The sequence below is a fragment of the Aspergillus costaricaensis genome (genome assembly GCF_003184835.1).
Source record: "Aspergillus costaricaensis CBS 115574 unplaced genomic scaffold BO79scaffold_70, whole genome shotgun sequence".
NCBI lineage: Eukaryota > Fungi > Ascomycota > Eurotiomycetes > Eurotiales > Aspergillaceae > Aspergillus > Aspergillus costaricensis.
In genome coordinates, this window is record NW_020291870.1 from 1 (window position 1) to 65,091 (window position 65,091).

At 49.9% G+C, this 65,091-nt stretch overlaps 19 protein-coding genes across 19 annotated transcripts in view; 10 read left to right on the top strand and 9 right to left on the bottom strand.

The window, feature by feature from the left end:
* Positions 1-412: 412 nt before the first annotated feature.
* BO79DRAFT_205723 (MARVEL domain-containing protein) lies at positions 413-1,848 on the bottom strand. Its single transcript, XM_025681869.1, has 5 exons — positions 1,543-1,848; positions 1,307-1,463; positions 1,057-1,244; positions 950-999; positions 413-892 (listed from the first exon to the last, which is right to left on the bottom strand). The coding sequence occupies exons 1-5, from the start codon at positions 1,603-1,605 to the stop codon at positions 856-858; spliced, it is 495 nt and encodes a 164-aa protein (XP_025533752.1). The 5' UTR covers positions 1,606-1,848; the 3' UTR covers positions 413-855.
* Positions 1,849-5,053: 3,205 nt separating this feature from the next.
* Positions 5,054-6,237, top strand: BO79DRAFT_212202 (uncharacterized protein). Its single transcript, XM_025683158.1, has one exon. It carries the CDS (start codon positions 5,101-5,103, stop codon positions 6,151-6,153), a length of 1,053 nt encoding a protein of 350 aa, XP_025533753.1. The 5' UTR covers positions 5,054-5,100; the 3' UTR covers positions 6,154-6,237.
* Positions 6,238-6,494: 257 nt separating this feature from the next.
* Positions 6,495-9,941, bottom strand: BO79DRAFT_241530 (non-structural maintenance of chromosomes element 4 family protein). Its single transcript, XM_025685130.1, has 5 exons — positions 9,541-9,941; positions 8,639-9,484; positions 8,477-8,580; positions 7,891-7,894; positions 6,495-7,406 (listed from the first exon to the last, which is right to left on the bottom strand). The coding sequence occupies exons 1-5, from the start codon at positions 9,845-9,847 to the stop codon at positions 6,718-6,720; spliced, it is 1,950 nt and encodes a 649-aa protein (XP_025533754.1). The 5' UTR covers positions 9,848-9,941; the 3' UTR covers positions 6,495-6,717.
* A 379-nt stretch (positions 9,942-10,320) lies between these two features.
* Positions 10,321-13,141, top strand: BO79DRAFT_291566 (phosphatidylinositol 3-kinase VPS34). The gene is made up of 2 exons (XM_025689018.1): positions 10,321-10,418; positions 10,488-13,141. Exons 1-2 carry the CDS (start codon positions 10,360-10,362, stop codon positions 13,132-13,134), a joined length of 2,706 nt encoding a protein of 901 aa, XP_025533755.1. The 5' UTR covers positions 10,321-10,359; the 3' UTR covers positions 13,135-13,141.
* A 251-nt stretch (positions 13,142-13,392) lies between these two features.
* Positions 13,393-15,627, bottom strand: BO79DRAFT_249150 (HCO3 transporter family protein; the record flags this gene model as incomplete). The annotated part of the gene is made up of 4 exons (XM_025685758.1): positions 13,393-13,981; positions 14,037-14,968; positions 15,022-15,115; positions 15,170-15,627. 4 exons carry the CDS (start codon positions 15,625-15,627, stop codon positions 13,393-13,395), a joined length of 2,073 nt encoding a protein of 690 aa, XP_025533756.1.
* A 564-nt stretch (positions 15,628-16,191) lies between these two features.
* Positions 16,192-17,377, top strand: BO79DRAFT_205739 (putative GTPase MTG1; the record flags this gene model as incomplete). The annotated part of the gene is made up of 2 exons (XM_025681870.1): positions 16,192-16,562; positions 16,634-17,377. The coding sequence occupies exons 1-2, from the start codon at positions 16,290-16,292 to the stop codon at positions 17,375-17,377; spliced, it is 1,017 nt and encodes a 338-aa protein (XP_025533757.1). The 5' UTR covers positions 16,192-16,289.
* BO79DRAFT_205744 (pre-mRNA-splicing factor ISY1) lies at positions 17,362-18,670 on the bottom strand. Its single transcript, XM_025681871.1, has 2 exons — positions 18,606-18,670; positions 17,362-18,421 (listed from the first exon to the last, which is right to left on the bottom strand). Exons 1-2 carry the CDS (start codon positions 18,606-18,608, stop codon positions 17,666-17,668), a joined length of 759 nt encoding a protein of 252 aa, XP_025533758.1. The 5' UTR covers positions 18,609-18,670; the 3' UTR covers positions 17,362-17,665.
* A 559-nt stretch (positions 18,671-19,229) lies between these two features.
* BO79DRAFT_77629 (type II myosin) lies at positions 19,230-19,786 on the bottom strand. Its single transcript, XM_025689727.1, has one exon. The coding sequence runs from the start codon at positions 19,664-19,666 to the stop codon at positions 19,337-19,339; it is 330 nt and encodes a 109-aa protein (XP_025533759.1). The 5' UTR covers positions 19,667-19,786; the 3' UTR covers positions 19,230-19,336.
* A 7,801-nt stretch (positions 19,787-27,587) lies between these two features.
* Positions 27,588-31,167, top strand: BO79DRAFT_222999 (uncharacterized protein; the record flags this gene model as incomplete). Its single annotated transcript, XM_025683582.1, has 3 exons — positions 27,588-28,377; positions 28,426-30,309; positions 30,401-31,167. The coding sequence occupies 3 exons, from the start codon at positions 27,588-27,590 to the stop codon at positions 31,165-31,167; spliced, it is 3,441 nt and encodes a 1,146-aa protein (XP_025533760.1).
* A 490-nt stretch (positions 31,168-31,657) lies between these two features.
* Positions 31,658-31,837, top strand: BO79DRAFT_162203 (uncharacterized protein; the record flags this gene model as incomplete). The annotated part of the gene is made up of 1 exon (XM_025679062.1): positions 31,658-31,837. The coding sequence occupies one exon, from the start codon at positions 31,658-31,660 to the stop codon at positions 31,835-31,837; it is 180 nt and encodes a 59-aa protein (XP_025533761.1).
* Positions 31,838-36,801: 4,964 nt separating this feature from the next.
* On the bottom strand, positions 36,802-37,722 carry BO79DRAFT_184028 (uncharacterized protein). The gene is made up of 2 exons (XM_025680297.1): positions 37,145-37,722; positions 36,802-37,083 (listed from the first exon to the last, which is right to left on the bottom strand). The coding sequence occupies exon 1, from the start codon at positions 37,611-37,613 to the stop codon at positions 37,170-37,172; it is 444 nt and encodes a 147-aa protein (XP_025533762.1). The 5' UTR covers positions 37,614-37,722; the 3' UTR covers positions 36,802-37,083; positions 37,145-37,169.
* A 2,209-nt stretch (positions 37,723-39,931) lies between these two features.
* Positions 39,932-41,619, top strand: BO79DRAFT_249155 (DHHC family palmitoyltransferase; the record flags this gene model as incomplete). Its single annotated transcript, XM_025685759.1, has 5 exons — positions 39,932-40,189; positions 40,243-40,732; positions 40,787-40,910; positions 40,967-41,007; positions 41,060-41,619. Exons 1-5 carry the CDS (start codon positions 40,081-40,083, stop codon positions 41,616-41,618), a joined length of 1,323 nt encoding a protein of 440 aa, XP_025533763.1. The 5' UTR covers positions 39,932-40,080.
* Positions 41,620-43,015: 1,396 nt separating this feature from the next.
* On the top strand, positions 43,016-43,567 carry BO79DRAFT_162182 (uncharacterized protein; the record flags this gene model as incomplete). The annotated part of the gene is made up of 2 exons (XM_025679060.1): positions 43,016-43,243; positions 43,451-43,567. The coding sequence occupies 2 exons, from the start codon at positions 43,016-43,018 to the stop codon at positions 43,565-43,567; spliced, it is 345 nt and encodes a 114-aa protein (XP_025533764.1).
* A 1,091-nt stretch (positions 43,568-44,658) lies between these two features.
* On the bottom strand, positions 44,659-45,219 carry BO79DRAFT_233784 (uncharacterized protein; the record flags this gene model as incomplete). Its single annotated transcript, XM_025684305.1, has 3 exons — positions 44,659-44,891; positions 44,979-45,081; positions 45,181-45,219. The coding sequence occupies 3 exons, from the start codon at positions 45,217-45,219 to the stop codon at positions 44,659-44,661; spliced, it is 375 nt and encodes a 124-aa protein (XP_025533765.1).
* A 1,110-nt stretch (positions 45,220-46,329) lies between these two features.
* BO79DRAFT_162193 (uncharacterized protein) lies at positions 46,330-48,387 on the top strand (the record flags this gene model as incomplete). Its single annotated transcript, XM_025679061.1, has 2 exons — positions 46,330-48,136; positions 48,188-48,387. The coding sequence occupies 2 exons, from the start codon at positions 46,330-46,332 to the stop codon at positions 48,385-48,387; spliced, it is 2,007 nt and encodes a 668-aa protein (XP_025533766.1).
* Positions 48,388-50,882: 2,495 nt separating this feature from the next.
* Positions 50,883-52,299, top strand: BO79DRAFT_233786 (uncharacterized protein; the record flags this gene model as incomplete). Its single annotated transcript, XM_025684306.1, has 6 exons — positions 50,883-50,897; positions 51,076-51,203; positions 51,432-51,506; positions 51,771-51,795; positions 51,882-51,948; positions 52,151-52,299. The coding sequence occupies 6 exons, from the start codon at positions 50,883-50,885 to the stop codon at positions 52,297-52,299; spliced, it is 459 nt and encodes a 152-aa protein (XP_025533767.1).
* A 5,530-nt stretch (positions 52,300-57,829) lies between these two features.
* Positions 57,830-59,228, bottom strand: BO79DRAFT_212213 (uncharacterized protein; the record flags this gene model as incomplete). The annotated part of the gene is made up of 1 exon (XM_025683159.1): positions 57,830-59,228. A coding segment is annotated over exon 1 (601 nt), but the record flags the coding sequence as incomplete, so codon positions are not given.
* Positions 58,896-59,230, bottom strand: BO79DRAFT_77742 (uncharacterized protein). Its single transcript, XM_025689729.1, has one exon. It carries the CDS (start codon positions 59,176-59,178, stop codon positions 59,011-59,013), a length of 168 nt encoding a protein of 55 aa, XP_025533769.1. The 5' UTR covers positions 59,179-59,230; the 3' UTR covers positions 58,896-59,010.
* A 4,478-nt stretch (positions 59,231-63,708) lies between these two features.
* Positions 63,709-65,091, top strand: part of BO79DRAFT_77803 (uncharacterized protein) — a 2,969-nt gene continuing 1,586 nt past the window's right edge. Inside the window, exons 1-2 of the mRNA XM_025689730.1 lie at positions 63,709-63,901; positions 64,027-65,088. Of these exons, the coding sequence (XP_025533770.1) occupies positions 64,038-65,088 (1,051 nt within the window). The 5' untranslated portion in view covers positions 63,709-63,901; positions 64,027-64,037. The remainder of the gene's footprint in view (positions 63,902-64,026; positions 65,089-65,091) is intronic.

The following is a 65,091-nucleotide window of genomic DNA, read 5'->3' on the forward strand; positions in this document are numbered from 1 at the left end:
TCGTCATGGCGGAGGAGACGAATTGTCGAGAGGGGGAGGGGGAGGGGGAGGGGGAGGGAGCTCAGGATGTGGTGGTAAGTTCTTCCATGTCTTTATATGAGTTGGTCTGATGTATCACACAGGCGGGGGCGGTGGATCCTGATCTCTTAAACTGCACCACAGCAGTATCTCAGGTCAATCGCCGGAGAGATCTGCAGACTTGGTCCTGCGGTAGTAACTATATTAGAGAAAGCTCGATTAGTTCATGACCCTCTTCAATCCGTGATAACGAGAAGGAAGGGGAGGAACGAGTCTGTAAGGATGTTGCCTTGATCACCTGACACATGCGTGTATCTTCACATGATCGCTGTTTCCATATGAAGATATGTAGCGCAGATATTAGATGGGACTTCAGTAAATTGGTATATAATTTGACTGTTTCAGTTCTGATATTATGATATAGTATATTGAAGTAAGTTATTCAAGTGAGCATGCTCGACATTAGATGTCTTGCTTAGCACTCAGACTCAGCTCCTGGGGTATAGTAACGAATGGACGCCTCAGTACCTCTAAAAGCAACCAGCTCAAACAGCTATAGGTGGGTATAAGCAAAGCAAAATCATGATATCATCTCATCTCATCTCCTCAAAGCCTCCACCATACATAGAAGCGGAATCTCGAGCAAAATTAGTACTAGTGTTGGCGGCAATCATGTATTAGAAGCATTAATCAACGTTTCACGTGAAAAGAGCGTTGGAGTCGAGAAATTTGCGTGGCGCAAAGCACATGCGCAGCATTTCCAAGTCTCCGTTAGATGGGGTATTCGTAGTCCATAGTGAAATGGACCAACTATTTAGCGCTGAGATTTTTCCACGTTTAGACGGCAGAACGGCCGAAGAAGCGACGGCGACCACTGATGCGACATTGTTAGTATCGAATCTCTCACAATGACGGTCATGATTTGACTTACTAGGTAGGAGCAGTGCTATCCTTCCTGACACGGAAAGTGAACCAAAGACCCTGTATCACGATCGTCAGTATGCATCAATAGCCAGCAGGGGGTGTAACAAAACATACCACAAGCGCCGAAGCAAGCCAGACAATAGCAGAGATGAAACTGAACGCTTCAGCAGCCTTCCAGCGACTGCAAGTATTGTTGCGGTAGAGACCACCCCAGTGCCAGATACTGCCGCAGCTGAACTTGTGAATGGCGTTGACAAGGATACCAAATGCGGCAAACCACGCAAGGGAGATGATGACGTCAACTGCGGGAAAGGAACGAGTCAGCAATTGCGGAGGAATAAAGAATGGACATGTGACGACGTACATGGCCAGGAAAAGAATCCAGAGGAAAATGGTATGAGCCATATCAGGCCCAGGAGGATTGATAACCCGGCGACGACTTCGGTGTAGATCCAGCGGGCCTCAGGCCATGCGTCACCGCTATATTGGGCAAGGTAGTGACCGATGATACCGGCGACGACCTATAGAAATCGATAACTTATATTAGCGTTTGAAATAGAGAGCAGAATAATTTTTTATTAATCATATTGAAATACATACCGCACCACAAACAATTTGCGCGACGCGAAAGACAATGGAGATTAGGCGGGAGATAACAGGCATGTTGGCGATTAGGTGATGTGGAGTCGATGCAAATGCAGGGTCGCCAATAGTGTGATGTAGTAGCTGTTGGAGTAAGCACGAAGTAGATAGCTAGCGTCACTGAAGTAGGAACGAGAAGTAAATCGGTAGGATAACCAGCAAGAAGCGACGAGAGAAAAGAAGATGAGGTGGAGGTGTGATTTAAATAATCGAAATGACGATCAAGCAAGCTTCTCAGAGGAGCCGATGATCCGCAACACGAATTTTGCTGGGCGAGGAAACACCAAGAAAGACGAGGGGGGAACATAAATTTCCCTTGCTCATCGACTCCTTTCTGGTAATTCTAGTCTGTTCTGATCACCGGGTCTGCCAGTGACATGACATCGCTTTTGAGACTACGATTGGCCAGCCCACAATCTTGCGTCCTGCCCAACGTTCAGTGCGCAACATTCTCCTCAACCAGGCTGGGTAACTGATCGACCCGCTGGCAAGAAGTGGATGGGGATAGGGTGGGAAGTTTCTACAAAGTATAAAGTAAATTTTTCCTTCTTTTCAATTCGGTGTGAAGAAACTAAATTAATTAGTGGTCCTTTTTGATCGGGTGAGAGCGTCACAATGCTACGATGGGCTGTGTTTGCGCCGAGTCCCCAGCTATAGGTACCAAGCTATCATCCTATGGTCCAACTTATAGGCAACCATCAAAGAAGTGCCACATATAGAATCACTCAGCCACCTTTTATACATTTCATCGTATAATCTGCAGAGCGACCTGCTTTAAGGCTGAACCACTCGCTTGAAGAAAATGCTGCTGGAGAATCGTACCTATTGCTATCCACTGGTCCCCATCACTAGGCTATTGTTCCTCTCCACCGCACATCCACCCGCTAACTTCAATAGCGCCCCGACTTTACCCCCTCCGGTTTAGGGGATCGTTGCCAGTCCCTTCTTTTCTCCTAGTGGGTGTGACTGACCCATGTTTATCCCGCCCTGTGGATGGAGTATTCGCTGGAGTCGGTCCATCCGACTGCTCATCTATCCTACCGGATGACCCAGGACTTAATAATCTGATCGGTCACCTAACTATGGAAGGGAAATGGAAAAAAAAAAAAAAAAAAGGGGGAGGGTAAAACAGCTGAAAAATCAACATGCGAAAAGAAACAACCAAAACCGTAAACAGTGGTAGTGGCTGTGACGTCAGGGGAGATGCGTGGCAGCCTAGAACACGTAGTTTTAATGTGGCGCTGCCAGTAAAGGTTGTTGTTGTTGTACAGGAACCAGTGGGCACGACGTAGTAGAAGCCATTAATTTGCAGATAGTCGGTGATATCTTGTTACTATAGTTAACTAAGCTGCCCTCGTAATTAGTAACACACCTACGTCATTTCTTCACATTCCGATCGTCTTGAGTGACAGCAGTCGGGATTCCAAAGCCTGGCCGGTAGTCGGGCCCTTCTCATTAGTGGTGGGTGTTGCCTGATCTATCTACTTGCTACTAAAGAACTCCGTAGGGTAGTCTACGAAGTACGTGTTGGCAACAAAAATCTGATGATGGAGAACTTAACACTGTTCTAGGCTTCTTTTATTGGTAATATCCTCCGAATTTCACCAACCAGGGGTGACCCTATAAATCGGACAGACCCCGAAGTTCTAGGGTTTAGCGCGTGGAAACCTTAAGTTTACGGCAACGAAAAGGGGCGCAACGCCGGAGATTCTTTCCACGGGCGTTGGCTGTGTCACATGTCACAGCACGCCCTTGGACTAACTATTTAGAAGACGACATCCCATTTCCGCTTACCCGGCTGGCACATTTCCCCGTTATGAATATATCCTAGTTAGACTCTTATTAATTTTACATTAACTTCACTATGAAAAGTACGGTTTATACACTCCCATCCTACCTGCTTAATTTACCTAAATTATGTATTATGCTCGCTCGACCTACCAAAATATGCGCCCATTATGATACACCAGTATGAGTCCGACCCATGAGCCTGGCTCTACTGGAAACTCTGGAGAACCATAATATCTAGACAGTCTTTCTGAACGTGTGTGCTACTTTTACCGACCGGGATTAGATCATGCATGCTACTACAATAAATCAGATTGATATGGACCTGCAGGCCACTACTAGTCTGGAAGATACCAAGTACTGAATAAGTACAAGTTATCCCTACATCGACCCAGTCGCGTACCTACCATCTCCTGAGGAGCCTATACGCATGGCAACGTAACCAAGGCATTCTGAAAGATCGGGCCAGAAAAAGACACCGCTGCCTCGCGGTCTCTATCGTCTTCTGCGAGCGAATGGAAAGCCTACTCCTCTATGAGAACTGCATTTAGACTCCTGACTATGATGGACCGAAGGCTGAACTTACCTACCTGGCCCATACTTGAGGTTACTACTAGCCAGATTTCTACGGCCCCCTGCAGAATTATACTATAGGCAGTGTGGCCTGAACTTGAGGCTCCTCGACCCGCTTTTGGTGACAACGGTCACCAGCAATGTCCATGTTGATCATATCAGCAGAATGCTCCGACTTTGTCAGTTCTGCTCCTCCTCAGTTCCCCACAGACTCACTTTGAATGTGCATGACCAAGGCTCATGGGTGATGTCGCGTGTTAGACGGATGCCATCCTGCAGTAGATCTTTCGAGACGGTGTATGAATTAAGGTGTTATTTGCAGGTGTTCGATCCTATATATCATACGGCTGGTCCGCAAAGATCTGGCTTTCAAAGAGTGACCCTAACGTTAGCAAACATCACATCCGAATAGAACCCGCAAGTAATATCAGGACAACACTCGGACTGAGACCGCAGCTAACGCGAAGAGCAGACCGATATCGGCAGCTATTTCATTCGGGCTCAAGTCATCACTCGCATGCGCCTCATAACTGGCTATTTGCTGAGACGTCAGACTTCCAAACATAGCAACGAAGAATGGATAGAGGGGATGTATACATGGAGGAAAGTCGGTCGCGGGCTTCTGACCGGCAGCCTTAGATCGAGCACATACTGCCATTGACGGAAAGCATAGCCGCAAGAGGGGAGAGACAAAAACCGCCACAATCCTGGAATCAGTATCCAATCGCCTCACAGCAAGCACAACCTCCAGACTGAAAGATTGTACGGCTGAGCTGCTAGACCGGGATCGTTCAAAATCAGCCAATACTGTCCATCCAATGGCCATAATGATCGTCGACGTGCACCTGTCGGTGCCTGCCAGCGCCGCATGGATCATGGTTCGGGCCTTGTCTAATCCCCACTACAAGTGGATACTTGCGGGCAATTCCCCCTCATCACATCAAAGAATCGCCTACACTAACAACCATCCCAGCATGTTAGTGAGAGACAAATGTCACACGAACGCGTAGTTGGCACAATCACAGAAACAGGGGATGCCTGTCACTTTGTCTACTTATTTCCACCGTCACCCCGCGCTGCTCCCCGTCCCTCCAAACCCCCATCTATGTTTCTGGCATATCCTAACAATCCCATTCCAACCCAACCCCCATGAACATGTCCACTGAAAACCATGAAAGCACCTCACCATCCGGTATCCTCCTACTAGGCAGCATCCCCCTCTCCTCAACCGAAGAAGTCTTCCACAAGATCCCCGCCGCACTACCAGACCGACTCTTCTCCATCCCCGACGGCGAAACCGGCATCCGCGACAACTACATCCGGTGGCAAGTCGACAGCTTCCCCAAGGAAGCCATCCACCACTTCCTCGGAGGAACCGATCTACCCGCCGACCATCCCGGCTTCACCCTGAACGACATCAAGCCAACCCGATACGACACAGTCGCACTCGAATCCTACCAAACCTTCCTCAAGCTCCGAGACCAAAAGATCATCCCCTCGGGAGTCCGCTTCCAAGTCTCCCTCCCCCTACCCCTGAACTGCGTGCAGGGCCACACACGCGCAGAATTCCACGCCCAGCTGGACCCCCTGTACGAGCAGCGCATGATCGAATCAGTCCAATCCATCATCCAGAACATCCCTGCCCACGACCTCGCCCTGCAATGGGATGTCTGCTTCGAGGTCACAGCGCTTGAGAACGAGCGCGGCCGGCTCCCAGACCCCTTCTTCAAGCCTCATTTCTCGCCAGTGATGGAGGGCGTGCTAGAGCGTATTCAACGCGTCAGCGACATCGCTCTCATCCCCGCTGGAGTCCCGCTTGGATTCCACCTGTGCTACGGGGACCTGGGGCACAAGCATTTCGTCGAGCCGGAGGATCTCGGTCTTCTGGTTGAGCTGGCGAATAATATCTTCGAGCGTATTCAGCCTCGTCCGGTTGATTGGGTGCATATGCCTGTGTCTAAGGATCGGGATGATGTTGCTTACTTTGAGCCCCTGAGGGGGCTGAAGATGGGCAAAGATACCAAGTTGTATTTGGGGGTCGTGCATGCCTATGATGAGGAGGGCACTCGCCGGAGAATCCAGACGGCTAAGTCAGTCGTGTCGGACTTTGGGGTCGCGACTGAGTGTGGGATGGGACGGACTCCAGCTGAGGAGCTAAACAGCATTCTGGAAATATCTAGAAATGTGTCTTCGCCGGTGTGGTTATAGATTTGTGCCGTGTGGTGAGGGGCTTTTGTTTGCACTTTGGAGTACGTAGTGTGTATAGAGTAATGAGCAGTGAAAAATATCGTCTATTTCTGTTTAGTATGCGGTGAACTATGCGATGAGCATGCTTGAACATTAGGAATCTTTCGTGCTGAAACATCTGTGGCACCCGTTTGCTGAGTGGCCAGCGATATAGCGTTTTGATCTACTACTTGGCAACATGCTGTGTTAACAATTTTGCCGGATGGCCGCTAATCATTGCCGTAGCTGACTTTCATCCGATGTAAGGGAGTGCACAAGATCTACATAAATACAGGGAGTGTCCACCAAGGAGCGCACAATGTCCGCTTTTATTCAGAGTCACAGCGCAGCTGTTCTCATGGCTATTTTCATATTAGGCTATTGGTACATTGAAAGCATGGCGTTAAACACCACGAAACAGCAAGCTGTCGTTTGCAGGATATCTCAATTCGCGTCCCTCGAAAGAAAACGAGACGAAAGATTAACGAGTAAGGGAATCCAGGAGGTAAGACATTAACGAATTAGACCGGCCATTCATCTGTCGTACTACACGTGCTTCCGATCAGCAAGAAACCATTCCATGACGGTGCGGAAAACCCCCTTCGCGCCGCTCTCAACCACGTCTCCATGGCAAGGAATCAGGCGATTGAAGTCCCACTTGTCGATTCTGCGGATGGACTCGGTGAAAGCCTGCCGATCTCCACTGGACAGGATATACCAGACGAATCTCTTCTGCCAAGTCGCAGGTGAAGAAGCGGACATCAATGGAGAGACCATCTTGGTGAAAACACCTGATGTGGCGCTCTCCTGAGTCCTGGAGTACTGCTCCCTCGCAGGCAGGTTGAACAAAAGATCCGCCTCAATGAGCGAGCGGGACGGGCGATGGTAGAAGACAAGTTCGCGCGAAGGGTGGCCATGCACATATTCCGTCTCGAATTCCGCGTCAAACTCTTCCGAGATCTTCTGTTTTCCATTGGCGTCCTTGCGGAAAACATGTTCGAAAGGTGCGGAATCCTTGGTTTTGGGGTTGGACTGGCGCTTTTCCCAGAGCCCTTCGGGAGCGATAATGGCAGCATCAGGGAATGCCTCCTTCCAGGCGGTCAAGTGAATATGATGTTCCATATCCAGAGCTGCGATGTATTTGACGTTGCCTCCGAGACCGGTAATGGTTTCACGCACTTCTTGAGTCAAATTAACAGGAGAGAAGACGGCGACGGAACCGGTTTCCATTTTGACTATTTTCACCGACGTTGTAAGATACCATTAGCAAGACATGCGCACATTAAATTTGAATCACAATGACACCGGGAAAGTGTGAGCCTGAGTAAGAAAAAAGGAAATGAAGTGCGAACCAAGTGTACCACGTCCACCAAACTTGAGCCGACCGAAACGCGCAAATGGCAAGCTTAAGGTAATGACGTTGGAAGTCACATTGCGGATCACCATGACCTCTGAAGGATTGGCGGGGAAGAGCTGGGGCGCCATGATGAATATTGTGCGGCGGAGCAGCGTGTTGGTGAAACCAGGCTGCGGACAGGTGAAAGACCACGAGAGTCTAGTGATGTGAGAGTGTGTACAAAAGAAGATAAGGTCGCGATCGATCGGGGACGAGCAGTAGCTCTGCCTGGGGAATTCACTCGGGCGTAAAGCCTATGACGTAAGGCACCCAGGGCCCGTCCTCTTGTGTTCCCGCAACCAGCAGGAACAATTTGGTGTTACGTGCCTGGTGAATATTTCCGGAAGGTGCTAGCTATTAGCATTTACTATGTATTTAGCTAACTCCAACTTGCCAGTCCTCGAGGAAAGTCGGACCAACCATTAACTCTTTTTGCATCTCCACATAAGCTGTCAACCACATGCCAATTGTAAGGTACTCAGCTTGGGTGGGGTTTGAATTGGAGATAGAGTTGGGAGCTTGGCTGTCTTTGAACCAATGACGATTTGGCCAGCAGCACTAGTTACCCTCCAGGGACCAGTGTTTATCCCTCTGCTGGATGCAAAACCTTGGGGACAAGCTCTGCGATACTATACTAGTTGTGGACCACACTCTGTATCTAGTTCATTCAGGACACCCATACGCCGTGACAAAATTCATGCTCAAAATTCATACCAACACCGTTCACACCAAATGGGTATCACGTTATCCACAGACACATAATCAAAGCACTCCCACAGAATATAAACAATACACAACGCACTTCTCCAAACCCATTCTAGTCATCTGAAATTAGCCTTGCCAGGATTGTGCTGTATTTTGCGTCTCTTCCTCCCGATGAGGAATGATGGAGTCTTTGATGTCATAGACTTGGATCAACTCTTGCCAGGTCTCAAAGTCGAGTGTGAAAATGGCCTGACGCTTCTTAATGCCCTTTCTCTGGGCCTCACTAGGCGCATGAGGCTTTGCCGAATCTGTTTGAGAATGGTCAATTAAATGCTCATATCATGTAGGGTACTGAGCAGGACTCACGCAAAGTGGGCATGCCCCGGCTATCCACCGCGATTCCAACCAAGCCGTCCCGGACCAAAAAGCTAACGTAGAATAGATTTTCCACACTTTGTCCGAAAGAGTGCGGGTTAATGCAGAATTGGAACAGAGGAACACCTCCATCATCGGCCACATTGTTCCTCGCCATCACCTCTTGCACCGTATCTTCGTCGGGGTCATCCGGCAACTGCGACAATTCTGCCTCTACCACATCTTGTCCGTTGTTTTGGGTTCTAGCCAGAAGTCGATTGATGCTGGCACACATAGTCGTCAAATTCGATGTTTCTTGCCTGTCCAGATCTTTTTCTTGCAGTTCTTGCGGTGCAACGGCCCGTGCTGGGTCGATTCGTTCGCGGGCTCTTCGTACTGGTTGCTGCCGGACGCGCTTCTGTACTGAAAGCGGTCCCAGCAGGAAGCCAGGAACTGACGGTCGGGCATTACTGCAGAAACAAGCAGCGCGCCCGAGCCAGTCCCAGTTCATCGCATCCCCTTGATCCTCGTCGCTGTCGTTGGGGTCCATCTGACTCCTTCCGATACCCGTGCGCCGCCGTTGGGTGCTGGAAGGCATCGAAACTTGGGAATCCGCAGGCGCCCGGCGCATGAAAGAGATACACTTAGAGACAAACTCATCCACATCTATCCCTGCACTAGCATCCCCCAGCACCAACTGTGCCGTCTTTTTGTATGACAGATCAGCCGCTTGAACAAGCAGGCGAGAATCGATGGTTGCGTCAGAAGTCTGCTTGACATTCTCAAAGATGTCGTTCGCTTTCTTGATGGTGTCACGCAGGCCATGGTTGCCAGCCTGTAAATATTCATTCCTAGAGTCTACCATAAACCATGTCAGACTCGGCGGTAAGATACAGAGCCACAGCCAGCCTTACCGTTGAGGTCCCGCGTCAAATCTCTGAGGCCCTTACGAACTTGTCGCCTTTCTCGGTGGTCTTGATCCGGATCGTAAAACTGATTGGCACTATTCCGTGTCGCCTGCGACGCTACTTGAGACTGGGTGGCTTGCACATTCGAGTCTCTTGCTGATAGTCGAGCTCGCTTAGCTCTACGGGCGTGTGCCATCGTTTGCGGCTGGTTTCTTTTGGTGTTCCCTGTTGCACTTGAACTATTCTCCTTATCGGATGGCGATCCTTGCGACACAGGGTGGTTCGGATATGTAGAGGAAAGAGGAGGTGCCATCTCTAGCCGCCGGGCAGATATTCTGCGACAACACACCGTTGGGGAGGAGGGGTTGACAAAGAACACGATTGGGGCCGCCTCAGGTCGAGTGGCTAAAGGGTAGTAAGACAAAGGACAGGTACAAAGAAGGTCTTGAATTAAAAAGAGGCATAAGCAGATGCGTTGCAAATCAGCATTAGCTACGGGCTCATCGAGTCCCCGATAGCAACCTGTGATATCTTTCTCTCCGGGATATTTCTTTCTTGGTCGCCAAATACAGGCAAACCGACCGAAGCGCGCGTTGAACGCGTGCTGCACGTGATACCGGAAGACCCCGCGTCATTGCTGGCTGTTGCCCCAGGCCTCCCGCCAATCAGCCGCTGCGGCTCCATTGGGTCTCCGGCCGGAGCTCCCCATCCAATGTCACCCGCCGCTCACTTCCCCGGCAACCCAGTCCCGAGTCCTCATTTCATACTTGCAATGAAGGGCGTGTGGTTACATATACGGTGGACACAAATGGCCCTGAGCTAACGATGGAGGCCTTTACCTTTACTGTGTCCACTCAGGTGGATTTTCCAATTCATGTGAAGATGTATGTGTGCCTTGGTTTCCCTTGATCCAACAACAATCGAGCAAGTTGGCTAACTTTGGATGGATGTAGTGGCTCATTGGAAGGGAAGCAGAAGCAAGCGCCTTTCTCCCTCCTTTTGAAACATCCAGAATTGCGTCACATCGGTTCCGCGCAGAATCCCGTCTCCGACCTCTTCGTGACCATCCAACTATGGTCAGATTCCAAAGCCTTGGGCGTGCCTTTGCAGACCTCATATAAGGCCTTCAAGTCCGCTCGAGCCTGGAATGAATGGCTGCAGCTGCCGATATCAATAAAGGATGCTCCCCTCAAAAGTCAACTGGCGATTACCGTTTGGGATCTCTCCCCGTTTGGCGGCGAAGGAGCGCTCGGACACTATGTGCCTTTTGGCGGAACGACTATACCGTTATTTGACGGAGAAGGCAAATTGAAGATGGGCAGGCAGAAATGCAAGATATATCGTCACCGAGCCGCGGATGGTTTCTCCACAACGACAACGCCGTCAACACCGCCTCCGAAACGTCGGAAGAACAACGTCCCAGATCCGCTAGGCCCATCGGAAGAGGAGATGGAGCTAGAACGCATCGAAGTTTTGATCAAGAAGCATGAGATGGGGGAAATACCACGCATTGACTGGATGGACCAACTAGTCTTTCGCCAGCTGGAAAGGCTCAAACTCAATGCCGAGGAGGCTGCAAGGAAACGAGCCTTACGCCTGAAAGCTACGAAACAGAAGCGCTCGGAGCATGGCGGGGATGAGGACGACTCAGATGATGACGATGTGGACGATGAAAACTTCATCCTCTACGTTGAGTTTCCGCGCTTTGATCACCCCATCGTCTGGTCCGATCATGAGTATCCAGCCCCTCCAATGTCGTCCTACTCCCAAGGTGCGCCTGCAACTGCAAATCCCGCCTTAAAACCCGTACCGGAAGTTCGCTTTGGTCCGGGAATAGAGGGCGCGGATGGTGGCGGAGTCATCAGAATATACGACCCTGAAGTTGGTCAAACCGGTAATCCATGTGAAGACAAGCATCGGAGACTGATCCGTAGCCATCGGACGGGCATCATGGATCGTGATTTGAAACCAAACCCCAAAATTCGCGATGAACTCAACGTAATTCTGTCATACGAGCCCACGCAGGATCTCACCGCTGAGGAGAAAGACCTTGTTTGGCGATTCCGATACTACCTAACCCGTGAGAAGAGAGCGCTGACTAAGTTTGTCAAGTCGGTCAACTGGAGGGATGTTGGTGAAGCGCATCAAGCCGTCGAGATACTACCCAAATGGACCGAAATTGATGTAGACGATGCTCTTGAGTTGCTTGGACCGACTTTCGATAATCCTGCAGTTCGTTCATATGCAGTTGAAAGACTGCGCAAGGCGGACGATGAAGAGCTACTTCTTTACCTGCTACAACTTGTACAGGCTCTGAAATATGAAGAACACTCTCACGGTGATGTTGATGACGCCGCCCACGATTCGTCTTTGGCCAACTTCCTTATAGCCCGCGCTGCGAACAATTTCAAATTAGGCAACTACCTACATTGGTACCTTATGGTTGAATGCGACGATGCAGGGCCAGGAACATTGTCAGCACAGCGTAGACTCTTCGCACGCGTGGAATACTACTTCATGGCAGAGCTCGAGAAAGTCCACCCGGAGCATCGCAAGACCCTCCTGCGCCAAGGCGAACTGGTCACTATACTCACAAAGATCGCCAAAGACGTCCGGTTCTCGCGCGAGAACCGGGTCCTCAAGATCGAACGACTGAAGCAGTGCCTCAAGGATCCGAAGAACGACATGCTACACATCGACCCTCCACTGCCACTGCCCCTGGACCCGGAAATCCAGGTCACCGGGTGCTATCCGGACGAAGCAAATGTCTTCAAATCCTCCCTCTCCCCTCTCCAAGTCATGTTCAAGACCTCCGACGGACGGAAATTCCCCATCCTGTTCAAAATTGGCGACGACCTCCGCCAAGACCAACTTGTCATCCAAATCATCATCCTAATGGATCGACTCCTCCAAAAGGAGAACCTCGACCTCAAACTCACCCCCTACCGCATCCTAGCCACCAACTCCACCGCCGGCGCCGTCCAATTCATCCCCTCGGCCTCCCTTTCCGCCATCTCCGCCAAATACAAATCCGTCCTCGCCTATCTCAAAGCAAACAACCCAGACGACAGCGAACCCCTCGGCGTCCGCAAAGAAACAATGGACACCTACATCAAATCCTGCGCCGGCTACTGCGTAATTACCTACCTCCTCGGCGTCGGCGACCGCCACCTCGAGAACCTCCTCCTCGCCCCCGATGGCCACTTCTTCCACGCCGACTTCGGCTTTATCCTCGGCCGAGACCCCAAGCCGTTCGCACCCATGATGAAACTCTGCAAGGAGATGGTCGAGGGCATGGGCGGGACTACCTCCCCCTTGTATCTCCAGTTCAAGCAGTATTGCTTCACAGCGTATACCACGCTGCGCAAATCGGCGAATCTCATCCTTAACCTGTTCAGTCTGATGGTCGATGCGAATATTCCTGATATTCGGGTCGAGCCCGATAAGGCTGTTTTGAAGGTGAAGGAGAGGTTCCATCTGGAGATGTCAGAAGAAGAGGCCATTCGGCATTTCGAACAGCTTATTAGTGATAGTGTTAATGCCATCTTTGGGGTTGTGATTGATCGGTTGCATGAGTTTGTGCAGGGGTGGAGGGCTTAGGTGGCTGGCATTTTTAGTGGATTCCTAGCTCATTCTGCTGTTTCGTTGAAGGGGGGGGGGGGGAGTTTATGGCGCATACCACCGATTAAATGGTTCACTGATGTATTGATTGATACCCTGCCTTTGAAGCGGTGGCCTTGTCTATAATAATGATAATATATTGACAGATCTATAGACATTTTCCAACCCTCATTGTATCTGTACTTTTATGACCAGCTATCCATCTCATCGCAACCCCTCTCTAAACGAGTGCAAAGATCACTTCTCCCCATGATGTCGTGCCGGACCTCCAGCCTCCTCATCATTACGACCCCAAACGCCCAACTCAACCCACTCATTCCCAGTTCCACAATCCCCACGTCTATCTCCAAGATCACCTCCCCCCAAGTCAACTCCCTGGCTTATCCGCATATCCTCAGTCACGGCAGTATCAGAACCAGACTGATCATGGGAAACAAAAACCCCTCCCGTCTGTCCATGTTCACTGCACAATTTCGCCTCAGCGTCTTCGTCATCCTCTGGTGTCCCCTCTCTACATGCCCATGCGTCTACGAACCGCAGGACCTCGCGGGGCCACCAGCGCTTCATGACGAGAAGACGGAAGGGGACTAGTAGGACGATGAGCACGGGGAATGCGGGTGCGCCACGGGTGAGGGTGAGGATGAAGATGGCTACGGTTATGACGATTTGGAGGATGGTGTAGAGGTGGATGGGGATGTATGATGGTGTTGGGGGCTCTTCTTCGGAGGTGGTTGGCTGTTGTTCTTGTTGTGGGGCAAGAGATGGTGGGAGGGGAGGGAGCTCGGAGGGAGGTGTGAGGAGGTAGAAGGTTCGGTAGAGGATTGGGCTGGTGTTGTTAGTGGGGTTGACTCTCCATTGTGGTATGATGGTGGACGGCTTACTTGACTGATAGGCTTTGTTCGCCCATGAACATAAATAGCCCTGCTAGGACGCTTGTTGGGGTCAAGCCGAGCACTTTCATGAAGGGCGGGCTGACGAAGAGGAGGATGACGGCTGAGTGGAGGAAGGCTGACCAGCGCTGTTCGTAGACGCGCTTTACTTCGTATGTTTCGGTTTTTTCTTCTCCGTCGACTGTGATCGTGCGCTGTTCCTTCTCTGTATGCATCAGGGATTCAGAGTGGAGAGGGGCTTGGGGGAGAAGGCCGTTGGCAGGGGGAATTCCTAGAATGCCGCATAGTGCTGTTGTAGTGCCGAGGAGGACGATGTCCCAAGCAAAGCCTCCTGGTTTCCTGGTGCCGTAGCGATCGATGGTGCAGATGATTGAGCTAACTTCGTGATCGAAGAAAAAGAGCACGGTGATGATGATTCCGGGAAGGATAGCGGCGAACACCCAAGATACAGGGAGATGCCAGAACTCGACGAGGAATCTATCCCGACTGGGAGATGTAGGTTTGAATGAGGTGCTGACTGGAAGTGTCATTTTGTCCAGATGGGCTAGTTCTCCAACGTGGGGAAGCCCGATGAAGATGATGATGGAGATCGCAGCAGCATACTCGGTTAAACCCATTCGGATGTATCGATGGAACAGGGGGCGCCAGCTCTCGGCCGTGGATAGAAATATTGCGAGCAGCATCGTTCCCACTGCTCCTATGATAGCGTAGAGAAATGCTGCAAAGGATAGGCTATCGTGTGCTCTTTCAAGCTCTTGTATAGCTTTATGGAAGTAGATAATGCTGTTGAGAAGCGAGAATATCTCGGTTGCAAAAGTGGTAACGTAGCGCATCGTCCAATCGTGAGCGTTAACTATAGCCAGGACGTAGTGGAGCCAAGCAGAATGGATCAGAGACCAGGCCATGAATGGCAAGAAGGGTATCTATGGATAATCATCAGCCACTGCTGGAACATGCTTCTTGCTCGAGATCTAACCTTGAAGACATCCTCGCACAGTGAGTAGATATTCTCAGCAAGGACTGAGAAAGGACCAGTAACACCAAGGATGGTTAGCGGTTGGATTGAGAATCTGTGTGGTGTTATCAGTCTATATTGCTTAGTTCCCAATGCGAACAAGTCCTACAGTGAAAAGATGATGCCGCATAGGCCTGTACTAAACACAACCTCAATAGTTCCCCAATTCTGCCCAGTCAGAACATAGAGGTCACTGGCAAAGGTGATACCTGGCAGCAGGTTCGTAAAGAAGACATAGACCGCACTGGCAAAGATCAATTGATTGAAGACAGTCCAGTCTGATACGTATCTGCGGCGCAAGTTCAGAATGTCCTGCTTTATCAAACGAAAAGGCCGTAACGGGCCCCCTGACGACACAGAACCCCGTAGTACCCGGATGGCCCTGGGCGTATGCTTGGATGGCGTTATGATGGAATGTGCATCTTCATCTTCTTCGTCATCGTCCCGATCAACTTCCTGATTGTGTTGGACATCGCCACGTCGCGGAGACCTCCTTTGCCTACGGGGTCTACGCCGGAGAGAGGAGCTCCGCGTGGAGGGTGGTCGGAAGGCAGATATCAAGGGCATTGTTCAGTCATGGTAAAGAATAGCCTGGCAATGGTGATCTGGAGGGGTTGAAAGTTGGTCTGGCGGGGAACCAGCGATGCCCGCCTTGGCCCTCATGACGTATCATATCCCGATAAGAGGCTCACGGCATACTCTCCGAACCGCACGGGTGAAGCCGCCCAAGAGCAGGCTAATTGATCAATTCAACTGGAATATTCAGTGTACCGCGATTATCGGAAGTGAATATCGAAGCATGGTAAGTGATAAATATGAATTCACCACTTGGACTAGGAGCCACTGTAAAGTAAGTGGATTCCAATCTTGTGGTGCTGTGATATGGCCAAGGCCTCCTGGCTCAACAGCCCATTCGAAAGTCATTAGCAAATTGATATGTTCTCACATCATAAAGCAATGTCTACAGGGGTTCCTTTCGGCATTCTGGTACTTGTCGTGTGGGAGTATGTAGATAGACAAGAGACCGCAGTCTATCGTTACATAACAACGATCCGCCTTCTTCACCGCCTTTAATCAGCCGACAGAATCTCTCCCGCGGAGGAATTTCCTCGCCTCCAATTCCAAGGCCATGCCCTCCATACGGCAACAACTTCGCTCAGCTCCTTGATGATGCCAGCTGGATAGGAAATCAAGTCGCTAAAGACACCTAAAACACACTCTATGGACCGATGACAATGGCAGCCAAGTTCATTCCACGTCAGGTTTTCCCCAACTATGGGTCTATCCCGAGGTCCTATTTCCTGGGTCACCACAGGGCCGGGTTGAAGAAGATGCAGAACATGCTTTCTTCTATCGATTATGTAGTCGAGTGTCGCGATTACAGGGTCCCCGTCACCTCTATCAACCCTATGTTCGAAGAAGCACTGGGAAAGACACGACGGTTGACCGTCTATACAAAGAGAGATCTGGGCGCAGCATCAGGATCGAATGCGCAGAAATTGGTGGGTGGAATGCCCCAAGTCGAAGGAAATGCTATAAACCAAGAGCACTAATGTATTTGTTGCACTTTTAGGCGGAGAAAACCATTCGAACCTTCAATAAGAACGGCGCTACATTCTTCGTGAGTTCGTCTTCTAGGGCAGATGTGGGCACAATCTTAAAACACTTGCGGGACGATGCAGAAGGACCGGACAAGCTTGTTGGATGCCGGGTGATGATTGTTGGCATGCCTAATGTGGGCAAGTCGACTCTCATCAATCACCTGCGTAATCAGGGTGTGGGCAAGGCCAAGGCGGTGCGGACCGGTGGCCAGCCAGGTATCACAAGGAAGATCGGGACACCCGTGAAGATCATCGAAAGAGAAGGTGGCTCCCATGTCTACGTATTGGACACCCCAGGTGTATTCATGCCATATGTGCCGGATGCAGAGAACATGCTTAAACTAGCTCTGTGTGGCTGTGTGAAGGATTCGGTTATCTCCCCGGTCACGCTAGCCGACTACCTATTATATCACATCAACCTGAATGACGCCGAGGTATATAAGCGATGGTCTGAGCCAACAAACGAGATCGTACCTCTATTGAACAACTTTGCCCGACATGCTGGTCTCCTGGCCAAGGGTGGTATTCCAAACACCGACCTGGCAGCACTGCACTTCATCCAAAAGTGGCGCGCCGGCGACCTGGGCAGATTTATGCTTGATGACCTGAAGGAGGAAGAACGCCGTCTGCAAGAAGGCGGAGAGCGAGAGATACCCACCAGCTATACCCAGGCCTTGAAGGCTGAGAAGCTGGGCAGAAAGCAACCCAAGCTGTAAATAGATAAAGAATCATGTAACATAGATATTTCTCCCATCCATTGTACAAAAGAACGAATCATGTTGGTATCATCAATGAGCTTTTGCCTCCCCTCAGATGCATAGTAGACTTGTTAGAACCGCAGAACGACGTAGGAGAGAGACAAGAATGAGACGAGAAATCATCGTAAACCCTAAACGCCCATGATAGAGACGAAAAAAGAAAAACAAGAAAAAAATTGAGAAGAAACCCCGAGTCAGCGCATAGCGCAACAACACGAGGACAAACGCCCCAACAACCGCACAACCTCATGAGATCTTATCCAACAACCTCCTCCTCCGTCGATCAACCAACTCCTCCTGAACCTCATCAAGTGTAGGCAACCTCCACTCAACCCCATCGCCAGCATCACCAGGCAGCGGTTCCCACCCATCCTCAACATCCTCATCCTTTCTGCGCAATCTCTCAACAGCCTCCTTCTCCTTCTGCCTCTCATACGCCAAAAGCGTTCCATCCTCCTCATCCAACCCATACCCAAAGTAATTAGCATCGACCTTCTTCGTCGCAATCTCACCACCTCTCCCCTTACCACCTTCTTCATCCTCCTCTTCAGCCGGCCTCCTCCCGCGTCTCGCCGCCGCCTCAAACATCTCCTTCACACCGGGCAACTCTCTCGCTCGTCCAAAATACCGATACCCCTTCCCACCACCCGGTATCTCCCTCCCATCATCATCAAACACCCGTCCGGAGCCTCGCATATAGTTCGGTCCGCCCAGGTTCCGGATCTGCATCTCCCACGTCCACTTCTCCTTCATAAGCTTGTTGATCTCATCGTTCAGATCGCGGATCTGGTAATCGCTTAGACTGAGCTCCTGGATCCGCGAAACTTTGCGTGAGATTTCCTTCAGCACTTGGCCGCGCCATTTCTCGCACATCGGGATCGAGTCAACGGTCGTGATGGCTTTCGGGCGGCGCGTGCGCCCGATGTCGATGATTCCGAGGTCCGCGGCTTGCTGGGCCCGGAAACGGAAGAGCATCGATTGGGCTTTTTCGCTGTTACGCGCCTGGTCATTTTGTTAGTTTTGGGGGGTTCTGGTTGAGCTTGACGTTTGGGTGTGGTTGGAGGCGAAGGGAGAAGGCGAGGAGGAGGATTTTTGGGTATCGAGTTGAACAAGGTTCGAGGAGACGGATTGTTGTTGTATTTGAAGGGGCTATCTGAAGGGGGTTGAGTTGGTGATGAGGGCTTACCATTGTGAAGAGCGGCGCGGGGGATCCCCGTGGCTGATGGAGCTTGGTGGTTGAGAGGATTGAAGTGAAGAATGAGAGACTGGATCGCTGGCTCTCGCGCTCCTCTCTTGATCCAAGCTCGGGTGGGTTCGTCCGCCCGTTGACAAGCGAGCGCTAACAGATGCAACCGCGCGGCTACGGCACCCGTGGTTCTTGGCTGTCAGTCTACCGAGTTTATTGTCTCCCTTGCTGCCAATAATGCAGTGCAATGTTGTTTTGAGTTGTGGTGGCTTACGGCTTACATGGGAAGTTAAATTTGATTTTCTAATGTTGTCAGATAGTAGTTGACTAGAAAGGCAGGCGTATTAAGAATTAAGGGCTGTGTATAGCACGTTTTCTGGTACTAGTGTCTATTGTATATTTATGAACCGCTTCAGCAATGATGAATTCGAGGTATAATTGGTGAACGACCACATAAAACAATAACAGAGACTGGGGATGCCAACGGCTATCCGTTGCATATCGTCAAGATGCATCATGAAGCATTAAAACAGATCATATAGCATAGTACACATCAAAATCATTCAAAAGCATAATCCAAGCGCCGCCTTCCGTCAACACTCCGTAGCCATGCAGGGCTGCCATCAAGTCATAGTCGTAATTGGTCGCTCAGGCCCTAAATGAATGTTTAGCGCCTGAGTGTAGTTAGAGCAATGTGCTCAGCAGGGTCAACCTGCTAGGTCGTCATAGTCTTACAAGAAGCCTTTGGTGTTGCTAGGCATCCGCTGCGGTATATCGCCTGCTCCGTACACGCTGCTCCCTCTCCTGCTTCCGGCGTCACTGAAAGCGCCGACGTGGCTACGTCCGAGGACGCTGCCCCTCTCAACACGGAGCGCTCGCCATCCCTCTAGTTCACGCTCCAACCTGAGAGACTTCTCCCGCTCTTCCCGGAGTTCTCGCTCTGCTCGGCGCACTTGCAGCTGCGTCTCCGAGTCGGCATGTTGAAGCTCCTCAATGTTTCGAAGAAGCCGCTCGATCTTGTCGCGGGCTTTGCTAACGTCGTCATTCAGCTGGGAGTTCATCTTATCACGGCGCTCAATCTGGGACTGCAGGTCTTTGACCGTGCGGTCGACGTTCCGCAACGAACGCTGCTCAGAACTGTGCTTGGCTTCCTGGTCTTCAAGATGGGTCTCCAGCTATTTTCAAAATAGTTAGTATTTTCCAGGGCATTAGGTTCATCATTTTCTTGGGGTAACTTACTTCCTTGATTCTCTTGTGCAAGAACCGGACGTCCTGGCTTCCTGATGAGTAGCTCTTGGTCTCCAGATCCACGCAACGAAGTTGAGACTCCTTCAGCTGCTTCTCGAGAGCCGCCTTGTCCTTGAAGAGCTGGGCATTTGTTTCTCTCTCAGCAGTAACTTCCTTCTGCATCTCCGTCGCCAGTGCTTCCGCCCGCCTCATCTTACCGACTGCAGCTGCGGAAACATCTTCCTGTTGAGCAAGCTTGGACTTCAGTTCCAACAACTCACGGTCCATGCTGGCAGCATTGCGCATCGATGGACTCTCGCCCTTGGCAAGGTCCTCCAACCTTTCGCCTGCTTCAGCTAACCGGGTTTCCAGCATCTTCTTCTCCTTCAGCAGCATGTCACGCTCCGCGGTCACGTCGTCGACGGAGGTGCGAAGAGTTCTCACCTGCGACAGGAGGGAGACAACCCTGCTCTGAGCTTCATTATGAGCATTGACTGCCTCGTCGCGAGATGTCGTCACGTCTTGAAGCATGATGTCCATTCGAGCCTTCTCCTTAGCCCAAGTAGAGCTGTTCAGGACTTCATTGTCCCACTTGCTCCGCAAGTCTTCAAGTTCTTCACGGAGACGTGAGTTCTCACCGCGAACGTTAAGAACCTTTTCACGCTCCATCTCCAACTCGTTGTTGAGTGTTGTGAACTCGCGCTGATACTTCTGCCTGGTCTGTTCCATTGATGTCTCCTTGTCTTCAATATCAATGGCACGTTGGTTTCTGTAGTCTTCAAGCTCGTTCTGGAGGCGCTGTTTGGCCTGCAGGGCGCCTTGGAGCTCAGCTGCTTGATCCTCCATCCTGGCCTCGAGCGACTGGGTCTGGCGTTGCAAGTCTTCAACCAGGGCATCCATTTGTTTGCGCTCAGACATTATCTGGGCACAAGTATCCTCGGCCTCCTGGGCCTGAGATTTGGCGAATTGCTCTGCTCTGGTAGCTTTCAGAACTGCAATCTCAGCTTGTTCCAATTTGCTGAAGTACTCATCGGCACGGGTCTTGTACAAGCTCATACTGGAAGCTAGATCGGCTGACTTCGACGTCTCCGCATCAAGACGAATCTGAAGGTCAGCAAACTCCTGGAGAAGCTGATCTCGGCTAGCAGCATCCTGATCCCTTGCAACCTGCAGCTCCTGGAACTCGGAACGAGCGTCACGGAGATCTACTTCCAGCGTAGCCTTAGCTCTCTTAAGCTTTTCGAATTGAGCTTTGGCGTCGCTGAACTCTGCAATGGCTTCGTTATGCACCTTGAGCAAAGACCTCCTGGACTGCTCCTGCGAGTTAATCAGGTCGTACAGTTCTTCATGCGACTTGGCTTGGACGTCCCGTAGTGAAAGATCGCCTGACCGAATGTTCTTCTCCAGAGCGGAAACCTTCTTTGAGGAGTCATCGAGCTGCTCGTGCAGACGTCCGTTCTCACGCTCAAGCAGCTGCATGCGTCGCAGAGAAGGGCTTTCTTCCTGCCACATGTCTCGACCAGGTGCCGCTTGAGAAAGCTGGTTCTGGAGATGCTTGTTCTGCATCTCGCTCATCTGAAGCTTGTTCTGGAGCTCCTCAATCTCGGTCGCCAGATCCATCCGCTTCTGGTAGCCGACCGTATCCACGGTCCTGTCGGAACGAGCAGAGTCATTGGCCGTTTCGTTAAAGTTAAGTCTGCGGTTCGGCGTTGTAGGTGTGCCGAACTTCTTTGCCAGAACATTGTCGGAGTTCTTTCTGATATGGGTTGGGGTCCGGGGGCTAGCCACCTGGTTCTGGTCGATTTCCTCCAGCAAGGCGCGTTTAGATGAGGCGTAACGTGCATCCAGCTCCTTCATCTCATCCCCATGCCGACGGCGCATTTCCGCCAGTTGGGCCTCAGCTCGACTATACTTCTCCTCGGTGACTTGCAATCTACTCTGTGTCGTCTGCAGCAGTTGTGCCAGATCAACCTTCTTAGCCAGACTAGGCTGAACCTTCTCCCAGGATTCCGAGTCATCAGACTCGGGCTCCACTACCTTGTGCAGCAACATTAATTGCCGGTGTAGGTCTTCGATCTCCTTGTTTGCCGTATCCAGAGAGCCTTGAAGCTTGCGCGTATTGGCTTGTGCCTGGGTCCGGAGCTGTCTTTCGGTCTCAAGGTTCCTGTTTGCCTCCGCCAACTGAATGTTGGCAGTGGAAGCAGCCTTTTCGGCATTCCGACTGGCCTTGTGTTCCCTAGCAACCTCGTGGTTGAGGTCCTCGAGGCTCAAAGAGAGCTTCTCTTTCTGCTTCTCCAGCGAAGTGATGCTGACTTGAAGGTCGCCAAGCTGACGGCTTATCTTCTTGTTGTCTTCTTCGAGCTTCGTCTTCTCTTTCTGAAGAGCAGTTATGCGCAGGCGCGAGTTGTCGCTGGCCCTGGAAGTCGATCGGGCTATGTCGAGATTCTTTTGTTGGATCTTTGTGAGAAGAGCTCGGTTATCGTTCTCCGAAGCTGTGAGTCTACCCTTGAGCGTCACTAGTTCTCTCTCCAGGCGTTCCTTGTGCTGATCATGGCGGATGCGGAAATTATCTGATTCAGCGATAGCGTGGGTCAATTCTTGGTTTCTGGTGGAAAGACGTGACCTTTCAGCTTCTACCTCCTCTAGCTGACGTGTCTTATCGTCCAAATCCTTCCGCACACTCTCAAGGCGCTCGTTGGCCTGCTTCATGATGTTGCGTTCAATGTCGGCCTCTGCGTTTAATCGTGCATCTTCGACCTTCGTGAAGCGGTCCCGCAGCTGAATCAACTCAGTTTGGAGTTCCTTGCGTGACTGCTCAGCAGCAACGCGGGCTTCAGTGGCACGACGAAGCGTGTCCTGCTGGATGTACATCTCCTTTTCGATGATAATCTTTGATTCATTCAAGGAAGTGTACTTGTCCTTGAGCTCCGCAAGATTATGCTCGGCAAGCATTTGCACATCGTCACGCGATTGACGCTCCCGGCTCAGATCTGCTTGTGCCTTAAATAGTTGATTCTTCAGTTCCTGGATTTGCTGCTCGAGGAGCTTTCGGCTTTCACCAGCCTCGGCATCCTCAGAGATCTTTGCCTCCAGGAGCTTCTTGACGTCGGCCGCCTCTCGCTCCAGCTGAACCTTCTCTGACTTCATCGCGTCCACCTCGGCCTGCAGTTCTCGCAGGCGTTCCTGCATGCTGCCATGTCGCGTGGTAAGAGAAATCTTCTCCGACTCTAGGTATCGCTTCTCCTCTTCATGCTTCTTAGCATCATTTCGCAGGACAGCCATTTCGCTTTCCTTCCGCCTAAGCATCTCTTCATAGCCTGTGGATGTTGAGGAGAGGTCGGTGATCTGCTGTCTTATTACACGGTTTTCTTCAATGAGCTCTTTGATGTGCTTCTTGGACTGATCTAGGTCTCTCGAGGTCTGGGACAGCTTAACTTCAAGATCTTGATCGGTTTTCAACAGTTTGGTCTCCAGATCTTGCAGTTTGCGCTCCTTCAAGCTGAGGTGACTCTGCAGCATCTTCATCTCCTGGCCCAGGTCCTTAATCCTGGCCTCCTTCTCGACAGAAGAGTTTTCGGCATCGGCAAGCTTCTTCTCGAGTTCCTCCAGACGTGCCTGCATCTCATGCTTTTCGTTCTCGAAGCGCTGGATGATCTCTCCTGCTTGTTCCAGTTGAGTTATCCGGAGCTCAAGCTCGTCATCCGTTCTTTTCTTGGCAGCTATTAGGTCGTCTAGTTGGTCTTCGAGGTTCTCCTGGTCTGCGATAGCACCGGCCAACTTCTCACTAAGTTCAACTTCTCGGACTTGGAGCCTCTTGAAGATCTCCTCCTTGTCAAGTGCCAAGGCACGCTCACTCTCCAACGTTTGCTGAATCTTCTGTATCTCAATCTCGGTACGACGCCTCTCTTCCTCTAACTTCTGGCGATCAGCTATGTCCTGGTTCATCTTCGCTTCCAGGGATTTAATTTTCTCGTCCCGTCTTTTAACTTCATTGGCAGTGCGAGTTTCTCCCAGAAGAGGTCTCATCCTTGAATACAATCTCCACCATGGGTTCGCTTTTAATTGGAGGTAAGTCTTGAAGTTGTCCTGAATGATCCGTGTCGCTTCCGCCCGATACAAGCGTTTGTTGGAAATACGTCGCTGGACAAATCCCCTTGCCACAGATTGGAACCTGGTCATGATGGTGCGAATAAGCTGGTCTCGTTTCTCTTCCAACTCGGCCAGGACACCTGCCCTGAAGAATACCTTCGTACGACCAACTCGATACCAAGCAGGGTCCAGCCCGAGCTTTTGCAACATAACATGAGCGGCATTTCGGCCGTCGAGGTATCCCTTTGGCATGGCAGGGCAGAGAACTTCATAGCGTTGACGGAATTCCGAAAATGACAGCCGATTAGGGAACCCTGTGCGTGCAATTCGGATTCCTTCGAGTACACCGTTGCAACGTAGTTGATCTAGGACCAGGGGTGCATTGAACATCTTCGGGCGTTTTTTGTGGTTTGGTATAATACAGCGCACAAAGTGTGGATGCGTTGAGTTCAGCTGATTCATGAGGCTCGATAGTTGTTCCTTATGTCTCTGTGCAACGGTACGGAAAAGACCCTTCTTCACCCGACTCTTTGGGTAGTCGCTGTCATCATCGGCGTCGCCGCAGTCGGAAAACAGAGTCGCAACATGCTTCTCACCTGATCTGGCAAGGAGTCGCGTTATGTTATCGTTCAGTGGGTCCTTGTTCTTCTCCAGCCAGCCCTCTGTGCCATACTCTACCTCAGCAGCGTAGTGCGTCAAAACGAATCCCTGGCTTAGGCGAGAAGCACGATACTTCGGTGATTTCCGATCCCAGAGGGAGTGCAGCTTTTCAGTAAATGATTTGTCCGTAGCCTTCGGCATAACAGAGTCTTCATCTAGACAAGAAAAGATACCAATAGGGTTAGTCAACTCGATTAGATCGATTGTTGGTTGCAAGTCCTTTCCGAAGTCGATGAATTGCCACTCAATTTGTTCCCGTGCATATTCCTCTTGCTCCAAGACGAACATATGGTGGTTAAAGAACTGTTGCAACTTCTCGTTCGTATAGTTGATGCACAACTGTTCGAAGCTATTGTTCTTGAAAATTTCGAAACCGGCAATATCGAGGACTCCAATGAAGAAGCTGTCATCGCCAGCGACAGTGCTGCGGTCCAGCTGGTTGTTGATCCTGTCGACAAGATTGCTAAATCCTCGTTCATAGATACCCTTGGCGAGAGCATCTAGCGCTAGTCGCACCTGTTCTGGCGTTTGAACCTTTTCCACCCACTCACGGCCTGCTTTGACCTTGGGATGCAACAGTCCCTTGACGAATAGGTCAGGTTCTATACCTAGCAAGTGGCAAGCTCTCTCTACACTATTCAAGGAGTCGGGACCAAGTGCAGCTTGATCGGCTCGTAGGCTCTCCTTGACGATAGTGACATTTCCGAGATGAAGGACTGCTGCGATAGTGCGCAAGATACACATCTGGTCTTCTTCGGAGAAGTCCATGACGTGGAAAGCTTCAATCAACATTTTCCATTCGTCCTCATCAGAGACCCCGGCAATGGTATCGTTGCCATCACGAGTGTAGGCGAAATCTTCAATCTGCAAATCGGACAAAAGGAGAGTTTCCCTAAGCTTCCGATCTGCTCCCCGTAATAACTGGTAGAAGATATGGTAGTTTCTCTCATGGGAATTGGGTTTCACAACACGAGACTTCTCCAGTAGATACCAATCGATCGAAGCACCCGATATTTGGCCGGCCCGGGTGAACTCGATACGGATGAACTTGCCAAAGCGAGAAGAGTTGTTGTTCCTGACGGTCTGGGCATTTCCAAACGCCTCCAGAATGGGATTTGCTCTCAGGATTTGTTGCGACAGGGCGGACAACTGCTTCGTCCCAGATCGAGCGTAAGGGGTGTCGGTTGTTGCAACAGCTGCAAGGTATTGTATAACCTTCTTGGTGTTCTCGGTTTTACCTGCACCCGACTCTCCTCTTCACAGTTGCATTAGTGTCTTGGGTTTGTGGCCAGCCTTTCAGTAGACTTACGTCACGAGAATGCTCTGATTCTCTCCTTCTTCGACCAGGTTTCGAAAAGCCTCATCAGCCATAGCAAAGATGTGGGGACGGCTTTCTTCTCTGTTACGACCCTTGTACATCTTCACATACTCGTTTGTGTAGATTGGCAACGGGCAATATGGGTTCACAGTAACGAGGAAGAGTCCCGAGTAAGTCTGTGTGCGACAAGAATTAGCTCTAAAAACTATCATTTCGTCAGCATATCAATATAACTCACGTAAATAAGATCGGCTTGATATCGTGTGTGCAGGTTGTGAACCACTGAGGCTTCATTCAGATGTGTGAGTTCAGCCATATCATCTGCTTTATCAAACTTTGCCGGATTCACTTTGTCGACCTGGTCAGCGTCGACCTCCCTTTGCTGTGTTTATCCGTAAGCTCCTCTAGCTCAGACTTCGGTGCCATTGGGTGATTATACCTCTCCATTGTCGGTCTGGACTAGCATTCGGCCACCATCTTGCTCTTCGAGAACTAGCCCACGCACGAATGCTTTTTCGGGATCGCGCAGCCAGACATACTTGTTGCCGGAGAAGTCATTGTCGCCCTCTTGTCCTCGGATCTGATCCGCACCCCTGCGTAGCTCCTCCGACTTGATGAATTCGGGCGCAAAGGTTCCGGACGAAACATCATTCCTTATTGAGCTCGATCTCGGGCGATGCGTTGTCCGTGCCACCAACGGAGCTGGTGACTGTGAGATGGAAGCAGAGTTTCGAAAATGGCCTCGGGCCTCTTCGAATTTACTGGTGGATGTAACAACGGCCGACTTGGGGCGAATACCTCTTGTCTGCTGAGTCGGGGAGGGAGTCGGTGACGGCGATGCGCGGCTGAAAGGATTGGCCCGCTTAGGGGAGCCATTTAACTGTGATGGAAGCATATCTTCGTTAAGGTCAATGGATCATTATTCAGTGAGAAGGTCGTAATCATAACAAATATCTATGAGAGTAATGGAGACTCAAGCAATGAGCCCTCGGATGATGCTGCAACGAAGCATCCAGGCCAACTGAAGTGGCCAGGGAAAGAGTAACGATTCAAAGACAAGGGAAGAAGAAGGTAAGGAAAGGTTGGGCAGGTGTATATTAAATGAAGCTGCAGCATACCAAGCAGCGGGAGGTGCAGAATGACAGTCACCCACTGACCACCTGCTCCCTCTGGGGCCCCTTCGGGTTCCGCTGTTTGTTTACATCCGCCGTTCCTCAGGCTGCGGGCGCCGATCATGCGCTAGGCCGGATCGGTCGTGCACCCGTCACGTGGAGACCCGCGGCACGAAACTCGATCTTTTCCGGGTTGGTCGGTCGTTTCCCCGTTTTGCTTGTCGCTTCACGTTCTTGTGCTCCGTTCCTCCAAATCTCCAGCTCATCTCACCATCCTCACGTCGCGTTCGCATCTTCGCTCTCCGTTGATATCTGCTCGGCAGGTGCAGAGCTGCCTCATCCACATATATTCACCAACGCGCCCGACCTCATGTATAGCAGAGTGTTGTGGTTACTGATTCTATCCATTTTGTTCTAGTCTTATGACTTTTGACTTGGTTCCTGCTCATTTTAGCTTGAAACGATGTGGGATGCCTAAGCACTCGCTTTAGATGTGACGAGCTAGCGTTTTTTGCTTACTGGACGCAGACATTATACTCACCTTGCAAGCGCGCACGCGGTCGCTCTTCCCCAATCATGTCTAATTATCCACCGACACCGTCATTTGTGGGACCAAATTATACACCTCAGTGGCCTCCATCAGATCCGTCTTCCTCGACCGCCATGCCATCCTTGTTTCCTCCTAATCTAGGCTTTGGCCAAAATCCTTCGCCCGTCCCTCAACACGCGCAGGATGGTGCTACCCGTCCGTTTGATTATAATACCGACACCTACAACGCAAACACACGTCTACCGGGATTAGGGGTCCCGAGCGCCGCTGGTCCCTTAGTACCGCCGCCTCCATTCACTTTCATGCCGCCTTTTCCTTCCACTCAGTTCCCTCACCCTCCCTTTCCACCACTACAGATGCCACCGTTACGATACCCCTCGATTCCTGTACCACCGGTTCACGGTTATGAACCGGTTCGTCATGCAACTAGCGACTACCAGATGAATAATTCCATCCCTACTCCGCCGGGTCCTCAGCCTGCCACTGCTGCCAACTCGGAGTCAGACCCAGACCGAGAGGAAGGCGAGCTCACAGATCGTGAAGAATCTTCGTCGACGCAGCCTAGGCCACATAATTTGAACCCGGGACAGGGGTCAGGACATAGCTACGATACTCAGATGGCTCGAGCTATGGACGGTAACAACGATTTCATGGAAAGCGATCGGACAGTGAAGCCGAATGGCACTGGTAGTCATAATTCACATAACTCTCACTTGTTGGCGATGGCCACCGTAGGCTCAGCGCCAGGATATTCGGAGATGGATAGAGGCGGGGCTGCACCAGAAACTCGCCTATCGTCCAGAAGCAGTGGGTCACGTATGTTATTCCCGCATTATGAACGGTCCGGTTACTGACTTCCTGCAGCCTATAATCCTGCTCCTCCCATCTCTACTGAGCCACCTGTTTCGGACACCGCACCAGAACCAGAAGTGCCAACTTCGTCATTCCCGCAATATGAAGCGGACCCCAATAAAGGAGTGAGCAGCGCAGCTTCAACTGACCCGCAGTCAATACCCGGCAGCGGTAGGTCATTGGCACAACTTCGCGTCCAGGCACAGGGGGCACTTCTGAGCTTGGCGCCTCACAACATTCGATATGCCGAATTTGTCGGGGAAGGAATTAACCCGGTTATCCTTCGTCAACTCTATGAAGAAGTTGGAATCAAGATTGCCACTCCGGTACAGGGCGTCTCAACACCTCCATCCAGTGCAACCTCCTTGGAATCCGACCGTTCGTCGACTAGCCAGTCCGGGGAACCAGAGCAAGGAAGCTCAGTTCTCAAGTCAGATGCGGATCAAAGTTCGGCATCGCAATCCAAATCTACCGAATTGCCACCGGATACCACGAAACCCATGGAGCGGAAGGAGGTTATTGCTCGTATGCTTGCTGCAAAGGCTGCAAAGGGTTCCGGGGCGCCTGGACAAGTTCAAGTGCAGGCGACCAAGGAATCTAGTGCGTCCGAAGATTCGGTTCTGCCGAATGCTGACAAGAATGCGGCTATTTCCTCCCAGGACTCGATAAAGGAAAAGGAGACTCGTGTCAAGGAAAAGAACAAGGCTCAGACTGAGTTGGCCCGGCAGCGGATTGAACTGCTCAAGAAACAGGGCTTGATGAGGAACGGTCAAAAATCGCAGTCGAATTCGGTGCCTCCCGAGAAATCCCAACCATCGATTAACTCCGGTACTGAATTATTGTCGACTTCGACCCCGATGCCAATCCAGCATCCATTGCCAGAACGCCCTCCTGATCCTGAGCCCAATTCTTCGGCCCGTATACCTGGGCTCTTCATGACGGAGCAAGAGCCGGAGAATGTACAGACTCCTGTTTCCGGTGCTCAGGGTGCTACTGATGCGGTGTCACAAACCCGTGTTAATCAGCGCAAACGTCCTCGAGCATCTGATTTTGACGAACCTGTCCCGATCCCGAAGAAGACCTTCAATAACGGCGGCAGTTATGCCTATCCTGAGGCTCAGAGACTCGTCATTGATATCAGCGATGATGACGAGTTCTACGGCGATGATGAGCACGACAACATGGATGTGGACCTGCCAGCCGGCAAGGAAATGCAAGATGTGGAGGGCTTGCTTCGTACTTACACACCAACCGTCGATATTCTTCCTCAACGGCCGGCAACTGCATCTAGTCAAGGGTTTTCTGCCTCGGCTACCCCACAGAGCCTGAGGAACAATGATCAGGAGCATCAGGAGCATCTTCGAAGAAAGGACCTGGAGATCAAAGCTATGCACAAGCGAATTGCCGAACTAGAAGAGCGGAAGAAAGCAAAGCTGGCAGCCAGCCGTACACAATCACCTCGCCCATCAGACGTTCCGGAACCTTCACCTCCTACGGACAAACTCTCACCTACCGACGTCAGCGAAACACCGAAACTCCCTGTGGAAGCTGAGGAGGAGAATAAGACCCCTGCCAACATTGATCTGACCCAAGTGGAGAGTATCAAGGTCAAATTATTGCGCAAACAGGAAATCGAAGTCGGTATTCCTGCGCTAGATGCCGAGATAAATAAGTCCGAGGCGAAGTTGGCTGAGGTCAATGAGGAAGAAGCCAGGCTAGTGTCCGAAATTACCAAAGGGCGTGAAGGCCGGCAGCAGCTCTTGGATGAGTTGAACAACCTCAACGTGGAGCTTAATGGGCTAACCTTCGATGATGTGGAGGCTGCGATACGCCGCGCACATGAAAAGGAAGATAAGGAAAATAAGGAAGCCAAGGAATATACGCCCGAGCTTGAAGGTATGGCCATCAAGAATACTCGCCGATATTTTTTGCCTTGGTAGTTTCGTTTGACAGTATCCAACTGACACGCTTTGTCTATGCTTTTTAGCCGCAGACCAACAAAAAGGTTCCGAGATTGAACATGCAATTTCTGATTCCACTCACGCCGGTTTACCCGTCAACAAAGAACCCGAAGATGAGGAGCCGTCCCATCAATCCGTCGTATCTGAAGAAGTTCCCGAACCTGATTCCGGCAACGGGTCTAACATTGTACCTGATGACAAGGTGATGGATGACGTTAGCGAGTCTTCCGGAGAGGTTTCCAGTTCTGATTCCACGGGTTCGGCAATGGATGAGTCTAGCGACAGCTCTAGTGATGAGTCTCTTGACGAAGAGGAGCTTCCAGCTCATACACCCGCTCCAGAGACGAACACCCCGTTGGAGTCAGGCGGACCCGCTGAAGATGGACAACCGGAGCCAATTGAGGCAGAGGCAGGCATTCATCATGATCTTCCCGAGCGCCCGCGAACCCTAGATGCGGAGCCACGGGCGGAGCTACCTTCTGAGCAGGTTGCCGATGAACAAATCATCGAGGACGAAGGCCAAGCCTCCCGTGAATCTTCCGTCTCAGATGCGTACGAGCCTCCTGAGCCAGAAGAGACAGCTAGCCCCGCTGATTCCAGCTACTCCCCACCTTTCAGCCCTGCATCTCCCGATCCTGTTGACTCCCTTGAGGTCTCCACCGCAGATGAGACGAGACAGGCTGACGAGCCACTAACGAGAAAGGTTCAGGAATGGGATAACCAACAACCAAGTGCTTATGCTCAGGTTGGCATTCTGGATGTGCGGTGCACCTCAATTCCGCCTAAGGTGTGATGCTGACAGGATATCTAGAATCCACGGGTACCAGAGCAGTCTGAGCCAAAATTCTCACCTTACGTTAGTCCGCTGAAGAATTTCAAGGCTTACCGCTACCACCCAAACTTCACTGAGAATGTTTCGGGTGGCTATCGTTCTCTAACATATAGCCACAACATCGACCCTATGAGATATCTCTGTCCATTTGAATCTTCAGGGGGAGTATGCAATGACCGGTCGTGTGAATTCCAACACTTTCGTGATATGACTCTCAGCGGTGCGTCGACAGATCTGAACCATTATTTGCAACATTTTCCCATATGACCTTTGGCCATTGTCTCCCTGGACCTCCTTTTTCCTGTCGTGTCTCCTTTCAGTCTCGCGCCTTCAATCCCCTTCTCGTTAAGCGTCTTATTCCATGTCTTTTGCTCAGTTGTTCTTCCCTTCGCTGTGCGGATGCTGACAGCCAGGCTTGTTAACTGCCACAGATGACAAGATCCTCGTCCAGATGGGATCTCTTCGAGAAGGCAAGACACCCGAAGAGAAGGATGAATACATTGCCGGGCTGAAACAAATCATCAACGACATGCGACGCGACAAGGTGAAAGATTTTAACACAGTGGCCACGGAAATAGCCGCATACCGTAGACGCTTTCTCCAAGACCCTTCGCGGGTACTTCCGTTGTAACAACTTGAAGAACTTGACTACTTCACGCTCTTGGAGAGAGCCACTTCTTACTTTTTGACAAGGTGAGCTGCCGGCGTCGAGCACCGGCGAGTGCAGACGACCAGTCCAACTAGCAGCGGCTGCTTCTGGCTCAGTACCAGCAATGGCAGCGATCCCTTCTACATCGCGCCAGCCCTCCTTCCTGACCTGGAGGCTTCCTTTCCCCTCCCTGAACCTCATTGCCTTTCTTAGCGTGGCCCACACTCTTCCTTTCTGATACATGAGATCTGGTATCTCTTTCTGAAACGACACAAGTGGGCATTTTCCCGTTATCTTCATTATCTATTACTACTTGGCGTACAAAAGCGAGCCTGGAGTTGGAGGATCACATATTTCTACCCCTTAGGAAGTGGGCGTAAGCGATTTACCCACACTACGACATCTGGCCTGGCCAGCAAGGCGGGGAGAATCGAGTCTGTGACAGTTTCGATTTTCCCTTTTCCTCTAGCCTGGTCTTCAAGGTATGGGATGAGATTCCTTAACACGGTTATGAGCCCATTGGATGGAATGGGACTGTACAGCAGGGCGTCAGGGCATAGGGAGTACATAGCGATAGCAAATCATAATAATCTTCTACCAAGCCTCACTTGCGTGATTTTCTTAGAATCGTCAACGATAAGCAAGAAGCTAGACAAGTAAATGTCGCAAAAAAAGGAGAGAAAACCGCGCACTTATAACCGCGCACGATGCCCCGTTGACAGAGCCGCGACTAAGAATACAGACCAAAACACTTAGAACCTCTTAGTGTCGGACAATTGGCATGGCACTGGACCGGGCGTCTAGCGTCTAAACCGGGGCAAAAGCACACCCACCCCAAGGCGTCGAGGCGCAGACCTAGAAACCTACTCCTTACTAACCCACAACAGCTAGCATACTACACTACTAGCTAGATAGATGGATAGATAATAGATAGGAGGATAGTAGTGTAGCTTGTTAAGCCAGTCGGATAGTTATTCCCTCAAAGCTAATAACAGCTTGCGCCCCGAATTTCTCCGCACCCGTTCATCCCCTAGATACATACCCCCCTGTCTGTCTTCCAAACACATACTCAGCCTACCTACCGTTCATCACAATATTTTCATCAAAATTCATTGTTATTAGAATTAAGTTCAGAGAATATATTAACCGATCATATGATCAACTACGTGAAGGATGAGTCAACCGCGCCCATACCTAGTTAAGTTAGTTAACTAGTTAATAAAGTTACTGATGTGGCAGTGCTGATGTTCCTTGTTTCTGTTCCCCCATGTCACTGGATATAGTACTAAATATTCGCTACTAACTGGTGTTGGTAATGGTTGAATATTATCTAATTGGTACATACATAGTAGTGATGCATGTATGTAAACTATGTAGTTAAGTAGTTATGTATGCAAGGTTGACTCAGTCAGGAGTCTGGCAGTCACCTGAACTGACTGGAAATATATTGTATGTTGGAGTTAGTACTACTTCAAACTAGTACTACTAGTGTGTGTGTGGCTTAAGTGACTTCAAAGTATATGGTTGGTTGGGGGACATTACTCAGGTTCAAAGTTCATGCAAGGTATGGGAGTCATATGTGGTCTTGTGACTTAAATGACTAGTTAGTCTAGTCACTGGGTTTTTTCTGACTCAGGCAGAGCTGAAGCTGAAGTTGGTTCGTTGGTTCGTACGGGGACGGAGAATGGAAGAAGGATTATCGGGAACAGTCGGGGAACGGGTGCGGGCGCGGGCGCGGACACGGAGGCGGACACGGGGACGGGGACGGGTTTCGTCGTTGCTTGCTTACCTACTGCATACCTACTGATGATTTATTGTGTCGGTCCCGAGGAGATACTATGCACATAAGATACTAGGTACTAGATAGGTATAGCGTGGTTAGTGATAGTCGATGTATCCGTAGTGTAATAGATATGCAGGCAGGTGGGCTGGGTTTCAGTGAGTGTGTTTCGGGATTATGCATAGTTGGTGAGGGGGGAGGGGGATTTGCAGATGGGTTTTCTATTGATAGTAAGTAGTATGTTGGTGTCGGGTAGGTGCTTTGCAGGCGGGGAGGGTTAGTTATGTTGTATATACATACAACATGCTTGGAATGTTGATTGGTGAGATCATCTTGGAAATAAGTAGACAGCTGCGATGTTCTGTTGCGATCGGGTTACTTCACTAGGAAGGGATCGCGACAATCACCATCTGTATCGGGGTAATGCTGCGAGAGCGAGAGGGGATGGTAATGGAGAAAGTGGTTGTTGTTGAATATAGAAGGTAAGCAGCCAGGGTAGTGGTGATGGTGGTGATGCTTATCCTGCAAGTTGTGTGTAGTTACGTAGTATTTGTCTAACTACGAAACAACGATTGCTCATGTAGATGTAGGTACGGCACAGTCAGTGCTAAGCTTAGTCCCAAGTGACGCAGCAGTACCTTGGAGATGCAGGTAAGGTATAGTCAAAATCTCACAGGAGACAGTGCGGCATGTAAGGTGTAAGGCTGTATGTAACCAGTAATGCAAGTGAGGATGCAAGTACCAAGTACCTACCTACCCATCTGTCAGTCGGTAACTATCTAACTTTCTCTTAAGTGAGATACATACACACCGGCAATGTGAGCATGTAGGAAATGCCAGCTGAGACATGCCGCGAAGGATGAAAGCGCGCAAAGTGGGGAGAGAAAGAAAGAGGCCCCCAAGCTACTACTGTACTAAGAAAGTCGGAAGAGGTGAGTTGGAGTGGAGAGGGTGCCACATTCCGTAAGGCTGTGCCATGGAACTACTACTACTAGTCTGGCCAGTAGTGGATGGAAGCAATCGAATTACTCCTCGAAAATGGGCCTGGTAGCTAGCATGATGATTACTATACTAAGTATCACTCGCGACGCAGTCTAGCCGCCAGTCGGATACTTGCATGGGCCATGATCATGGTCCAGGGATTGGATGCTGCTTACATTACCGGTGGATCATGGATTCTGGGTAGTGCTGACGGGAGTGCCTTGTTGCAAGCCATGGAACGTGGTGGTCAGGATATGTGGTTGCTTGGCGGGGTAGCGTGGGCTTGGCCGGGCGGGTAGAGAGGATGATGATGATGATGATGATGATGATGATTTATTTTTATATACTTTCTCGAGTCGGGGAAACGAAGACGGAAGGATTATTCAGCCTTGGGAAGGATGTGAGGATTTTTACACTATGTGGAGTGTGAATTTAAGTTCGATGGGGGGTGATACGGAGAATTCAGAAGCATGACTGCCATGCTATGCTTTTGCTTGCTTCTAGAGTTAAGAATAGATCTCGAGTCCGACGCTCGGTCGCAGTGAAAGCGTGTTAGATTACCGGAATGGGACATTTGAGGTTGTACAGAACGGCGGAGCAAGAGAGACAGAGAACAAAGACATTTGAGACAACTTTAAAAATAACCCTCGAGGAAAAGCAAAAACCAAAAACAAAAGCAGGTCAGTGTTCAACGTGATCCTAGTCATCGTCGAGAGAAGAGAAAGGAACGTTAAGCGTAATCCCTACCATGTCTCATCATGCCATGTGGCCGCTGGCATTACGGGGGGCCGGGCTCTGGCGGCCGTTTCACCCATCGCGGTCGCATCGTTGGCTGGCAAGTCCAGGATCAACGGCTATGGATGGGTGGCCCCAGTTTCAACAGCTGCCAGGGAGCTGAACGGCGGGGTTGACTGATTGCGAGACCACCAATAAGCAACCCAATCTGACTGAGGTACAGGAATTAGTTGGCAGTGGTCGGCAGGTGTCAAGGCACTATCATGACATTTCGAATCCTGCCGAGAAGGTGTCGAGCTGAAAAAGGATCGGAGTCACTTTCCTGTCCGGCGGTAGCAAAGCAGGGTGACCGCGCGACGGAACGAACACACGGACGCCATGACGAGCTCTACTAGGGAAGAGAAGCGGCACTTGCACTGCCCTTTCTAGAGAGAATCAGCAAAGTGTCCCTGGCACCCGTATCTCCCACACGCCAATTGGCGCAGTCAAAGTGTTATCCACCGAGCTGAGCGGCCCGAGTTTCGAGAATGGAGACACACCATAATTCTGGCACTGGCAGGTACGTACCAAAAGACCGACCGCCAGTTCCACCGCCATCATAGGGTTCAGTGCATACAGATTCCCAGTGAAAGGGCGGTGGATTCCAGCGCCGACGCCAGGTGTGGCTGCATGATCTGCATGGCATTGGCTGACACGGTTCAATGATCCTCCGTGATTCCCCCAGCCAGTCAGTGCAGGCCCATGGACAACCAAGACTTTTGCGGCTCGGAGGGAAATGGGCCAGCCGTAGTATGAATGGCTGTGGGAGGGTGGATATGGATGTTTTGTGGTGGTGCGAATGCGGCGCAATACGGGGTTCGTCCATCAACACGTGTAGTTGACAGTCCGTGTTCCCCCTTTTTTACTATTTTTCAATTTTTGGCCCGCTATAGTGTGGCTATTATTGCATCCCGAGACGCCGTACACTTGGGATATTCGAGAAGACGACCACTTTAATCTCGAGAACGAGATTTGATCAGTCTGCGGACGGAATTTTTGTCGCTTATGCCATCATTCACGATCGGCCCCCGTAGGTTTGTTGTTCCTTTTCTATTTTACTCCATTCTTTATTTGCTTTTACTGCATCGATGCCGAGTGGTGATTACGAGAGGATCTTCGTCAACATGGTTCCAAAGGAGTAGTTAGTAAACATTGCTTATACATTGATGCACTCAAAACCGAAATCTAGTCTAACAGGGGGGTGAAACAAGAGATCGCATAATAGAAACCATAGAACAATAGTGGAAATTGATCGCGCGGGATGAAAAAAGAGCACCATAGTCTATCCATCCAGAAAAATGTCCCCCACGACCCACAAAACTCCAAGGCTTTCTTCGCGGCTGCCACCGAGCGAGTCCGGCTCGCTCAGGCGTGCAGCCGCCCCAACTCTAAGTCGTATCTTTAGTACAGTCATCCATGTAATAAAAAACCCGAAACCAAAAACAGAACTAAACTCGACACACTTGAGAATTCAACCAAGATTATGCAATCGCTCATGCAAAAGAAAATCACCAAATAAAAGAAAGGAAATTAATAGCAGAAAGCAAATGGAGTAAAGAAAATGGAAAGAAAAGAAACCCTAGACTCCTGGTCATGTCTGTTCCATGTTCATGCCGCTCATAACGATAACGCTCAGATAAAGTACCCGCAATCGATGGATTAGGTGGTCGTAGATCAAACAATGCGTTGACATCTGTAAAAGTCAAGTATTAGTCGTACGCTCCAACCAAACCAATTTTTGTGTTGGTCCTCACCAATTCATGTCACCATTCTCATGCTTTATTTCGCCGGCTTGCAGTATCCGCAAATGTTATGTTGGCAGATCACACATCTCGGCTGGTTGTCCCACAGCTTTGGTCCATCTCCACACTGGCAGCAGAAGTATAGGCTGCCATGGTTGACCGTACCCCGGGAGTCCTGGCTGTTGATCCCAGGCATGCCATGTTGCAAGGCATGGCTGTGGTGTAAGGAAGCACGGAGGATGGACTTGTTACATCCCAGCATGGACGGCATCTTTGCGACAAGGTTCCCCGACAGTTCACAGTTCTGGGGAGCTGGAGCCTGTGCGTATGGCGACAACTCGTGACAGTGGTGCGGAACAGTGTCCTGAGTATCAATGTGGCAGTTCGAGCAGCGTGGTTGATCGCACTGAAGGCAGGTGTCGTCAAGGCCTAGCCGGTGAGGTCCAGAGGAGCAATCGCAGCAGTACCAGACTCCAGACATGATGGTAGATGATGTTTGAGAGGTAGCTATTAAAAGTGTGGAAGGTATGTTGGGAAGCTATGAAGAAGCAAGCTAGAAGGTAGAGACAATGAATTGAATCCGAAGCTGTTTATGTGAATGTGTTTGTAGTAGTAGATGAGAGTGAGTGAATCCATATCGAAGGCTGGGGTTTGGAGGTTATTTAAAACCTCAAGAGAGGTAAGAGAGAAGCACAGAGACGAGACGTTGTCACTAGCGATGATTCAGAGCCAGGCCCCAAGGCGCCCTCGCCATGGTTGTGGCTGATCTCACGAAAAGGCGCCCTCCTGGCCTTCATCTCAGTCATCAAGCAGTGCAATGCCTGATCAACGTCGGGGCCATTCAGGTTAGGGTCGATCGACCAAAGTGGCTTGGCAACCCCATTTTCTTTTTGGGACCCCGAACTGCTCGTACCTGAGCAATCAGCAGTCCCAGACTGGGTTGAATCATATTGGACTTGTCTCACTAACAGACATCGTAAGATATGCTGTCCGAATGTTGACTCAAAACATTCTAGGGTCCACCGGATACCTTCGCGAAAGGCGGAATCCGCGAGGCTTGGAGGCTCTCGCTTTTTGCCCGGGAGCGCGCGCCCACTCCGCCCATGCCCTTTTCCTGGTCTCTCTATGGCTTAATTCCTCATTTCGTAGGAAATTGGATTATTATTCCCCAAAGAATATTGCTCTTTTTTTTTTTTTTTGTTGTTGTTGCTTGCTTATTTCCCTCTTTCCCTTTTCTCTCCCCTCCCCCTTCATTGCTTCTGGACTCGCGGAGTATGACACTGGCACTGCGGGACCTGGGCACTTCCATTCTACGCTAAACTACAGTATGTTGCCTGGTTGCGGCCTTGAAGGGGGCTCCACTTTAGTTAACAGCGCGCGCAAATACAATTCAGGCAACATCGTGCCCTGTGCCTCGAAATTCCAGATGCCGCAGTTCAAGACTCTGACTATGACTCCGATGTTGACCGTTCATTTCCCCTAGTTGACGGGGCACCGATAAGCCTATTCGTGATGCTTCCGTCGGTCAAGCGTTCGCGACTCCTGCTGCTCCAAGTAAGCAGGCACCCATACTAGTTCTGCCTAAGCCATCCAAGCCCTTCGATCACCTGGGCACATGCCCTGCCAAAATGACGTCTTGCTCACTTTGAACGATGACTGGATGCATTACAAACCTCATGTTTAGGTTTGTCATCGTTTGTACTCTTGTTCTCTTTTGCACTTTGCTCTTCCTGCTTGATCTTTGACTTTCTTCCTTCCGCTGTTTTTCTTTCCTGTACCGCCCTCGTTTCCCCCGACTTAGTGCTCCCCCCGTGCCTATTTTCGGCTTCTCCGATCTCCCGCATGAGGCTCCATGTCATGTGCAGCCAAGACGGCCGACGCTGACTCCCTTCGGCTCCATCTCCAAACCACTAACGAACATCACCCATCACTAGCAACCGGCACTAATGTACTAACGTGTCCGTGTCTGTTCAGAGCTGAATCTCGCTACGAACTAATGGGGGCCTTATCCTGAGGTTCAGCTCTACATGGTGCACCACCTACGGCATTGTCCGTAATAACGGCACAGCAATGGTGCAGCAACTGCGGGGAAACTTGTCATGGCCAGTTCTAGCTCTCCATGACATATCCGACTAACGATCCTGCCACAGCCATCTACCCTTTTGACGTTTCAACGGGGCCGTTATTCCCAATGATCATCACTCTCCTCAGCTGTAGATGTCAAACTAGTTCGTGATCTCACTGTGCATCGGACCATCCTGGCGAAGTCTGGAAGCCTTCACAGCAACGGCGCACCGCATTGCAGGATATCACACGCTCTGAAACAAGTTGGAAACCGTCCCGCAGGTCAATCCATACACGTGTCGATATCTACATCGATGTCAGCGGACAAGACCGTCCCGATCAAGCAGGTTCGGTACGTATTGACAAGAAGTAGCTGGTTTAAGGTTTAACTCCAGGTAGAAAAATTGTCAGTGACGTGAAAATACCTCAAAGCAGCACAAGACGGGCCGGCTATGAGTCAATCTGGCTGCTAAACATGGCTGCCTTCTGATGGGAATTATCTTGATGAAGACTGTCCCACATTCTCTCGTAGGCATCACATTGGATGGTATGGGGACATCGCGAACGTAGATAGCCCATCCCTTATCGGCACGTGATCTTGCACATGACATCATGACGGAGGTTTGCCCTGTTTGCACATGGTGCCTGTCACGTTCCTGGAAGCCTAACACTGCCAATGCAACCTCTTGCCAACTTCAGCTCTGTCCCCCATCGTCGCATATCGCTTCACACGGGCTTGCTTGTCTCGCCATTATCTCGCTCCGTGAAACCTGTATATACTTTATGTTAATATGGATACATATGCGGGTTGACTTTCCTGAAACTGGCTAGCTGACTGTTCTCCGATGCGGAGGCGTTTGTAAGCCTTCCACGTTCTGTTTCAAATGGCGCGCCCAGATAGGCGCGTTAATTTAGCGGTTGCCAGGACTATCCCGCCATTTCTATTGTGCGTATGTGTATATGCATGCTATATTGTCACCAAGCCGTTATGCAGTATGTGCCCCCTGAGCCAATGGCTTACATCCGCTGCTAATTGTCCGAATCAGTTGACTACTTGATCCGCCCTCTCCCTAAATATTCCCGAGGCAGTCGAGTTGGCGCTGGTATAGCCATTCTCGTTATCTTCTACGTACTCATCTTCGTCGTTATAATAACATATCTCCGGCTGTTGTATAATATCACCCGCAACCCCGGCTTCCTCCCCCGATCGTCCCCGCCGACGAAGGAACAGCAAGAAACGGAACCGTCGGAACGCCCTCAACGAAGGAAGAGAAAGCACCGGAGGACAAGAACTGCTGAGAAGCCAGATAAGGCGGATATAGACATCGAAAGAGGTGCAGACGGCAACGCTGACGGTGGTGCAATTCCTTTGGATATTACCGGGTTGGAAAGTTTTTATACAAAAGATGTTTTTGTTTGCCAAGAGGATGGGAGACCACTTTATTGCTCGACATGTTGTCGCTACAAGCCGGATAGAGCACATCACTGTCGAGAGGTAGACAGATGTGTGCTTAAGATGGACCACTTTTGTCCTTGGTGAGTTTAATTTCCCAATAGTACTGTATCGGCCTGTGATTAACACTCGATCAGGGTAGGAGGCGTGGTTTCCGAAACATCGTTTAAATTCTTCATACAATTCGTGTTTTATACTCTGATATTCTGCGTATTCAGTCTGATAATATGCGCAACCTTTACGGCAGAGATCCTCCAAGATGTGAGAACGGACCTTCAACATCTCTATCATGCAACTAACCGTTATCTTTTGCATAGACTGGCGGAGCAAATGTCCATCTTGCCATTGGTATTGGATTGTAAGTATTTCGCCCTATGATATTTTCTAGGTCACCTTCTAACCATCAGTAGGAGCTCTCTCTTCGGGCTTTTCTCCTTCGGAATGACTATCAGCTCCTTACAGCTCGCGATGTGGAATCTGTCCACAATTGAGAATCTGAACCGTCGGTCTGCAGTCTGGACTCTGGCCATACGCGTGCCAGATCGTATGCTGGCAAGGCTCAACCCCGAGTCACGATGGGCACCCACCTTCCGCACCATAACGTACCCACTGCCACCTGTGCCTCTATCTCCTGAGGCAGCAAGAGATTACCAGCCACCAGAGAAGCAGCACGTCTTTGCCATTCTCCAAACCCTACCTGGCGAAAACCCTTTCGACCTCGGTAGCCCCTTCAAGAACCTCCAACAGGTCCTGGGGTATTCCATCATCGACTGGTTTCTACCACTCAGACAAAGCCCATGTGCAGACCGCACTACAGGGGACAGCTTCTACGAACTAGGACCGGTAGTGTCCCGCCTGAAAAAGGAGGCCGGACTAAACCCTCCACCCGAACCCCAACCCACTACACAGAATGACACCGAAAGAAAACACAAGCGAAGACGAAGTTCACATAGACAATCGCAAGAGTGACAAATTGGTTAATCCATAGATTTCATCGTTTATTCCATCATATACTAGCGCCCGCATTGACCTTCCCAACCACCCATCCCAGTTTTCCTTATTGCCCTTTATTTTTGTATTTTCTTGGATACCACCAGTCCTTTGGCTCTCCCGGCTGGTGACATTCTCCCTTTGCATACATAAATAGCTTGGGCTCTATTCTATCCATACATAACTAATACAGACTGATCCTACCTCACAACAACAATTACCGGTACGTGGATAAATGAATAGATGGATAGGAAAGGAATGTAGTGGTACATTCCGATTAGCCCGGAGAATACACCCGCACGTGGCAATAGCCTCACAATTTTCCGTGGCGTAGATTTAAACCCTCCCCGTCTATAGTAGTATCCAGGGATCAAGTTCCTTTAGGTTCCGAAAATCATATGCTATACCCGAACTTTATCTGCACTTCACCTTGGATCGTTTTCAGACCGTAGTAGAATAAACAATATTATATCTCAGGTTGTTATCATAGTATTGACCGTCTTGGCGATTTTCTGGGATGGATCAAATCAAATCCAAGTGACTACATGGGAAGGTCCTATAAGGAAGAAGAAGAAAAAAAAAAAAAAAAAAGCATACCTTAGGAACTGAAGGAAGAGATCGGGGCGATTACTCTAGAGTTAGTAACTAGTACTAGTATTTAGTAGTACTGTATGGAGGACACGGGTTTGTTGGGGGTGGAACTCCCGACTAGTTCCGTTATATATATAACTACTTTACTAACTTACTGCCACAGCGAAAATCAGTCGTTAGAGGAATCATTTCGACCCAATTATTGAAGTCACTACTACCACAACTACTAGATTTTTAGTCACAAATTGATTCGCATCAGGCATAGATTTGTGCAAGATGTAATACGAATTGTTGTAAATGATCTGCAAGAATCTATACATGTGCTGCCTAAATTCGTCTCGAGTCGGCAGGCAGACAGGCAGGCAGCAATGAGGAGGCCTAAACACCACCCACTACAAAGTATAATTAAGCGTGAACATCAGAACCGAAACCTTAACCTTCCTAAAGTACACGTAGTAAAATGACAGAGCTAGTGTACAGAAATCCGAAATCTATCTAATATACAGGTAACCAGTTGACACAAACAAGAAGCAAGACCAAAGCAAACCCTAACCATCTATCATACATTGTCGAGGATCATCACGCGCAAGGGATATCGAAACTGAAGGTATTCATGATCGTACAGGTCGTAAAGGCTGACATATTCATGAGAGTCGTGACTCGTGCGATTAAGGATACACATAGGTAGAGGATGGGTCGATGTATCTCAAGCAGCACTGCAGGAAGTGCAACGGGTGTGATTGTTGCAGCTGGTGCAACGGCCAGAGCTCAGCGACGGGTTGTTCATGTTTTTGCAGTTGCAGCATACCCACCAGCCGGCCATAGAGGGTCTAACGGCTGCGTGGACTATGGTGGTGTTGGCGTTCTGGACTTGGTTGGTCATGGTTGCAAGACTGGGGAACGGTAATGAGATCTTCAGATTGAAATTGGGAAGATCAGGAGATGAGACAGCTCGGCGCAAGACAACTAGCCAAGCGCAGGATCAATTGAGAGTGGAGAGGGTCTGTGGAATGGTTCAAGGGCCCTGAGGGTGTATATAACGGTCCAAGGAAAGCGAGGTGAGAGGATAATCACTTGAGTTCTTGTTGATAGTCTGAGATTGACTGTGCGATCGAGGGCAATGAGATGGAAAGAAATAATTGAACAGAGACATCGATTACGATGCTTATATGTAGAATCAATTGTAACAACAGATGCGCGAATTCATGTAACCTTGACAGTCGATGAGTTGTCCAGGCACTGCGGGCGATATACCTGGGCAGACAGTCCCTGCAATTGAGGTGCCCCGGCCTGCATACATCAAAGACGAAGCCAGCAATGCAAAGCTTTTCCGATAAGATAGATGGCATGCGCGTACTCCGAATGGGTCACCTCGTGGTCAGGGACCCAAAGGGTTGGAACGGCCCAGGCACCTGCAGGCAGAATCCTATAGGCATTGCTCCATTCATGCAAGCAGATGGCCCGTTCCCTGGTGCGCTGAGCAACGTCTGTCCCGTGAAAATGGGGCCCAGGGCTGTGCGTGACTAGTAGACGCCTTATCCCAATGCTGCCCCGAAGGATTGAGTTCAGGTATGCGGGCAACAAGTTTCCAGGGCACACTAGGTGGCTTAGCTGGGTCGTGGCTGGTTGCTCCAATAAGAGTGCGTCAGATTCGACGTTCCCAGATGATGACACCTGAAACAGAGGGCCTAGTGAGAAAGAGTCATGAGCAAGTATCCACAATAGATTTGAAGTCGAACGAAGGAAGTGTGTGGCTGGCTACGAGGAGAGAGTAGACCTACGAAGGCGTAGATGTCAGAGTACTATAATCTCGTCAACCCTCAACCCGAAGACGAGCGCAATGAGAAACTCAAGACGACAGACTGCCTAGGGAGGTGTGTGTTACTATGACCTTCACACCACACCCAAGGTGTTTTAGTTCGTTCCCTGGCAGCGTGCTTGAGAGCGCCTGGAGAGGAATTTGCTTCCCCGTCCATTGCAGGATATTGCCAGGGTGCTGAAGGGGCCCGAAACAAATCGCGCACTCCCTTCGCTTGTCCGGTGAAGCAAGTCAAGTAGCACTGGGGTGGATAACAACCGCCGCAAGGACCTTCAACCGACCAGAGCACGCCCGTCCCATTGTTTCAAGGGGGCTAATTTATGCCCGAGGTTATCTGCATCCCTTGGCTTGCAAGAAGCGGGAGACGGGGTGCTAGTTATGGCTCGAAAAGAGGACGAAAATGATCTAGCCACCCCGGGAGGGCACAGTGTATGCAACTTCGGCGGCTGATCAAGGTTGAAGCCGCCCGGGACGTTACGTGGCTCCCAGCGGGGGAACTGGCAGACGCCATTCTCGCAAGGCAGATGTGTGCCGGACTTCCGTCGATAACTTCATGAAAGGCTAGCAGCGCCCGTTGGATCGACAGACAGTGATAGTTGAGCCATTCTTCTAGAAATTCCGCCCGACTCCACCGGGATGGCCATTCAGAGCCCTTAATCTTACTCGGGCTGGCAGTGGGCTCCATACTGGGGCCACCGAAAGAGTGCCGAATGCCTCAGACTCGTCCGGGATGACATCATCCGCTCCTAGCTTGGCGAGGCGTAACTGAAGAAGGTGGATACGAGGCCACGGATGATTTGCCCGGGCACCCGGGTGGGTGAAGGGCAGCGGTGCTGGAGCGCCTGAGATGGAGCAGGAAAGTCATACAATATCGGCTGTTGAGACCGGACTAATGAAATGGTCTTCAGACTAAGGATATTAGTACACACGGTAAGTAAAGTAATCCGTGAAGAGGGTCTGTGTCTTTACACCACAGACGGAAGATGGCAGAGGGGGGGGTAGACAGAGAGTGGGACTGACACAATACTGTAACTGCCGTCATTCTCAGCTGGGGATCACCGACAATGCTTGAAGGGTTGACGAAAAGGGCAAGAAAGTCAGAACCCGTGATACCTATCGACGCCCAGTCACCAAGCGGGAGACAAAGAAAAGCGAGATCATGATGAACATGATGGGATATGAAATGGGGAGGGAAAGAGATGCTCCAACCCCAATTAGTCCAATTAGTCAATCAAGGCGGGCTGCTGAGATAAGCCGGTGCGGCTCCCACCCGAAAACCAGCGATTGCGAATCCGTGGTTGGCCAACTGCCATTTCCACAGTTCTGACTAGTACCGAGAGTAGTATTACTGCATCTAACTTACTTTCCTTCCTATTCTCTTCCACACTTCTTTCCTGGACTTACTTACTCCAAGTACACTACAAACAGACAGTGTTGTATATCAGACAATAATAATTTTGGAGTCCACTGCTCCGGACAAGTACTACTAGTGCTACGAGTGGGGAATTTTATCCTTCCATCGACATTCGTCCGTGTTTCGGAACAATACTGCTTGGAATCCGTGTGCTTCGGATTGGTTTCTGGTGCTTTTTCTTTTCTCCCCCCCTCCGCGCGCATCTTGCGTCACACGTTCTCCGCCTCAGATTCTTGAAGATCGCTTCATCTTCATCTCTTCATCTTCACATCAATTTATCTTCCCCTTCTTCCTCCCCGCACCGAGTGGAATCTCCGGTACTTGCTTTGATCCTTTCATTCTACTCCCTTCTCCTGAAATCCACTGTCCACTGTTTGGTTCCATCAATCAGTGTGCGCCATCCCCTTCAAATATCGCCCTCTATTCCCACCCTCCGGTTGGTCTATCCTTTCGGGCATCGGCCTGTCAATCGCTGTCAAATTCCTCCCTCCCGTTTATTTTTCTTTCTTTCCTTTTTTCTTTTCTGCATCTTTGCCCCTCCCCCTTGCCTATCACGGGGTCATTTTGCCCCTCTGGCATTATTCTTCTTTATCATCTACTGCTCGTCTCGTCGGGTGCCTGAACGGCTTTACACCCAACCAACCCCCACAGACTTTTTTATCCTCTCAAAAAGTCCGTCTGTTCATCCACTTCTCTTATCCAAGTCCTCTTTTACTTTTCTTTTCCACCCTCACTGCAAGTTCGGCCTAGAAACCTCCTGCGGAGCTTCTGTTGAACGACTTGCGCTGTTCCAACCCCACACTTCCTCGGTCGGAAATAGCGCTTCGCAGCCCATTGTTAATCTGAAGTAGCTGCAAGGGTTCAGGATGGGTCCCGCTGCGCGTTACCGACCCATGTCTCCCAGCGGATCGCGTATGATCGATCCTATGCGGGCCTCCACTGGCACCGTGCAGCTCAGTGCTTCCTACGATCCTTACCACTCTGCCGGCCGTCCGCCATACCCGGGTTACCATGCCGATGTCAACTACGCTTCTTCCTACGAACCTCGCCTGGTGCGAGAACCCCGACTGGAAGCACAACCCATCTCTTCCACAACATACCGAGACCCCGGCCATTCGACCAAGTTGAGGACCGAGTACGCCATCCGACCGCGAGTGCGGAGCAGCACCATGTCTGCGGTGGATCCTCGCTATTCCTCCGGCCGGTATGACACACCTGCATCGCCCTTGTCCCGGGCCTCCCCCGTCATTATCCCTGGTCACCAGCGAACCCCTAGCCCGCGTCGAGACCATGACCGTTACGTTGTACCGGCCTCTTCGCCCCGACACCACCGGCGGCATCATCTCTCCCACATTGATTATGCCAGCGATACTGGGCACTTGGACCCACATGAGGGAGCAAGGCAACGAGTGCCTCATGGTGGATATCCGGTGTACGAGCATAGCCCTCGTTTGCGGTATCCCCCCACTGGCGGTCTCCGGAAAGGCGAAGATATCGACGACTATGATGCTTATTCTTATACCAATGCATCGGAGCAGATGGAAAAAGACTCAATTGCCAGGCTGCGCTATGAGCGAGGAGCTTATCCAAGGAATAGACCACTTAGTCTGACTGGCCTTGATGACCCTCACTTGCTGCCTCGCAAGGAGTCACGGGCTGTCGGGCCTCCTCCGTCTCAGAGAGGCTTTGACAAATTGGACCAAGGCGGTCGTGTGCGGCGTTCCACACACGGCTCCGCTGACAGTGATGTAGATCTGTCGAGTGCGCGGCGGCGGTCCTGGCAGAGGGCCCCCGTATCCTTGCACCAAGATGTCGATGAAGGTTACTCTTCTTATAGGGATGAGTACGACCATGGTCCCCATCGCCGACACCGGCGACATGATGACGATGCGAGTAGCCGGCACTCCTATGACGATCGTGCTTCAAGGCGAACTTCTGCTAAGAGCGCTGTCGCAGCTTCGGGGTCGAGCACCGGCCTAGGAACCGCAGTGCTCGCGAGTGGTTACTCGGACGACTTTGACTATGATCTCTCACCCCGGCCCGACCGTCATCGCTCCCGGGACCGGAGCGCTCGGGATCTGGAGTATAGAAGGCATCACAGTCGATCGCGCAGACCTTCTAGACGTCGCTCAGGGAGCGAGTCTGATGAGCATACCTCGGATGAAGACCTGAAGAAATACCGGCGCGAGCCATCGGCGCATAGGAGGCCTGATGGCTCGGATGTGTCAGCCAGTGGCAGCGAGCGACCGTCTCATTATTTGACAGTCGATCGCGCCCATCGCCAGCGGTCTCACTCTCGTCACCGAAGCGAAGATTTGCCGCGTCACAAAGAAGCAGATGTCGGCCGCCCAGACGAGCTCCAAAAGTCTGAGCAGGCCACGTCGAAAGATCAGGATCCACCTGCGCCCAAAGGAATCCTGAAGCGTCCCCGTGAGAAGTTCCCGGAGGAGCCCAATCCCGTACGAGAAGGCGTGGCTCCATTGAAAGATGCGCACAAGAAGGGCATCCCTCCTGGGGCCCGGTGGACGAAGATTGACCGACGGCTTGTGAACCCCGCTGCCTTGGAGCTTGGTCGAGAGCGGTATGAGGAGCGAGCGGAGTATGTGATCGTGTTACGAGTCTTGACCAAGGAGGAAATCCAAGCGTATGCGGTCAAGACGCAGGAAATTCGAGGTAAGTTCCCAGAGCTTCATGGATCACAATGCGTACTAAACAGGTGTGTAGATGCTCGCCGGCAAGAGGTCATGAAGGAGCGCCGTCGACGTCGGGAGGAGGACCGTCGCCACGGGCGTAGAGTGGATAGTTCCTCGAGTGATGATGAAGACGAGGATGACGAGGCTGCGACTCCTCTTGCCATCGAGGGTGCGCCTGACACGAAATCGGGGTCCAAGACCTCGACTGAACCCGTTAAAGCAGCAGTATGATCATGTTCTGTCTGTGCATCTTTTTGTTACTATATTGTTTTTGTTTATTTGGTCATTTCCTCAGTTGCAATACCTCTATTGTTCACGTGATTACATGCTGGTCCAGATCACGAGCTGGGAGGAATAGAGAATGAGTGTACAACAGCGGACCGGCGTTGCTCGGGATTGAAGGAACAGGAATGTATGGTTTATGGCAGTGCCTATTAGACGCAATGACCTGGATGCACGCGCAATCAAACAAGTCAAGCAATTACAATTGGAAGCGTTTGAATTTCAACTGGTTCTACGGCATGTGGTGTACACAATACGGAGTAAGTAGTAAATAGGAAGTAGTATGTGTGCCACTTCATCCACCTTGGAAAGGGAGACAAAACAGAAAAAAGGAAGCAGAAAAATTAACTCACTCACCTCACTAGCGCGAGATGTCAGTGCAGTGGCAATGCGCGACTTCCCAAAACAGAGAAAGAAAAGAAAATAGCAGACCAAACTATCCTGAGTAGTTAAAGAGAACACCCCAAACGGTCTTCTGACTCCGTCCAAGCCCTGGTTACACTTCGTCCTACCTGAACCTCCTTCCTCAGTGGTTGATCCAACCTTTCTGCGCGTGTTCAAGGAAAACTACTTACTTACAGACTGGACAGACTTTTCCCACCTCGTCAATGTGTCATGTCTTGTGTGACCCTTTTCTTCTCTGCCTGGATTGGGTATCATTCTCTCGATGCCTAGAGTAGCCCTCTTTTTTCTTCTCCTCCTTCTCCCTGTTTGTTCTGTTGTGTGGTTTTGTTTGCTGTGGCAAGTTGCCGTTTGTTTTTACTGGCTGGCTGGGTGTCGTGTCCTGTCTGCTGCATGGCATGGCATGGCATGGCTGTGTGTAGTTGTAGGTGTGTCATTTCTGTTCTTTTCCGTCTTTTCCTTTTCCACCGTTTCTTGTTACTATTACTAGTACTACAGTAAGTGTTGTCTCTGCGCCCACTGGGTATCTAGAGTATATTATGACGAAGATAGAGAGAAACACAGGTTTAGAGAATGTCATGTCTTGACTGAGTGAAAGAAAGGGGTTGAAGGCAAACTAAACTCTCTTCAGTCCGGATTACAACGACTCTCTCCCAATGGTTCTGGTTCTGGCTCTGCGTTTACGTCTATCTGCTTGTTTCCGATGCGCATGTGAACTTGAACCAATAAACAGGTATATGTGGAAATGAAGCATGACGAATCTGCGTGTGTGGGGTGGGTTTAGGTCGGGTTGGTTGGAGATTTAATAGCCGTCAATAGTAGACTTCTCCTATAATTTAATTACTTAGGAGTTTGAGGAATCGGATTTGGGCGTGTGCTGTTATTTAGTGATGGGAAGATATAGTTTGAAGTGAAGGAGTATAGTCCACTAGGGGGTGATTGTGTCGGGAGGGATGATGGGATACTTGTCAGGTTGATGTAAGTAGATGTCATGGCATGTTTCATTCGTCGGCCGATGACTGCATTTATGCTTTGCTTCAAGTCTTGAAAGTATTATAGTAAAGATGGCGATGTAGTGGTTGGTGTGCTAAGGGTATATGTCATGTCATTGCCACCTGATCGTTGATTGGGGAGGTGGTCGCAGGACTCGGACTCGGATAAAATAGGACGAATGAGGGATGAAATCATAGTAACTATCTTTCTAAGTACCTGTCTATCTATCTATCAATCATATGTACATACACCTTTCAACAAGATGATGCATGCATGCACATTCATCTACGCATCACAGATGTATAGACACCAGACAGACAGACAGACAGACAGACGGAAGAAACTCAATCAGCCAAAAGTCACTCCCACCATTCAATATCCCACAAAGATAAGTAGAGCAAGCAAGTGTATACGTACCTCAATAGTAGATAATACTAACCATATAATATGACTTCAGTGGCGTCCTCAGTATTCCTTTCGCCGAACAAAGCCCTCCCAAGGCAACCAGAGCAAACAAACAATCAATCAACCAACCAAGCACGCAAGAAAGGAGGCAGGCAAGCGGGCGGCGCCTCACCTCTTCTCTTTCCCAAACACACCGAACCAAACAGATCTGGTCAGCTTAGTAGCCTGTCAGTCTCAACCAGTTCAGACGAGACAGGTTTCTGTGTTCTATTTCTTTCTCAGGAGGTAATGTCCCATGATCAGAATCGAGAATATTCCGGACAAGGCAATAAAATCAAGTATTGGGCTTGAAGCTTGAAGGATTGAGTTTATGTGTTTTCCAGCCGGCTTGGGAGGACGGGTAAGGGAAAGAAAGAAAAAAAAAAAGGATGAAACGAGGAAGGTTTGGTGATTTGTTTGTTTGCTTGGATGGGTAGAAGAGGAGAGGTGAGTGCGTGCGTATGTAGACAGATAGGAGTATCTGCCACTGTCAGTGTGATGCGGTTCAGTTAGTCCCCTAGAGACAAATAGGAAGGTAGGTAAATGTGCTCTCTCTGTCTGCCTTGTGGGGTGATGAGGGGGTAGAGTAGTATATGGGTAATAATATGCCTCACTCTATAGTGAGTGGTTTAGTAACAAAGTATCTCGTTGGACTTGGCTAATCTAGTAGGGAGAGACATGTTGGCTCAGGACATAATCTCATAGGTTGGTGGGTTATATTGGGTTGGGGTGATTACATGGTTTACTTAGTGACCTCCACCGTAAGGCTCTCTCCTATATGCATGGGTAGGATAATAGAATGGTTCTACTAATACGATTACGATTACTATACTATACTATACTACCACACATATACATAATCTATCTAGGTTTTCAGATGTGATGTGTAATGGGGTACGTAGGGCTGCTTCTGCCACAATTGATCAGTAAGACAAGTCTTAGTATCTCGAATTAGAGTACTCCGTATAGCTAGTACAGATTTCCCAGCTAACTTCACCATCAAAGTATATACCTTGGTAACAATCAATACCTACAGTAAGTAACAACCCAGTCCTGCATCGGGAAAAATAAGTAAGCAAGCAAGAAGAACCGTTCCCAACGCTTCTGCATCATTGTTTCATTTGGCAGCAACAAGAGAAGAAAACAAAAAAAAGCGCATGTCGTCCCGAGTCACCCGAGTTAGAGTTTCCGCTGCGCCAGATTGAGTTTTTGAGAAAGGATAAGGGAAAGTAAGGGTAAAAAGGTTGATTTGCTTTGTTTCGTGTGCTCGGATATGCCATGCCATGCTATGCCGTGTGCCATGTCAGGTACGGAGTACACTTTGCTGTATGTATGTATGTATGTATGTATTTGGTTTACGAACTACTTTGTGGGTAAAGTAAATAGTATCTGGTCTAGATGGGTTGATAGAAATCCCTAGTATCCCCTGACTACTGATACAACTAGCTAAGTCACTAGCTAGTAAGTAATAAATATAATTTCATCTGAAATAGACGATCTAGACAGGCGTCCATGTACGTACGTGCCTCAAATTGTCCTAAGCGAAAATGCAATTTCCACTACCTACGGGATGATAATGATGAGCAACGAAACAAAAAAGTAAGGGAAAAAAAAAGGCTCGGGAAAATCCACATCGCGAGGATGGCCGACAATCACCCGTTATTAGCTGCCGTCAGTGCGTGGGAAAGAAAAAATAAAAAAAGGGAAAGGGAAGGGCGAGAGACAGAGTCAAGAGAGGGAAATTAGACAAAGAAGCTTACACTTCACACCCCCTCCCTACAAGCTTAGAACATAGTTAGACTCACCACCAACTATCCAAACTAACTAACTACTAGATAGGTTTAAGTCCACTTAGTCTAGTACGCAAGTCTAGGTTACATACCTATCGTTGCGCACGAAAAAAATAAAAAAGCAAATGAAAAATTAACCAACGGCCACAAATCACAGCACATCAATTTAATTAAGACCTACATGCCCTATGTACCTAGTCATGCAGGCTGTCAGGCTGGAGAGGAGGGGTGAGTGATTGAGTGGTATTGTGTGTGTGGAAAAAATTGCAGGTGTGTGTGCGTGTGTGTGATAGCCTACGGATAAGTTAGTTAGTTAGTGTTAGTTCGAGAAGATGAATCAATCCCATTCATTTCATTTCCCCCTCCCCTCTCCAACTCCATCTTTCCCCCTCCGATCAACAATTAGTAGTCCCGTCTGGACCCGGCGTGACATCCTTCTGTTTGTGATCATAACAGTTACTATTCCTCCATATTCTTTTTTATTTTTTTTTTATTTTTCCCTTCTTAGTAATTAGCTAAAAATATACCTCTCATCTATCTACTAGCTGAATAGTGCCAACTACTTAGCGAGTAACAAACTAACTAGTTAGTTCACTACACACACACACATCCAGACTCCCATTTTCCCATGGATCGTTCAATGTTGCTCCATCTTCGGCGGCGTCGGATGGTGGGGCCGGAACACCAGACAACAACAACAACCACTACCACTACTACTTATAGTTTAGCCCGGAGGAAGAGGGCATGAGTCGTTGGGCCACTGGCTGGCTGCTGCGCCGGCGGCGGCCAGCCCTTAGGGCTCAGATCACATGTTTCTATTCATTACTTAACTTACCAGACTAAAATCTGACAGCTATGTTGTAATTATGTATGGTATTGTATTGTTTGTTCGTTACGTTCCCCATGGGAGGGAGAGAGTGTGTGGGAGAGTTAGTAGTTATACTAGGTCGAAATAGGCAAAAAGATAGAGGACCTTCTCTCTATACCAATTAAGATGCAAAGAAGGACTTGTCTACAAGTAAGTATGTTTGGTGAATAGCACCCTCCGTAGATAGGCTGAATCCTCCTTCAACCACTTACGTATGTCCAATTTAACGCGGAGATTGTTGCTTGCTTGCTGAACAACTGCCCGACGGGACATACCTATTGGGGTGAAGTAATCTGGAAGCCTAGATTTGTGTTCTGGTTCTGGGTCTAGTTTGGTGATGGGAGGGAGGGAGGGAGGAAAGCAAACATCTACCAGTTTAATATGGGCTATATTTGACTTCAGTGGAAATAAGACTCCATACATAAGTTACTAACTTACAGTGCAAATATAAGCAATTAAAGAAGCATTCCTACTATGTACTTATACTAAAAAGAGACACAAGCTACACCTCCGTAACCAAACAAGCAAGCAAGCAAGCAAGCAAGCAAGCAATCTACGGGCGGCTCTTAGCTACCTACCTACCCATTTCCTCCGTAGACGTCAAAACCCGAACTCGACATTCCATCCATCCATCCGTCCGCTTGCTTGATTGCCCGGTGCGGAGAAAATAATCCCCTCCTGTCATCTCAGTAACCTGTCATGCGTGGTTGGACAAGGTTGATATTATCGGGGGGTCTGGATTGGAGGAAAGGGAGGGAATTACATAAGGGGCGTGGGAGGGCAGATTTGAGTAGGGATCGGCATGTAGGGTGACATTTATGGGAGTTTAGTATGATGATGGCTGTTGTTTGATTGTTTGATTTGATTGTATGTATGAATGTATGTGTTGGTTTGGGTATTGGTGTTACGTTACGATGGTCATGTTTGATGGTCTTTGTATCGGGTGTTTGATGTGGGAATGTTTGATTAATTAGGGGGATTGTTCGAGGTAGCTACTTGTAGGAGGTTATGAGTATAGTCTTATTATCTGGACTGACAAAGTGATCTTCTATCTAAGGTGGTAGATGAAACAAATGAGACAGACGTCCGGCCGAAGTATCTTCCCCAGATACAGAGAATCAATAACTATGCAATACATACAGGTGTATAACTCGGGTTAAAACCCAGCGCTGTGCAGTAGTAAGTATAGTCAGTGACAGGACAGCACGCATACATACAGTTACTTACCTAGCTACATAACATCGGATGTAAGTCCACGGTCGAATATCGGACATTTAAGCTTCCCGAAATTCAAAGAAAAGGAAATGCAACTATATTATTCTACCTATGAAGAAAGGGGTCAAAACATCGATCCATGGTTCATAGTCCCCATCTGATTTCAAATCAGGGTAACCATAGAGCGAAGAAAATGAAAATACGTGGGCGCGAAATGTATTGGGTGACGTTTTCTTTGTTCTTCTTCAATTTGGTTTTTTTGCTGGCGCTGCCTTACATCTCCTGCCAAGATGGGTCCAGCCGGTTGTTGATCGGGATTATTCTGTCCATTCTTTTCTCTCTCTCCATGGGGTAACTGTCTGACATGGGGGGAGGTTTCGCACTACTATCTTAGTAGATACTCTGTTGGTAGGTGGTGTATGCATGTCGTGGTGTATCAACTACGAGCTTGGTGGTGGAGTGGATGGACATCGCTCACTGCTCAGGAACGGCCATCAAAAAGTCTAGGTCGCTCGAATCGATACATCCCACACACCTTCATCCACTTTCTAGTCTAGATACCTCACGGACTATCGGACTAGATACAAGGGAGGTTTAGTGCCGAAAAAGAAAACAAATAATAATAAGAAAAATAAGAAGAGGTGATGCCCTACGTATTAGAGCGGCAGACCCACTCACACATGATATAATTACTCGACACGCCAAAGTTAGTAATGGTAGTCCCCCAACGGCGACTCGACCATCGTAAGTTCGTTCGTTCGTTTAAAAGGATTCTGCATCAAGCTAGACCAGCGTTGTTCTGGACGTTGCAGGATGATGTTATAATTACTTTTTTCTCCCTTTTTGCTTTTCGACGACTCGGCCTTCGACAAATTGAGAGTGGGAGAGAGCTGGTATGCTGTAACGGGTGGAGTCGGACTGCGGGGCAAACATGGTGATTGCTGGCCCGTCGTGCTATTATTTACCGGTTCAAAGATCTCCGTTGCGATATTTCGATGGCTATAATATTGGCTGATATTACTTTAGCCATCGGGGGATGATGGAGACATGACATCGCCATTACATAAGGGTTCATGTAATAAACAAGATCAAGATCAGAGGCAGAAAAAGCATACTACTTACCTTGCAACCCGCACACTCCAAATTAAGAGGCACATCCATCAACTGCTGCACTCGAGATTTTCCATCCGTGCTCCGTACATAAGGCGGAGAGGGTGTCTTGACGGCACAGACACTTATGCATGCTAGGGAGCTGATCCATCCAGGTATCCTTGTAGAAGGCTACTTTGACAAGCTCACTATCCGTAGATAGTTGATCTGTCGGACAAGGATTGTCCTTAGTACGGTCGTTAAGAGCAGCGGCCAACCTGATGTGCATACGGCCCCCAGTTGCCGATCACCACCTGAAGCATGCTAGCCATGATGATAATTAAGTGGGAAGGGAAACGAGCCAGAACGGGTCCCACCGCAGCTGGATGCGTCTTTTTTTTTTGTTTTGCTTTCTGAAGGTGAGAAAGATGGAGAAGATTAATGCGGCGCAGTGATTGCGCGCTAACTTTTCAAAATGGGAGGTTCGAGAAACACATGCTAGTACAAGAGGAGAGTTAGAGACAGCCAGACAACCTTCGCATAACCTGCCTACTTAATACTGGGGAACAAAATTCGTAGGCTATCGTGTCGTGTTCCTCCACAACCACTGCCATTGGTAGGCAGTAAGTACTTGCGGTAGCGCAAGCGCCGGAGTTGACCTCCGTCTCAAGCGAGCTCAGCTCGACGGGCACCAACCACTACTGCGTACGGACTTTACTCCGTAGAACCAGACCGTGGTTCAATTCAACCTGTAAAGTGTGAACAATTTGCTGTGTCGGCTCTTGCTGCTTGGTTCCATAATAATAAACACCTCACTTTCCCCCCAGTCGATCCGATGATATCAAAGGGAAAATTTGGGTGATCCACCCAGGGGTTTTGATTCCCTGTCGGAGTCGGAAACGGAGCCCCCCGTGATTCGGGCTGAAAGTGGACTCCCATTTTAGTTCCTGTTTTGCGATCTCAGTGTGGCTCCGCTTTTGTTCCCTGGCACCCAACCTGCCTTTCCTTGGTTTCGTTATCGGTTTCAGCTGGAAACCTTCTGTTCCATCTGCTAGTCCACAGCACTATGAGTAGACTACGACAAAGTATGTGGATGTCATGAGAGACATGAAGCAACTGGGCCCGACGGGTTCCCCGATGTTGCCGTGCTCCCGAGAGAGGCATTGATTCTAGATTCTGGTTTCATGGAAGTACTTAGGTTCGTTCGTGCGATCTTCTTCCGAGGAGAAATACGAGGTTTCACCGCCCTGATCGAACCAGTCGTCGGTCCTTCGAACAGGTAAACCTTCAACTAGTATGGAGTAGTGAGTAGTTATCTCGACCTGTCGGAAGGTGTCGCAGCTCGAACTCAACCTCACACCCATCTCGCATCGATGGCTCCACACCCACTTTATCTAACCTACACCTACCAAGCAAACTTCGAGGACCTGCCTTTCCTCCGACTACCATCCAGTTAGTCCCGCGCACTGGGGCTACCGTACCTAATCTATTCAAAGTTCCCACCCTCTAATCGACACGCCTGAATTCTCCCGAGCACGGCCTCCCGATAGGACCCATTCAGGGAAGCCGCTTGTTGGACTACTCGGTGACGGTAAGTAGTAGGCGATGATTGTGGCGGTCGCGAGGTCTGGTGACTGCAGAGCCTACCACCATTTGTAGATCAGGCAATGGATGAGACGCGATGAGTAAAGTCCTTTACAAAGAGAGTCTCACTCATCGCCATCCAACGTATCCAATATGGTTCAGCATCAGGTACGCGGAGCACCATCACCCGCCCAATGCTGGATTGGATTCGTAACCCTCCGGTCGTCACATCGCCCGGCTCCGGGCCCCAATCATTCGCCAAAGCTTCACTCCGCTCCTTCCCCTCTTTTGTACCTGCTTAGGTTCCATCGCAAGCTCGGTGCTACTTACTTGGTCCAAAGTCTCGAGTCTCGACAATGGTTGTTCAGATGGGTCTAACGTTGCAGTATCCGTACTACTCACCTACTCGTGGTAGTTCTGGAACTGTCCTTTCCAGAGCGATTACTTAGCGAGGTATAGTAGTATTTTCCGGGGCCGAGAAAAGAGACCAATCAGAAGAAACAACTCCTGTCATCAGGAGAGTAGCAGCAAAAAGAGGGGATATGGTTGGAAATGAAGGCTAGAATCAGAAAAGGCAAGTCAAAATAGTAGTAGTAAAGTGAGACAGGAAAGAAGCACGAAATGAAGAGCGAGAAGGCGGAGACCAGGAGAGCGACCGGGGGGTCACGGAACTACCACATAGTGCGAACGCGGACTTTAGCACCCTGCATCGATCACAACGAGCAATGCCAATGACAGGGAAGGAGGAGGTCTGACACCGTTGCTTGCGTTCAGCCCAAGGACTCCACCAACCCGACGCTAAAGGCAGCTAAGGTGGTGAGCATGCCACACACATGGCTTCCTGGAGGGTGAGATTTGCGACTGGGCGGCGCAGCAACTCAGCGTTTGCGAACTTGTCCGAAAGAGGGAGAGCTTGGATTACGACGACCTTTTCCACTAATCCCCGTCTGGTAAGTCTCCTGTGTCCCTTTTCGGTTCTCTGAGGGAGGAGACGATACCAGCTACCCACTCAGCAATCTTAGTATTCCTGCGATGGCGTCAATGATATGTTATGGCCCGAACCGACGGGCTAACGGTGGATTGAGTGGACGGAGGATGAGGAGAAGACGGAGCAACAACAGCAGCAGTAGCAGCATGTTAGAGACCAAAGCTGAGTCTGGAGCTCCCCACAAGCTACACCAGGTCCGGATCCGACCCCTCCTTTGTTGGTTCTCCACGTACTCCGTGCTCGACAGCTAGCTAGTCCCCTTCATCTACTACGCCGCACAGAGGTGGTAGTTCACCACTGTACCCATCGGACAAAAGGCGTCCCAACAGTTGCAGTCTGGCTGCAGCAAAGTACACGGCATGCTTACTTTAGCTCCTGCACGTCGAGGGAGTGGTAAACCTTCCCATTGTTGGTGGTGGTGGTGGTGCTGCGGACACAGCATCGGCCGGTCCCCCTTTTAAACATATCATCCGAGACAACCATAACGGGAGGCCCTTCTGTGCCGTCCGATTCAAACTTCACATGGGAGTGGGTGCACGAGGACATTCTTATGCTTTTCTCGAACAGGAAAAGAACAGCGGAAACCCCATTTTCTGGCGGGCATGGGCCAGAAGAATCGCGCTGTAACAGTGTGGCTGGGAAAAGAAAGTAACTTGACTTATCTGGCCAGTTTGCTTTAGCTGCTCTCCGGGAGGCTAGAATCGTCGAAGCACCACTTTCTTTGATTTCACCTCCCCTACCACCCAATCGCCAAGTCCCACTAACGGTGGAGCTGCCGTCTGATTGCACGGAAGCCTCAGTGGAGCTGTCCCGTGAATTCTGGCAGGCTGACTGAATGAGCGTCCCCAGCTGAGTATGGAGAGGAGGAGAGAAAGAAAATTTGGGCCGCGCCCCGTCAACGAGAATCAAATCATGACCCTTCCTTACGATAAATAAAGTCGTGTTGTGGCCACGGCCCCGTCGGCCCATCCGGGGCGTACCGGGCTCCTCCTGGCCATGGACACTGCACTTGGCTTCAAGGATGATTTCGATCGCCCAAGGGTAAGAGTAGGTTCATCACTTCTCAACGTATGAAGGTGTCTTGGGAAGCATGATGCAGGAAGCTAGTCGCCGGGAAGCGGCAGGATCAGGAGCCCACCAAAGTGCCAATGATGATTGATCGGCCGCTTTCCAGCCCAAGAGCTGGGGTTACACCGTCATTACTCTCCTTTCAGCAGCATCATCAGCAGCAGCAGAATCATCATCATCATCATCCGCATGGGGAGGGTGAGTAATAAAATATTCGACCGGACACCGTTAGGCTGTCTCAAGTTTATTTGAACCGGGCCGAGGAGGGATGGATAGGATTGGACGGTTAATGACAGCATCAGTTCGCAAACTGCCAAACTTTCGTCATTCCCGAAGAGAGAAAGGGAAGAACAATTAAAATAGGAAAAAGAAAAAAAAATATGAAGAGATTAAAAAATGAAGCAAACTTGAATCTGATGGGGCGTACGGGATACCTCAAATGCCACTGGTCTTTGTGTGTATGTGTGGTGGTGGTAGTAGGAGTTGATCTTGATTGATGGGGGGCTCGGGAGGGGTGCCATTCGTTGAGTGGCGCCTCTGAGATGTGGGAACAAGGCTGACAGCAGCAAGTCAGATCGGTCGTTCTCATACCGGAGTGTAACCAGATCGAGTCGCGTATTCCGTATTATTGACTGGATGTCCCGCGAACGAAGAAAAACAGGCAGACAGATGGGGCTAAAATGCTCGGAGAGGAAACAAATGGCGAATGAAATTGACAGATTAAGATTGTGAAAAAGGGAAAAGGAAAATCAAAACAGAAAATAGGCCGCGATGTTGACTGAACCGGAATTATTCAATAAAAAGGGATATCAAACAAACAGTCTGGAACAATTTAACCCATATCAGCAAACGCTGACAACGGCAACGACGAAAATAACGTCCTCCATGACACGATCATCAGCACTATCGCGGGATCAATAGATGGCTAGAGCTGTGGTGACTGGGCCGATCCATCGAGTCAGCGTCACAGGCCATGTCTACTAAGTGGAGTTGGGCTGGGCTGTTCAGGGCATGGCGATTATGGTTTGTCAATCCAGGGTGCCATTTCAGCAGTTCATTATCAATAACGATCACCATTGTGAGCTCTGAACTATGACTCTTCAAGCATGGCCAGGGGGTGGCCGGCCATATCCTAGGCAGCGACTCGTGTGGGTGGGAATCAAGCTCTTACCCGGTGGTACCTGGATTGAATCTCTGAGAGATCCCACTCCGATGGTGGACTCGACCAAGTGGTTCTCCCAAATCCATGATATCCAGTTATTTCCCGAGGACGAAGATTATACTTCGCTTCTATAGCAAGATGTTTGGACGGTGCCGTTCAATCCGACTACCTACCCATCAGACTAACAACGGCTACTGTACTGTGCCTAATCCTCCCGGCGCCAATCTTCATTAATCCAGACCATCCATTTTCTGCCCTTTCCTTCCAAACCTAAAAACACCTGTGTGGGTATTGGAGCCCAACATGCCAATGGGAAATTTTCTTTTTCTATCAGTTTCCAATTTTCCCCAATTTTTTTCTTGCCTTTTTTATTTTTCCCATTTTCCCTTTTCGTCCAACACTAATCATTATCCTCGACAATGTGAATGCCTTTTTCCCTCCACGCTTTTACTTTGAGAGAGGTTTGGGGCTTGTAATCTTTTTTTTTATTGTGTTAGCAGAGACAGCAGCTCCAAGATGACTGGCCAAATGACTCAGAATAGCGTTGACTGGGCGAAGTTAATGCAAAGAAGAAAAAGGAAAATGCCAACGAGGAAAAGAAAAAGAAAATGACAGCTGATTAATAATCCCGGCCAACACGATCTGTCACGGCCATATTGACACTCACCCGGCCGGATGCACACACACCCGCACACCCACTCTGCTCTTAGGGTGGTGTGGGTGGCAGGTGCTTGCTTTTTACCTACTACCAAGTAGGTAAAAGTAGCTGCATGTTCTCCCTCCACTGCCCATGCCTCCTAAGTGGCAGCTCGCAAGCCATGATTGTCACAGTAATTTCATGAGATTATTTCCCGGCCTGTTATAATTAGTCGTCTGCAGCATGATAGGCGAGAGAAGCCATGCGGATTACCACTGACCATATACCACTTACTCTCTGTACATACACCGTTCGACACTCGGTTGATCAGTAGATACTTCTCCAGACCTAACCACCAATTGCTCCCTTTTTGGATCACCGTTCTCACTGGCGCATTAGTTTCCGATCCATTTCTGGTCGTCACAATCTCAAGTACAAAAACGCAAGCGAGCCAACGGAACCCCATCTGCTTGACCTTCTCAAAGTTTTGAGATCTCGACGCTTGGCGGCTGTTTCCGATTCTTTGTCTACTGTCTTTGTTCTACCTTTCTTTTTTCCTGCTCTTTAAGGTTTGCCCATCATCCCTCATACTGCTGCTACTCTAGTCCAGTTGCCAGTTTTGCTGGACAGTTTTTCCTAGTTTGAACCTCGACGGGCCAAAGGTACGTTCTATTTCCTTGCCAGTTATCCCTACTACCCACGGTTCTTGTCGTCAAACAATTCCCGGGGTCGCAGCCATGTCAGTGGTGGCCTACAGGTAAACCGTCATCCGCTGCATCTCATATTTCTTTTTTGCAAAGAAAAGTCCCCTACTGTATGCCGTGCTCGGCATCTAGTGGCTCTCTCTCCCTCTCTTACTCTCAGTCTGTCTTCCCCAGAATTCCCACCTTTTTTGCCCCGTTGATTTTTATGATTTTACTTTTCCCACCATTTTATTCTTGGATTTGACTCTGCCACTGCATGCTGCAAACCACTCCCCCAAAAGACAATTCATCGAGTCAGCCATCTCTTTCCTTTTCAATTGCACCTGTCTGTCGTCAGGAGTCACTTTGTTCGAGTCAATCCTCTTCAGAGACCCTCAAAGTGTCGCATTCGCGTTTTTGCTCCTGCGTCCTGCATCCATCCTGGTCAATATTACACCACCTTCCCGCTAGTTACAAGCTCATCCTGATATCCCCACTAGTCAGTGCATCCCTCTGACGCTGTCCTGCCCTCCGTCACTTGTCTGTTTTCTTTCCCTATTTCTTTTTTATTTATTCATTTTTACCCTTAATCTTTTTTATTATTTAAATCCTTTTTCTATTTTTCCTTATTCTATCTTATTCTTTCCGCCCCCCTTCTCCCTGCTTTAATTTATTTCTCCCAGACTTCTTCATCTCCCCCCATACCTGTTCCGGAATAGCTAGCTGGTGAACAACTCCTCTGACTGAAGGATGGGTCTCCAGCGCAGCTAAATAACGACCCTGGACCCTCCACAATTACACTTGCACACTCGCATTGCACCGTTTATCCAGGCCCATCATCGCCAGGCCCCCTTCCTTTCCCACCCTCAACCCCCCCTCCCCTCCCCCAGTTCAGAACCACACGGACCAACGAGCCACTACCGTTACCCTTCAGCCTCTCATTAGCTTTCCTTTTCATAAGCTCTCCTCTAGTCTAGTCTAGATATCCTTTCCACCCCCGTTTCTGGGCCCCTCCCTCCGGACTATCTTCTTACGCGCATCCTTTCTTCTCTCCCGCACCCAAGCTGAACTTTGTTTTATGTCTCTCCTCTAGACTTCCCTCCCCTTATTATATGAGCTGAAGCCATTGAAGGACGAAAGCAAAGGAAGTCCAGAAAAAAAATAAAAAAGGATTATCATCCCGGACCATTCGAGGTCAGTCATGACCGGCATGGTTCAGACTGACCTAGCTCATCCACCTGCACCAAAGTACAAGGACGAGCCAGTGGAAGATCCTGTGAGTATATTTTCATCACTTCTTGAGTGCTAGGAACCCGTGCTTTTTTGCCTGTCATGTTATTCTTTTCTTTTCCAGTATTTTCTTTTTCCCTTCTCCGACCTTTCTATCTTGGTATTTTGCCTCTCATGCCTGCATCATTCCACGCCTTTGCCCTTCATCCAAGGTCAACCTGGCCTACTGCGCATGAGTGCTACGGGGGAGAACCCGGGAGTATGTGGGCATTTGGTCCTCAGTAGAGCAGGCCTCCCTGCTTGTTGAGACCGTATACGATAACCTGACCGTGTCGCCTGTTTCCACTGCGATGACGTCTCCCGCAATGCGCCAATAATCAATGCACGGACGCCTTGTCTTCCGACGTCCGTCGAACACCCTGTGGTCTCACCCTCGACATCCGGAATATTCTTCAACGTCCTGCGACACTGGAGCCGCCAATGGGGCTGGAAAGTTTCTTCAGCACGGGTCATGCCCACATCTGTCATGCTCTCTGGCCGCGCTTGCAGAAAGTCATCGCTGACTCGGCTTTGACTGTTCGACCAAACTATGAATCTGATTCGGACCCCACGTGTCTTGCTTTCACGTTCCCCTGGAGACGATAAAGGAAGGTCATTCTTGTTGCCTGAATGACACGACTTACCAGCAGCATGGACAACATACCCACCGAGGTTTTGGGAGATGCGAACAGGTCCAGAGTTGCCAACTTCTTACCAACGATGCTTGCCTGTGGCAGGTGCTTTCCTTATTGCCTCTATGCCGCCATGTACGCATCGGGCTGCCTCCTACAGATGCTCAACCATATGTGTGTTTGGGCTTCTTGCTTATAGAATAAGCAACTCATTGATTTGTGTTCCCATGTGCAGTTTCTGATTCAACTACATTTTATTTTGTCTTGCACATACTTTCTTAATCATTTCTTTGAGCATATCGCAAGCTGCAATATACGATCACTCGGGTTCTGAAACTTGTTTCGAGAATAATTCAGGTTCCAGCGCTAACTGTCGTTTGACCCAGCATCGCCATCCCGGCCCGCAACCGCCTCATCTTCAGCATCCTCGACCAACTCTTCTGGTCCAGCCACAGAAACAACCAGAATCACCACATCAGACTTCAACTACGCTACCTTCTGGTTCATACGCACCTCACGCCTTAGGCAACGGAGTTATACATCATCAGCACTCATACGGCCCGCCATCAGAGCATTCGTACTATTCATCTCATTCCTCTTATAGTACAGCAAGCGCACCCAGTCAGTACTCATCAAGTGGTAAGTGCGGTGTATGGGGTTTCTTTGGTGTTTCTGGTATAATGGTATTCGCAGCAGCAGTGACAACAATATGCTCTAAAGGTTGCTCCGGTTAATCCAAGCCACACAGGCTGATTCATGTTCAGGACCACCAGAAATGATGGCTACAGCCACGCAAATGCAGCGGCCGTATCCTCCAATTTATCATACGCCCCAATCCAGCTCGCCTGCTTCAGTAGCTTCCCAAACACACGAACAGCATAATCGCGGCATATACACACAGTCGCCCCAAATGGCCTCGCAAATGTATGGCTATCCGCCATACTCACCCATGAATCCAGTGCAGCCTCCACCCTATGGACCGAATACATCCCCCCAACAGCATCCTCTTACGACACAGCCACTGATGGTGCCCCATCCAACAAGCACTGCGCAGTTACCGCATCATCCGGCTCAGGCTCCAACAGGGAACCTGTCAAGTAGTCCAAATTCAGCTGCGGCACAACAGCCAACGCCCCCTCAGAGAACGATGCTAAACCCCCCTCACTCAGCAGCTAGTGGTGCACCTTTGTCAGCCAGTGCTGTTCACCATCAAAACTCTAATGTCGGGGCCAGCTCTAGTGCGGCACCAGGACCAATCCCTGCCACAACCCCCCTGGTTGTCCGACAAGATAGCAATGGTGTCCAGTGGATCGCGTTTGAGTACTCCCGGGATCGTGTAAAGATGGAGTATACAATCCGCTGCGATGTTGAGTCGGTTAATGTGGATAATTTAAGCCAGGAGTTCAAGACTGAGAACTGCGTTTACCCTCGAGCCTGCTGCAGCAAGGACCAGTACAGAGGCAATCGGCTGGTCTACGAAACTGAATGTAATGCTGTTGGATGGGCCTTGGCGGAGCTGAACCCGGCACTGAGAGGCAAGCGTGGGCTGATTCAGCGGGCAGTGGATAGCTGGAGGAATAGCAACCAGGACCCTCGACTTCGAAGCCGGCGTGTGAGGAGGATGGCCAAGATAAACAAGCGGCAGGGGATGCCTGTGCCTCCGCCTCACATGGCGCCTTCCACCCCTGTTGGCCCTGGGGTGCCAAGTGCTAGTATGCCCGCCCCCGGTCCCCGTCCCAGCCTGGGGCCATTGCCCATGGGCCCGCCTCAGCTACATCACCACCATGCCCAGCCAGATGGAAGTGCAGGCCACGAAGAAGCAAGCGGTA

What these genes read in the sequence shown, in the direction of transcription:
- BO79DRAFT_205723 (XM_025681869.1), bottom strand. Translation starts at nt 1,605, where the DNA reads ATGCCTGTTATCTCCCGCCTAATCTCCATTGTCTTTCGCGTCGCGCAA. An exon ending in CGCAAATTGTTTGTGGTGCG is followed by an intron (nt 1,464 to 1,542) that starts GTATGTATTTCA and finishes CGATTTCTATAG; the next exon opens with GTCGTCGCCGGTATCATCGG. An exon ending in GGCTTGCTTCGGCGCTTGTG is followed by an intron (nt 1,000 to 1,056) that starts GTATGTTTTGTT and finishes ATCGTGATACAG; the next exon opens with GGTCTTTGGTTCACTTTCCG.
- BO79DRAFT_212202 (XM_025683158.1), top strand. Translation starts at nt 5,101, where the DNA reads ATGTCCACTGAAAACCATGAAAGCACCTCACCATCCGGTATCCTCCTA.
- BO79DRAFT_241530 (XM_025685130.1), bottom strand. Translation starts at nt 9,847, where the DNA reads ATGGCACCTCCTCTTTCCTCTACATATCCGAACCACCCTGTGTCGCAA. An exon ending in TTTGACGCGGGACCTCAACG is followed by an intron (nt 9,485 to 9,540) that starts GTAAGGCTGGCT and finishes GGTTTATGGTAG; the next exon opens with ACTCTAGGAATGAATATTTA. An exon ending in CCGGGGCATGCCCACTTTGC is followed by an intron (nt 8,581 to 8,638) that starts GTGAGTCCTGCT and finishes ATTCTCAAACAG; the next exon opens with ATTCGGCAAAGCCTCATGCG.
- BO79DRAFT_291566 (XM_025689018.1), top strand. Translation starts at nt 10,360, where the DNA reads ATGGAGGCCTTTACCTTTACTGTGTCCACTCAGGTGGATTTTCCAATT. An exon ending in TTTCCAATTCATGTGAAGAT is followed by an intron (nt 10,419 to 10,487) that starts GTATGTGTGCCT and finishes GGATGGATGTAG; the next exon opens with TGGCTCATTGGAAGGGAAGC.
- BO79DRAFT_77629 (XM_025689727.1), bottom strand. Translation starts at nt 19,666, where the DNA reads ATGAACTCCCAGCTGAATGACGACGTTAGCAAAGCCCGCGACAAGATC.
- BO79DRAFT_184028 (XM_025680297.1), bottom strand. Translation starts at nt 37,613, where the DNA reads ATGTCTGGAGTCTGGTACTGCTGCGATTGCTCCTCTGGACCTCACCGG.
- BO79DRAFT_77742 (XM_025689729.1), bottom strand. Translation starts at nt 59,178, where the DNA reads ATGCTGTCATTAACCGTCCAATCCTATCCATCCCTCCTCGGCCCGGTT.